The 68,739-nt window shown below is 30.5% G+C and overlaps 3 protein-coding genes, 1 long non-coding RNA gene and 1 pseudogene across 5 annotated transcripts; 2 read left to right on the top strand and 3 right to left on the bottom strand.

Moving 5' to 3' along the window:
* Window positions 1-9,021: 9,021 nt before the first annotated feature.
* Window positions 9,022-10,256, bottom strand: LOC135149676 (divinyl chlorophyllide a 8-vinyl-reductase, chloroplastic-like; annotated as a pseudogene).
* A 50-nt stretch (window positions 10,257-10,306) lies between these two features.
* On the top strand, window positions 10,307-10,961 carry LOC135149677 (CASP-like protein 1D1). The gene is made up of 3 exons (XM_064085463.1): window positions 10,307-10,557; window positions 10,647-10,659; window positions 10,746-10,961. The coding sequence occupies exons 1-3, from the start codon at window positions 10,325-10,327 to the stop codon at window positions 10,959-10,961; spliced, it is 462 nt and encodes a 153-aa protein (XP_063941533.1). The 5' UTR covers window positions 10,307-10,324.
* Window positions 10,962-25,707: 14,746 nt separating this feature from the next.
* LOC108217033 (uncharacterized) lies at window positions 25,708-29,949 on the top strand. 2 transcript variants are annotated; one of them, XM_064084892.1, is made up of 6 exons: window positions 25,708-25,781; window positions 28,417-28,705; window positions 28,819-28,902; window positions 29,115-29,456; window positions 29,562-29,630; window positions 29,753-29,949. In XM_064084892.1, the coding sequence occupies exons 2-5, from the start codon at window positions 28,436-28,438 to the stop codon at window positions 29,622-29,624; spliced, it is 759 nt and encodes a 252-aa protein (XP_063940962.1). In that variant the 5' UTR covers window positions 25,708-25,781; window positions 28,417-28,435; the 3' UTR covers window positions 29,625-29,630; window positions 29,753-29,949. The 2 variants fall into 2 exon arrangements, with proteins under 2 accessions (XP_063940962.1, XP_063940961.1); XM_064084891.1 differs by having other exon boundaries at window positions 25,714-25,825.
* A 578-nt stretch (window positions 29,950-30,527) lies between these two features.
* Window positions 30,528-31,983, bottom strand: LOC135149107 (uncharacterized). The gene is made up of 4 exons (XR_010287209.1): window positions 31,896-31,983; window positions 31,320-31,435; window positions 31,116-31,196; window positions 30,528-31,014 (listed from the first exon to the last, which is right to left on the bottom strand). It is a non-coding gene; the product is annotated as an uncharacterized LOC135149107 (long non-coding RNA).
* A 12,435-nt stretch (window positions 31,984-44,418) lies between these two features.
* Window positions 44,419-45,287, bottom strand: LOC108201618 (CASP-like protein 1). The gene is made up of 3 exons (XM_017369906.2): window positions 45,046-45,287; window positions 44,832-44,961; window positions 44,419-44,746 (listed from the first exon to the last, which is right to left on the bottom strand). Exons 1-3 carry the CDS (start codon window positions 45,285-45,287, stop codon window positions 44,531-44,533), a joined length of 588 nt encoding a protein of 195 aa, XP_017225395.2. The 3' UTR covers window positions 44,419-44,530.
* Window positions 45,288-68,739: the final 23,452 nt, after the last annotated feature.

Genomic DNA, 68,739 nt, shown 5'->3' on the forward strand with positions numbered 1-68,739 from the left:
AGTATAATCATGTATATATACATAAACTCGTAATAAATTTGTATATGTGCATTATCTAAATATTAATCATCTAAGTTCTTATTTTTTCATGTTTGTTAAAGCGCTCTTGGTTATTCTACATGTGGGAGAAGACAAGAAAGGGCTACTGGTATAACAAATCTAATTAGTATATACTAATTTTAATATCAATTTATTAATATTTTAGTATTAATGAGTTGAATTTTAATTAAATTATATTAACCAACTAATTATACATTCTCACAAAAATTTAACTTTTACAATTTATTATCTATTTATAAATATTTTTTCAGTTATTAATATGTAATAATTTATTATTCAATTAATTTTAAATCAGACTTTTCATATTTCGTATATCTTTATATGTATGAAAAAGATATTTATCGTGTAAGAGATCCGAGTTAGAAAGGGTTACGGTAACGTAATGGTTAGTGTTTATATTGAAATAAAATACGTTAAAGTTGAAAAAAGTTATGTGAAGGTTTTGTTAAAAAAAGGTATTCAAAATTGGATATTTATAATTTTAATTTTAACATCATTATAATTTTTTTATAAAATATTATATGATAATGTATCGTCGTGTTTTTAGTATTAAAACTTTGTAGACTTGTAATTTTATAAGGAGACTACCAAATCAAAAAAATATAACTAAAAATGTGGACTACACATTATACCCATACCCATGTTGGTTTATCATTATAAATTCTTAACTCAACTATGCACAACTATATATTAATTATCATTGTATTATGTATTTATATTTCAGATGGCCTACATGTGTTACTCTGACTCACCAACTCCGTCGCCTGACTCACCAGCTCCGTCGTCGGAAAATTGAAGGTCGTCGAAATGTAAATCAAAACTCGCTAGAGATAAGAATCTAAAATAGAATTTATTTTTGTTACATACTTTGTATAAAAAAAACTTTACCCATCTATAAAATCTATAAAATAGATGGGGTATTTCTCTAAAGACCGAGGTGGATAAACGTATGTAAGACGAGATGACATTAAAGATCAAAAAGAAAAGAAGAAGAAGAATGAAAGATGAAAAGAAAAAATAAATAGAGAAGAAAATGTATATGTATATGCGTGTATATACTAGAGACAAGCTGCATAATGTATCTGGACTTGATTTTGTCCATGTTCATTTGAATATAATAAGCCAAGCAATTGGCATCCACTCACACTTATCTTTTAAATTCCTGTATAATTAAAATATGTCTTTTGTCACCTTACATTCACTTTCCAACATTACAATTACTTTCCAAATAAGCCATTTGTTTTAGTTATTTTAGAAAATTATATTAATAGTATTTTATCAAAATAACATCAAATATAATAACATTAAATAAAAAATATTATTTATTTATTATGAAGGAAGAAAAACATTTTTATTTATTCTTAACATATAAAATATATATTATTTTTTCAAAATTTGCCAAGTCCCCATACCCGTGTCTAAAATTTGGATGGTGTCCCCGTGTCTTAAATTTTCGAGATTAACGAATCCGACACTAAGATATGTGTTTTGTCGGACACTCCGAACCCGAGTCTCACTAACTTAGATTCCTACCACACTCGTTCCCAAAAACGAGTGCTATTTTTCAAGATATTGCACGTAGGTTCTCACAATAGCTAAGTAGTTGTAGACCAATTTAGCATTTTCAGTAGTTGTCTTGTATATTTGTTCCTTACGTTTGTTTACTTTGTACATGCTCATATTATTTTATTTCATTTTACCCCAATTGTTAGTGGAGTTTTTGTTGACCACATAAGGGTCTTATCAGCTAAGAATTTTTTTTACTTATATAAGCAAATATATTTATGTTAAATTAAAGACAACAATTTAAATATTGTAATTTAAGACATAAAAGAGGTAATAAATTATTTTTAAAAATACATTTAAATCTCCATCATCTTTGGAGATATATTTGTAAAATTTGTTTCATGTTAGATAACACTCATCTCTTTTGTTAAACATAATTTTTTCTTACAATTTAGAAGTGAGGTAGAGATGTGACTTATTAGAATATAATTTTCTTGAAATTTAAGAAAAGACATATATTGACATACCCAGCATCACTACAATAATGATAGATATAAATCTTTTGGAAGAGCACAAAATTTATAATTATTCACATAATTGGACTGGGGCAAAAGTAATATAATAATAAGTTGTTGGTGAGTCTACCTACAACAATTCAAAAATAGCATTTTTATGAGTTATGGGTACTCCTTACCTGGATTATAGGAATTCAAAGATAGCTCTTTTTCACAATCATTAGCCATAATTTATACAATGTAATACTTTCACTTTTCTCGAAAATATACTCATGCAAAAAATGAACTAAATTGATATTAGTGGAAACGGCTCTTATTTCACTCAAATAGATAATGATACTGATGTCATGATGAATAATGTCTAGTATAAAAGTTATATAGGTTATAGTCTTTACAAGTTGGAAGAAATCAACCTCTATAGGCGAAAAGTTTCGTACTTAGCTGAATTCAATAAGTAAGCTGATGAGAGTCTACTAGAAGGAATTATCGGAGTCTACTCCAATGAATTTCCAGAGTCTATTACATAGAGACAGCAAGGCTACCAGATTCATTCCGGAAGAGTCTATAAAGCCAAAGAATTGGAATTGCCGGGAGAGTCTATAAAGCTAGCCAATTGGAAAGCTATATCTATAATGGAAAGTTTTGGAGATAAGCTAAAAGATAGAAAGATTAGGACAGACTAGTACTAAGGGAAACTAATAGCTAACAGAAAAGGAAGTAGCCAATAACTTCAAGGAAACATCAACATTGTTGTTTTAGATGATAGGTAGCTTATATATAACTCTTTAATGTCACTGCAAGATGTGTGGTTCTTGAGTCATACTTGAAGTTTTGTATTAAATAGGAGCTAGGGTTTATACAGAGCAGCTACTAAGGTTTGTGTAAACCTTGATGGAGAAAGTTTGTACATGTTCATATATAATACAAATAGTTTGTTTTTTACTTGTGGTATTCCATTTACTGTTGCTTCAATATTCGTTAACTAAATTGAAAAATTGATCACTTTTATTCAACCCCTTCCACAAGTGCTTCGTGTTTAACATAGTATTAAAAGGAGGCTACATTAAATATAATAAACAAGATCAGACGATTTTGAAAGATTATTGATAACATTGAAAGAGAGGGATGATAATCTATAATATTTGTTCAAAGGAGACATTTAAAATGTGATACAAGGAGTATTATATAAAATTAAATAAGTATAATTTATATTGTGTACTAAATACATGGCTGAAGAAATAATATTAGCTAAATTAAGGTATTTCTCAAACATCGTGAGGTTTTTGAAGAACTGATAACATAACATCCACCCGCTGGTACTTGAAAATTTGACAAGACCCACAAACCATATATAGCTTCTGCATGTTGGGAATGTGAAGAAATAATATAATCAAAATTTATACTAATTCGGTAACACCTTGAGATTTTGTAATAACATGTCTTATACAAGAAGCATGTGTATCAACCTTCTAATGAGAATCAAGCCAAGACATAGTTATGAGTTGAGGATCGGAGTAACAATGTATTTATAGGGCTATGAAGTATCAATTTTTGAGAAGCTTTAGGTTTTCTTAGGGGTCAACTCTTTTATCTCCATGTAGGAATCCCGATCAGGAAGGGTTTGTTTCTTGTTCTTTTTTGCTTGCTTGGTCGATTTTGAGAATGAGTGTCACCCTCTTTTTTCATAAAAAATAAACAAAGAATCATCTTCTCGACAAATTTCATTAGTCCATTTTTACGTTCTGTTTGGTATAAAAAAGAACAGAGTGAACATTTGCTGAGAGAGAGAGGAATTTGAACGGGTTATTCTAGATCCTTCTTCCAAGCTTTCATACTCCCTTGTTGGGCTTAATCGGGCTTTCAAATTTTCTAGGCCCATCCATTCACACCCCTTTTGTCTATATAAGTAGAGTCCACAATTAATCTGATTGATACAAGTGAAATATAAGCTAAAAAGAGAATACAAGAATATCCTCATGACTAAGATTTACCCAGCTTCAAAAACTTATGCATAGAGTTCATAATTCTATTACAACAATCAAAATCTACGTACTCAATTTATTTTATATAGTTTGATAAAAACTAAATTTTTATTTTTTTATTTTATGTAGAAGGATTATTTGTTGAATTATCACATGCACCTGCTAACATCATACGTACACACACATATATATATATATATAAACATTCATTGTACACCATGCAAAGATTTGAAGGTTTTAAACTGTAATCATATTTAATATTAAATTTCGAACAGCGCCATATTAATCAATTTAGATTTTAAATAATAATTCAAAACAAAATTTTGTCTCAAAATATTTGTATGCAAAATTAAGATTTTACTCTTTTTATTGAAGTATTAAATAAGTGTTTGAAATATACACATATATATATTGCAGAAATATTATCTATTAATGAATTTTATAAATTACGTGTAAATCTACAAACTCCTCCATGTATATGCCACAAGTATACTAATATTATAAATGTGAATAAATTTGAACAAATTAATAATTTAAAAAATAAATACTACCAATTCTTTTATTTTCCAAGAAGTATAATATAATAATTTGTCTATAGTAATATTATTTTTCATACACTAACTAAACTAAAATAAAGTATATAATGGGACTAAATCCTATGGGATATGTAATGGACCTAAATATTTTGCGCCTAGTTTGACTTGTGCATTATGTAGTTGGGTTGCTTGGCTTTCCATCCACCTCCTAGCACCTTCTGTATGTTGGAGAAATTTCTTGTGTATCTATATAAACACTCCATTTTATAGGTGATGAATATAATATCGTAAACACTAAAATAAGTTATATAAACTTTTCTCTCATTGTTATTGTCGTTTTACACCACTACCAAAAATATTCAAATGTGTGGATTATTTGTTATTCTTTCTCCATCTATTGATCCTTATTGGCATGATTGTATTATCCATGTGATAGATGGGTGTGTATTTTTTGTTATTCTTTCTCCATCCATTTGCTCTTTATGGTATGTATTTATATATGATTCTTGTATATGTATATGTATCTGTATGATTGTGTGATCCATTTGATAGATGTGTGTGTGTGTATGGACATTCATATTAATACATAAATAGTGCTTATTCTAATAACAACACTTCTTAAAGCCCCTTTTTAAAATATTTTTTTGTCATTTTCTTGAGAAAAATATAATTTTAATTCATGAAAAATAAAACAGTCAATTTTGCCTCTTAGCTTAAACAAGATTTGAAAATATAAATATATTGCTGCAATTATTTTGACATGATGTGAAGATATCATTTTGATATTATCAATGAGCCTATAATTATAAATCTAAAATTATATAATTATTACTCTTCCTATGTAATTAAACTCAAATTTTTGATATTTAAAAATTTTTTAATGTCGTTCCAGTTACTTATCAAATATGTTAAACAAAATTATAAAATGATATTTTGTCAGGTAACTATAACATTCCATTACAATCTTTTTAAACAATGAAGAAATTGCTATGGATACTAATTTTATGACATGCTTATTAATACATAAACTTTAATAAATTAAATAAAATTAGTTTTGAATGTTGTATATAGTACAATCACACACACATATTAATCTACCGCTAGGCTAGGGTGGGCTAAAGCCCAGGTAAGATTATTGAAACATTTTTTTTAACCATTAATAGTTGTGAGGAGGTAAAGCTCAGCCCTGTCCATTAGGGCTGAGCAAAAAAACGAAAAAAATCGAAACCGAACCGAAACCGGTAAAAACCGACAAAAACCGAGCCGAAATCGAAACCGAAAAATTAAAAACCGAACCGATGTTATGGGTTCGGTTCCGGTTATTGGTTAAAACCGAACCGAACCGACTATTTAAATAATTATATATATATATATAATTTATATGAATTTAAAAAATGATTACAAATATATAAATGTATCATATATAATTAGTTGGTCCAATGTTAATTCATTTAAGCTTGTATAATACACCGTGCAAGTCCAATAGTTTAACATTCATTTGGTCTAGACTTATAATACAATTTCAAATTCCAACAGAATAGTCTGTTGTGCTACTCCATTGCACACACAATGTGGTATTGTATATAGATAGTTGTATTATACTATGCTTCCTTGTAAAACTTGACAGTCATAGTTAAGTTTTACATTAATAATAATAAGATTAAAGAGTTTTTATATAAAAAAAGTTTGCCGAAATAATAACTGAAACCGAACCGATTATAACCGAACCGGGGTATTTTAAACCGAAACCGGAACCGAATCCGAACCGGCGGTTGCGGTTTTCGATTTTAAAAACCGAGGATATATGATTCGGGTTCCGGTTTTATCCCGAAACCGAGCCGAACCGGCCCATGCTTTCCCCTACTGTCTATTACACTACTGGGATGGTCCAAAAAGCAGGCGTGTGAGCACATTTTGATGTTTTGTTTGTTAAAATTAATAACTTTTTTTGTTAGATGAAAACTGGCATATGTATTGTTGAATAGAATCACAGTTAGCTCCTCAACATTTTTTTTGAAACAACTCCTCAACATCTTTTGATTTAATGTATCCTGGTATATTTTTATAAAAACTTTATTTAATAATTGCTTAGTGTATGTATTAATAATAATATATATATATATTGTTAAATCTAATATATATATATATATAATACTCCCTCCGTTTCATTTTACTTTACTCGTTTGAAATGTCGGGACAATTTATAACATGAGACAAATGATTTGTATTTATAAATACTTTAATACGGTGAAATTTTTATGTTTAATACTAATATGAAACTAAAAATATTAATGATAGGAAGTGTGTGTTGGCAAACTGTTCATGGCAAACAGGAAAAGTAATAAGAGCGGAGGGAGTATATATATTTTGTTAAATCTAATAAGTTTTATATATTTTTATTAATAATATATATTTTGTTAAATCTAATATATATATGATATATATATATATATATATATATATATATATATATATATATATTGTTAAATTTAATAAGCTGTAATAAGCTGTACTTCCTGAACAAAAGTTTTTTATGTTTATTAGTTATTTCTCAGTATAATTTAAATGAGCATAATTTTCAAGTAGAGTTTTAATTATTTTAATAAATTATTTTATGTTGGCACCTATATTTTTTCAAAAAAAGTGTAAATATATGGCAATTTTAAAGAATAAGAGCTAAAATACTTTAACACAGGGATTTTTTCTAACCCAGGTAGAGCTGAAATCCTGGATCCCCCCTGCACATATATATACTCTTAATAAAATTGTATATATGCATTATCTAAATAATAATCATCTAAGTTCTTTCTTTTTCATGGTACTGAATGAACAGTTATTCATAGTTGTTAGAGCTCTTGCACCGGATATTCTAAGTGTGCGAAATTAGTATATATTCTTAACTCAGCTATGCACAACTATATTTTAATTACAATGTATTATGTATTTTTATTTGAGATTGCTGCGGAATATTTTTATTCCCACACCATTGGTTCTCAGAATGGTTTTTTTTTTTTTTTTTTTTTGCCTGAAAGGGTTCTCGGAATAGTTAAGTAGTTGTAAACCAATTTAGCATTTTCAGTCCGTGTCTTGTATATGTATTCCTTAAGTTTGTTTACTTTGTACAAGCTCATGCTATTTTATTAGTATGTGTTAAGTTTTAATTGAGATAAAGCTCTTATATGTATTAATAGTACCAATTAAAACAATCCAGCTCAATTGTCATATGATTTTGTACTAAATTTTATAGCCAATTTTGTGAATTTAACCTTGTTTAAAAAACTATAGTCATGTGATAAGATGAGAGTTTATTACTTTATCAAGATTATAAAACACATCTACTATGTTGGGGACGAGGAAAAGAATAACTTAATCCAGGTTATTACATCTGGTATTATTTTATCCATGTCTTACTGTATATAAGCACGCACGCCACACTACTTCTTAACCAGTGGTTCCAATTTTCTGGCTTTGGTTCTGGCTCATGTAAAAAACGACAAGAATGCCCATAGATTTTCTCTAATGCTATTAGTTTTACTCGAGAATCCCATCATCCTTCTTCATAAATGAACAGAGTAACACCGACTTCAAGTAAAGCAATTGCTGCATCAAGAATAAACTTTATTATTCTGCCTAATACAAGGTACTAGCATTATACACTAGAGGGAATGAATTTATTAGTAAACTCTACCAAGAAACAATCATATGGCGTGCAAATTTTGCTTAAGTTTAAGTTGCTCGAGGTTTCAACTTTGTGAGACAATATAAATCTAATAGTGAAACTTTAATCCAACAAAGTGAACAAAGTCTGCAATTCAGAAGAGAAGTTACATTCAGAAAGCAGAATCATAATTCACTTTAGAGCATTAACGGAGAACCGGAAACTAACTACGAGTTACATATAATTGAAGTATTTCAGCTGCCACTAAAAACTAGCTAACCTATATCAAGCAGCCTGAGAATCGGTTAGTAAACTATATCAGGTAACAATTACATGGCGTGCAAATTCAGCCAACCCAGCAAGTAAACCTGGGAAATCAGCAAACATAGGCTTCAATGCTTTTTTTTTTTTTGTGTGTGAAGGTTGTGACATGTAGCAAGCTAAACATATGTTTCTATTTAGTTCAAGTAGCTCAAGGCTTCAATTTGATGGAACACAACATAAATCTAACAAATAAAATTCAAACCAACAAAGTCCCCAATCAGATATAGAAGTTTCATTTGGAAGCATGATCATAATTCACTTTAGAGTTTAGGGCATCAACAAAGAACCAAAAACTACTACGAGAGTACGAGTTGCATATATAAATGAAAAAAATATTTGAATGCAACTAAAACTCTCAGCTATAATTTGATAGTGATCTAAACCAAGTAAAACTTTTCTGAAATATTTGCAGCAACTATGGAAGCAAGGCAAGCGCATAATTATTTTCCGGGTACAGGATATACATTCAAATATGCTCACTTTTTACATTACCAGTATCAAATTAGAAAGCCGCATACCTTGGAAGACACTGACTTGCAACTTACATAACTAGACAAGTATTTAATCTTCAAAAACATATGGCATTCAGAATATCGTTTGCTCCCCCAATTCCTGACCAGCCATCCCTTCTCTAAGTACTCTTTTACAGAACTCTTCCAGTGTGTCCTTTCCATAACTTGGGGTTTTGTCAGCATTGTACTCTCCCGTCTCGGGATCCAAAATTAACATACTCTCAGCAGCATAATACCTTCCGATCTTCCCAAACTCAGCTGCATCTTCCATTCCAGGAAATATCTTGACAAGGAAATCAAGAACCCCGATCGATAGCAAAATCCATCACCTCAATCGGCACTTTGATAAAATTAGGTTTTTTTCCAACAAGCCTAGATAACATCTCTCCTTGCTCTAATGGTGTCAAAGCCTTCCCAGGTCCACCAATCGGCAAAACCTGGTTTATCTTATCTTCACTCAACACACAATCCGAAATAAACGAAGCCAAATCCGCCTCACTCATGGGCTTACAAGCACACAATTTCCTGTCCCCAAACATCACATAAGGCTTCCCATCCTTCACCAATTGAACCTGTCCTCCTAAACTCTTAAAAAACGCTGTTGGCCTAACAATACTATACGTAAACCCATTATCCTCCTCCGCTTCTTTCATCAACTCAGCCTCAAACTTCAGCTTAGCACGCTGAAACTCAAGAAGCGGTTTCTGCACACAAATTGATGACAACAAAACAAAATGTGAAGCCCCATACTTCTTCCCAGCAACTAAACTATTCTTCATGGCCTCGTAATCAATTCTCGAAGAATCTTTAACCCGTATACTTAGAGTTTATTTTTGTTGTTTAAACATTCGAACTTTGAAAACCCTATTCAAAATTGATGTGTTACGTGGGTTTCTTTCTCTTAAGATGATACCATTTTATTATACGGAAATTTTGACTGCAATTTGAATATGTTTCTCTTAATTTTACAATTATTTAAACAGAACTGCAGCTGCCAGAAGCGAATTACTTTACTCCTAGTGCGATTTAACCTTGAAATTATTATAGTCATACAATTGACTCATGTGTGTTCTTGTTCTAATATTTTAATTAAGCTAAGTTGATAACATGAGAACATTCACTGTCTAGCCATTCAGAGAACACTCCTATAAATACTGATCCATAGCTCCAAGTTATTCACAAATCTTCTCAACCTCATTCGCATCCATTCTTGTTTTACAGTAAAATATCCATGGCCTCAATCAGCCCAGCAGTGGTACTAGAGCTTGAGAAGAATAGTCAGGCCAGTACTACAACTAGCAAGTTTGTGTTGCATGATGTGATATTGAGGGTCTTCTTGTTTGCAACATCCCTAACATCACTTGTAGCTCTAGTGACCAGTAAGCAAACCGAAACGATTCCGGTGCCTTTCCCACCTTACGGAGCATCTGTTGCAGCTGAATTCACTGATATACCAGCCTTCATGTAAGTGCAATCTTTGTTTTGAACAGCAAAGTTAATGCAAAGATATGTTTCTTGCTTATGACCCTCAACCAACACGGATTTATTTTCAGATATTCGTCAGCTGTTCTCTAAGTGACTTGCTTCTACACAGTTATAAGACATCATGTATAATAATATCTATTAACCATATATTGCATTGTTTTGCTCAGCTACTCTTAGGTATTTTAGCTTCAGCAACTGGAGCAGCAGGTGAAGTAGCCTACTTAGGACTCAAAGGAAACTCAAATGTAGGATTGCACAAGATCTGCAATGTCTATGATTCCTACTGTCGACACATTGGATCATCCTCTACATCATTACTGTCTCACGAAGATAAACAAATCACTACGCCATTGATTCATCAAAATATTAAGATTGGTTTTTAGCTAGGGCAGGCTCCCTTTATGTTTTATGCATTGTATTGCCTTTTAGCTTCTCGTGCAGTGTGTGACTCATCTATGTAAAGTGTGTGACTCATCTATGTAAGGACCTCAGTTTGCATTAATGTTTATTTAATTAAGCTGTCCATGAGTTATACATGGAATGAGTTATATTATCTCCACGTCAACTATAAAATGGATAGGGAATTTTGGTTTAAAGATGTTTGCAAAATATTATGATTTTGATATCTATCAAGTTTCACTCTATAAATGTTGAATGTTGACTAGACATACAATATTATCTTATAGCTTAATACAACATATTCACTTTAAACTTATCGATATCTGCAAAATATTGTCCCTTTTGATATACACTAAATATCTTTAAATTGCAAATTCCTAGACTGATTATATGTGATACAGTCCATTTTTCCTATTTCTAGTAATTCCACCGCTAATGTTGAAGATTGATTAATTATACCACCATATTTTGTTATAGTATTTATATCTACCGTTCATACAAAATCGGGATTAATTAAATTATAGCATAACCAAAGTTTAGTAAAAACAAGTATTAATCATGTAAAGAAAAATCCTAAAATATCTTGACTCCATAAAGTATTGATTTTAAAAGAAAATAAGAGGATAAGATCAACTATTTTAATTCAATAAGAAATATTTTACTCTTGCATCATCATGTTGTTTATTTAGGTACATAAAATTCTACAATAAATGAAAAGTAAATATACCATAAAAGCTGGTGTGATCATACAAATTCAAGCATGATTACATACAAAATTTGGACTTCAATCTTTCGCTACTTGAGGTTTTCCTAGTTTGATATGGATCATATATGGTTCTCATCTGGATCATCATGTGTGTTATAGTCACTATGTCCTATTTTAGCTTGATTCTCATGAACCACCGAGTCTCGTCTCCAATGGCGCGAAGAACTTTTTTTTAGTCCACTCCACTTATAAGTAATTAACTCGACCAGGAGTTCTCATATATATAAATCACGCTTATCTCTTCATGATGATATTTTAATACACGAACCCCTTATTGTAATCTTGTAAATGAACGTTTTTGGCAAAATGAGTATATATTGATAACTATCCTTGTATCAATCAATCACAAGACTAACCATTTTCAACAAAAAAATTGAACAATCTTTGACAATTTCAAGTTTATTTCAGGTACCAATTGAAATTTCAAATATATTTGTTGAAGTCAAGACACCATGTTACTCCAATATATAGACAATATATGTTATTAAAATATTCATGAAGCCAATTATCTCAACCCAATTCTTGTGAAATAAAAATGATCCATCAAATGCAAACTAACCTGCATCCCGGCCACATAAAAAATATGATAAATGATAATCTTTTTGCAATTCAAACTAGCAAGGTCAATCACATAATTTTCATATATGCTAGTATCGAACAATTAATTAGTCTAAATAATATTATGTGGTGCTATTAGAAATAAATGATTTTTATTAACCATCTCAGGAAAAATAAAATTCACCATATGTCCAAGTATGTAGTATAAATGGAACATGAAAAATATTTTAATTAATAGCTAAAACTAGATTAACATTTTTCAGATAAAAATTATACATATGATAAATAATTGTTGTAATTAGAAAATGGGAGGTTACATAGTAACCCGCTCATTAATCTAGCATCCATGTTAGATTCCCCATATTTTAGCAAAGTAAGTGCTGGACATTTTTAAAAAAATTAAAAAACTTTTTAATGATATCATTGTGGATGAAAATATTTGTTCTCGAAATTGATAATATTTTTATATGGAAACTAAAATATGGGATTGTAAAAATTAGACTTCTTCAAGAATCAATAATATTGTTACAAACTAAAACATATAATTGCATAATAATAAATATTTAAATTGGTGTCTTCAATTTAACATAACTATATTTTATAATATAAGTAAGAATATTTATGCACAAGAAGTCATAAAAAGGCGCTTATGTTGTCAACAAATAACTCCACAAACAATTGGGCTAAACTGAAATAAAACACTATGAGCTTGTACAAAATAAACAAATTTAGAGAACAAATATACAAGACAACTACTAAAAATGCTAAGTTGGTTTACAAGTTATTCTCGTAACCCTCGGTGCAATATCTTGAAAAATAGTACTCTGCATTTGGAAACCACTGGTAGGGGAATATGATATTACGTAGCAATCTGAAATATAAATACATAATAAAATGATAATTAATATATAATTTTACATAGCTAAGTTAAGAATATATACTAATTAGATATGTTATACCAGTAGCTCCAATTTTCTTCTCTCACACTGAGAATATCGAGTGCAAGAGCTCTGTACCATGAAACATGAAAAAGAAAGAACTTAGATGCATGATTATTATTTAGATAATGCATAGATGCAATTTTATTATGATTTTATATATATGTGTGTGTGTGATTCTACTATATACAAGCAATTCAAAACTAATTTTAATTTATTATTAAAATTTATATATTAATAAGCATGTCATTAAAATTGGAATTCATACCTGATATTTGATTGGAACATATTCTTCATTGTCTATAAAGATGGTAATGGAAGGTTATAGTTACCTGAGAAAAAATCAGTTTATAATTTTGTTTAGAGTGATTGACACTTTGCACCCCTTATGTTTAGGCGCTTTTTCGATTTGGTCTCAAACAATTTTTTTTGGCAGTATGCACCCTAAAGTTTAAAAAGCGCTTCGCTTTGCTCCCCTTTGACCACTCTCCGTTTAATTGACCGTTAAAGTTAACAGATTTGGGGTTTTCACTTTGCACCCCACAGTTTTAAATTTTTTTCATGAGTATTTTGAAATATTTTTTTTCATAACTATTTTTGAAGCTCAAGCTAGCCCAGGCCTTGATATCAAATTAACCGAGATGGCTCAACTTCTCTAACACCTATTCACTCAGACATGCTTCATGAGGTGAGCGTATCAGATCATTTAAAAGGACAATAATATAATTGCGTGATTAATCATGTCATTGCAAGGTACTTGATTTTTCATCGACTCGTTACTTTGCCAGGATGCAGTGGAGTTCTGGTTCCAATTTCGGTTGGACTGATTGAGCTCTTTGTAGACAAACAAGTAACTCGATTTCCTTCCTCCATAATTGTATCTTTATATGTTTAAAAAATTGTATCAGACACAAAAATGGGTAAAAAAAACCTCAAAAGGAGCTTTTCCATCCCCCAGTCTCTCCAGCAACAATGATCCAGACTCTAAATTCTCAAGATGAAATAAGCCCGGATCACATTCACTTAAACAACTCTTCACTTAACTTATTCCAACAATTTGATGATCACAATATGGAAAATGAAAACAAGAGCTTACTCGGGAGTCCTGATGAACAGTTGAATGCGGATCATAGGCCCTTGAACACTTATGGTCAGGAAGATCTTGACACTTTCCAAAAGTCCTTGATTAATAATGCCAGTGCAAGTGTTAATGCACAAATGATCAATAACATTATGGAGCCTATGAAAACCAGGAAAAGGCGAAGTGATGATAGAGATTCCATGAACAGATCAGATTCGCTCTCTGATGATGAAGATAATAATAATGATGAAAATGATAGCGATGGCAAGTACAGAAGAAGAAATGGAAAAGGCGGAGCTCAATGTAAGAACCTCGAAGCTGAAAGGAGGAGAAGGGCCAAGCTTAATGAAAGGCTTTATCATCTTCTGGTTCCTAAAATTACCAAGGTACTATATATAAGCTGAATGTTCACTCGAATGAAACTCATGGATTGCACAATACGACTAAATATAAGTATAATGTACTTTGTCATCTTTTCATTTATTTCAGTTGGGTAGAGCTTCAATTCTTAGAGATGCTATTGAATATGTAATGGAGCTAAAACAACAAGTCGAAGATCTTCAGAGTGAGCTAGAGAGTAACATAGAAAACGATCCAGACGACAATGATCAAAGCACTCTTCAGTATATCAGAGGTTGTACATGGAAGTGAAGGCAAAAAAATATTTCAAAATACTAATGAAAAAAAATTAAAACTGTGGGGTGCAAAGTGAAAACCCCAAATCTGTTAACTTTAACGGTCAATTAAACGGAGAGTAGTCAAAGGGGTGCAAAGCGAAGCGCTTTTCAAACTTTAGGGTGCATACTGCCAAAAAAAATTGTTTAAGACCAAATCGAAAAAGCTCCTAAATATAAGGGGTGTAAAGTGTCAATCACTCTTTTGTTTAACATATTTGATAAGTAACTGTAATGACGATAGAAAAATTTTAGATATCAAAAATTTGAGCGGAGTGGAGTTACATAGGAAGAGTAATAACTACATAATTTTAGATTCATAATTATAGGCTCATCGATAATATCAATATGATATCTTCACACCATGTCAAATAATTGCAACTATATATTTATATTTTCATCAATATCCTATTTAAGCTAAGAGGCATAATTGACTATTGTTTTCATTTATCAAGAATTAAAATTATATTCTTCCCAAGAAAATGAAAAAACATTTTATAAGGGGTTTTTTATGAGTTGTTATTAATATAGATAAGCATTATTTCTTTATTAATATGAATGTCCATATACATATACATACACACACAAATCTATCAAATGGATAATATAATCATACATATACATATACATAAACACATAACATAAAATTTTGAAGAGCAAATGGATGGAGAAAGAATAACAAATAATACACACTTTGAATGTTTTTGATGTTTTTGACGGTGGTGTTAAAACGGAAAACAATAATGAGAGAAAGGTTTATATAACTTAATCACCAATACAATGGAGTGTTTATATAGATACATAGGAAATTTCTAGATACATAGGAAATTTCTGGAACACACCTGAAGGTGCTAGGAGGTGGATAAATGACACAGCCCACCAAGCCCAACTACATAATGCACAAGTCAAACTAGGTGCAAAATTGTTAGGTCCATTACATATCCCAATTGATTTAGGCCCATTATATGCTTTTTTTAGGTTAGTTAGTGTGGGAAAATTAATATTATTAAAAACCAATTATTATATTATACTTGTGTTAGAAAATAAGTGAATCATAAGTAGTTAATTTTATAGTATTAATTTGTTCAAATGTATTCGCATTTATAGTATACTTGTGGCATATACATGGATGAGTTTATAAATTCGCAAATAATTTATAATATTCATTACTAAATAATATTTTTACAATATATATGTGTGTACACTTTAAATATTTATTTTATAATTCATTGAAAAAGAAGAAATCTTAATTTTGCATACAAATATTTTTAGACAAATTTTTGTTATTAAATATTAAATTTCTACGAATAACCGACTATATAAAATTCGTAGAATAACCGAGTTTGATAAATACATATATATTCACATCATCAACTTAGTATTTCCAATAATCTCTCTTTGTTTAAGATTTGATAACGTAATCATAAAGAGTTGATGATGTCCAAACTCATAATATACAAACATTATTGCAATTTGTACATATGTAGTCGGTTAAAAAAAATAGATATCAAAAAAATTTGTGCGCTAGGTATTCTTGAGAACTCACCCATCGAAGTCAGAAAACATATCAATATAGCATGCAAGTCAGCTATCTCTGTACAAGGAGCAGATACTGATAACACACAAGCCACTTTCGCTTTTTCCGCAAGCAGCTAGCTCACAGAATGGGAATTTACAAACCCCTTAGCAATCATGTAACAATACATCATATTTTCCATAGCACGGAAATAATTATATTTTGTTGGGATGGAACTTATCAGGCCTAATGTCAAAGAAAAATTGAAGCCCCTCAGCAACATCATGAATAAAAATTATTGTTTTTTAGTAAAAATTAAATATTACTATGTTAGATCTATATTCCTATTTGTTTACACAAAATTTAGAATTATAACATTAAATTTAAATACCTCGACTTTTTTAGAATATATATAGATCCGAGTTAAGTAGCAGTGATTCGAAGCACTTCTTTTTACTCTATTTTGGAAACCCAAAGACTAAAAATACAGCATTTCCAATCCTAGCAGGAAAGGAGGGAAATGGATACTCAATTTAAAGTGAGTAAACAGAGTTCCATACTCGATTTCATAGATACATATAGAATTCTGTGCAAAGCCGTATCCGATGAAAGTCATATGTACGGTTTGGAGGGAGATCTTTCATATCTTTCGAGATCCACCCTACAATATGGAGTAAAAAAGCCAGAATAAGTGATTTTAAAAGCCAAAATAAGTGATTTTAGCCCTTATAAAAAAATAAAACGGAATCTTGAACCCCCTTCACGCTCATGTCACGTCGAGGTACTGCACAAGAAAAAACAGCAAAATCCGATCCAATTTATCGTAATCGATTAGTTAACATGTTGGTTAACCGTATTCTGAAACACGGAAAAAAAATCATTGGCTTATAAAATTATCTATCGAGCCGTGAAAAAGATTCAACAAAAGACAGAAACAAATCCACAATCTGTTTTATGTAAGCAATATACATATTTATTTTTAAATAATAATAATATATATCCATATAAATCTTTTTCATGTGGTATAACTAATCTGAAATAATATATGAAATTTGACATGAAAAAGTAGTTACAAATTTTATAGAAGTACTCATATTCAAAATAAATATGACTTTCAAATTTCTGATGTAATAGAAGTTGAGTAAAACTAAATCGGTAGTCCAAATCTATATTATTCAAGTTATTTTTGGAATAAAATGAGTTGTACAAGAACTTTCACACAACCACCTCAAATCAAAATATCATTAGAACATAACTGAAGGCTAAAATCTTAAAAAATAAAGGAAAAGCAACATGATGTAAAGATCACTACTAGAAAAGCGGGCATTTCCGACCAAAATTTCCGACCGACCAAAGTGGTCGGAAAAAAAGCGGGCATTTCCGATCGACTTACCGACCAAACACGATCGGTCGTAAAAAATGGCGTCATTTACGAGCGCTATTACCGACCGCACCAAATCGGTCGGTTATAATGGGCGTGGGTCCCGCTCACCAACGTTCTTCAGCTGACATGGACGCCACGCCAATAAAACCGACCGACACATTTCCGACCGCCTATGGTCATTTCCGACCACCTTTACTGGTTTAAAATAATTGGTCAGCTTTTAACTTGTTGTAGACTTGTGATTGGCTGAGTGGGGACGAGGTGGAGCCCAGATTATTTCCGACCAATTTTGGCGGTCGGAAATGGCCTGCTTCGTTTCTGACCGAATTAAAACTCGGGCGGTCGGTTTTGACTTCTTAGAAAAATAATAAATTCTATTCGACTAAGTAAAATATTTAAAAAAACTAAAAACATTGTACATCCAGAAAACCGACCACATTCAATATATTTCCGACCAAATTTAACACAGAAAACCGACCACGTGCAACACATTTCCGACCAAACTCATAATTTTAATACAGAAAACCGACCAAATTTAACTCATTTCCGACCACAAACTCAAGTGCAGAAAACCGACCATTTTGTTCTGTCATTTCCGACCGATTTACGACTCTGGCGGTCGGTTATGACTTTCGAGAAAAACAAAAAAAAAATATTCGGCTAAGTAAACTTTAAAAAAAATTAGAAAAATTGAAACTAGCTTTTAGCCAGTTAATAAATTAATAAAAAATTATTCATCACTTAATATTTGATTTTTAAAATTTTTTTATTTCCATAACAAAATATAAATACTGACTAACGAATTTCAAATTAATTTTTCAAACAGCAGAAAAATGTAGAATCTTTGTGATATAGTCTAACACGCCTTTCTCTCCTCTTTTATGCTGTTAGCTACACTTTGTAACAACCTCTAACACGCCTTTCTGTATATATTAGTACAATTGACTATATAGTTAAAAGATGATCTGCTGGATTATAGCTATTTGCATAGATATCATGATCTTCAGGACTAATGTTGAAACTTGAAACTGAAACCACTCTGGACTTGCAAGGAATTAAGGATCATGCAGTGTTCTGCGAATTTGTTGGACAGCTGAAATATTTGTTAATAATTCTTACTAAACTATTTCACAAATTCTGAGCCTATCGATAACATCTGAGTAATTAACAAATTTAACCTATAAGATCGATGAGGAACGAAGCACCAATTAGTTCCCATCTCCATTTTTCACCCTCATTGACAATTTGCTAGCAAACTTGCTTAAATGTTCTTTGTCCCTAGACAGAGGTAAAACAAGCCTCTGTCAAGCTCCTATCTTTAACCCGGAACTGAAACTCACTAGGTTTCCTGTTTTATTATTCCAGATAAAGAATCCAATGAAGTTATCGATCCTAAAGGCCCAAAGTAGTAGAATTCATTTCAATTTATAACTATAATGGCCGAACATATAAAATTGTTATCTCGGCATCAGCCTAGTGAATATCTCTTTGTGGAGGGTTGAATCTCCACAGAGGCAAGGTTTGTTATATATATAGAATGTAATAGACTATGCAATCAAATAATATTTAAATCTTATGAGAGAGCAGAATACAAACCACATATCAAAGCATGACAATATAAATGACAATTTTCATTGATAACTATATTATCTCTTACTAAAGCAGTGTGCATGACATGTATTCATGCTCTTCTAATAGATGTTGCTTCTAACAGAACAGGGCCTGATTTTTGAATAGTTCATCAGTTTTCCCTTGTATCTGCTTCATTTCACTTTTTGTTTAATTTTCTAATGCATTTATAATTTAATATATACATGTGGCCTGGTAGCAATAAGCTGTTATGAATCTGCTGTGGTTGTTTGATTGACTAACATAAGTTGACTAACTATATATATCATTTAGTGTGCATATAGATCGACATATATGGTGATGACATATAAATTTTCTAATTATTGTAGGCAATTGCGGAGGCAACTAAGGATGTCACCGATGGTGAGAGTTCGAAGAATGACATTGATGGGGATGCTGATGGTGATGGAGATGAGGAAGATTGAAATGAAGCTACCTAGCTAGATGCATTATTGGTAGGGATGCTGATTTTGTTAAAACATCGCTTTTGGCTTTTGATTTTTCAGATGTAACGTATATGATTGTTGACTTTTGTTGGCTTTTGGCTGATTGTTCAGCTGTAACATTTATGTGGTACAGAATTTATAATTGTTCTTTTTTAGATATATGAATGTTTGTTGGCTTTTAAATTATGTCGTACTGAATTTGGATGGATATGATTCTTGATTTTGGTTTTGAAATTGGATATTGTATGTGCATTGTTGGTTTGGTAGAATAACAGGAATATGGTATAGTTTACAATGTAAATACTGCATTTTTTTGAAATTTTCTCCCCAGAAAACCGACCAAATTTGCTCATTTCCGACCAAGAATGGTAAAAAAGAACCCGAAAAACCGACCAGATGTATACATTTCCGACCAAATTCATATCCTAAAACTCAGAAAACCGACCAGTTGTGGTAATGACCATGTGGTCGTAAATGACTTTGGGTGGTCGGTTTTAGCCCAGAAGCTCCCCCAATGGACCTTGAAAAGGCGTTTCCAACCGAATCATTTCCGACCACTGTGTGGTCGGTTTTAGCCCAGAAGCTCATCGAATGGACCCTGAAAAGGCATTTCCGACCGACTCATTTCCAACCACTATGTGGTCGTTTTTACAACTGGGCCCCACAGCTGACCCCTGAATTTCTTTACCGAGCAACACATTTCCGACCGTCATTGGTCGGTTTTGAGTTAATCCACGTGTATGACACGTCAATGGTGGGCCAGATTTATCTGATACAATCCACGTGTATATGGACATGGCAACACATTTCCGACCGACAGAATTGGTCGGTTATATACCTCATTTCGGACCGATACGTCATTCCCGACTCGGTTCAAAGGGACCGACGTGGTCGGTCGGTCGGTGGTCGGAAATGACATCAAAACCGACCGATTTTGCTTATTTCCGACCAATTTTGGCGGTCGGAAATGCCCGCTTTTCTTGTAGTGTTGTTTTGATTGGCTTACACCCTTTTAATAAAGATGGCCCCCTGCATTCACACCAACTATATCAATCAAAACACATCAAGTGAATGAGTTTCCGTGCTTGGCATGAGCCCACGGGCACACACTAAACAAGCCCTTAAACAATTTCTAACCATTAAAAAATTGATAGTTCCCGAAAATGTATTTACAACTAACTGAAAAATTCTACATCTGGCAGCTTTGACTGATCCATGCATGTTTTTCTTACGTCTCCTCAATAATGGTCAAGTCTTGAAAGTCAATTTTTGCTAACTAAATAATTCATTTTATGTCAAAATGGTTGGCTCTTATATGTTGATAACTTATTTGAGATCTCATCATTTGGCACACGTGAAAGGCATACCTTTCGAGTATTCATTTTTAATACGTTATTCAACTGATATATATCATATATAAAAGTCAACTAATTAGTTTTACTTAAGTTTTTTTTTGAACTATTTTTACTTAAGTTAATAAAGTATTTTAATACTATTGTTTTAACCTAGTTGTAAAATGCGTCAAGGTAGGAAATGAGGAACGAAATTAAAATGTCTGGAGTCCATAAACAAATCATAAAAAAATTATAAAATATTTGTCATGAGTCATAAAAAAAATTAGATGTATTTCAAGGTAGTTTACGGCACCCTATTCACTGAGTTGTTTCACTTATTATATTTAAAAAAATTCTTTTATAAATAATTTTTCTTCATATTTATTTATTTTAAAAATTAATCTGAAAATGACTTTCAAACTAGGAATTAAACTAGATAGAGTACAAAATTACTCAACAACAACACTTGCATGTGAATCGATCAAAAAAAAAACAATTTGCATGTGAATATTAATAATTAGTGTAATACATTAATCGTACTTATAAATGAAGTAATATCATTATTCTCCCAAGTAAAAGTTCCTTTTTAATAAACTCATTCATGTATATGTCACATGTATATTAAGATTATAAATATAAATAAATTCGAACAAATTAATAATAAAAAGTAACTACTTTTAATTCACTGATTTTTCAAAATAAGTTTAATATAATAATTTGTTTATAATAAGATTATTTCTCACACACTTACACTAAACTAAAAAAGATACTAAATCCGGCAAAAAAAAAATACTAAAAAGAGTATATAAAGGGCCTAAACTCTATGGGATATGTAACGGACCTAAACTCTATCGGGTATGTAATGGACCTAAAATTTTTGGGCCTAATTTGACTTGTGCATTATCTAGTTGGGTTGTCTGGGCAGTCCATCATATATCCACCTCCTAGCACCTTCGGGCGTGTTCGAGAAACTTCTTATGTATCTATATAAACACTTCATTTTATTGGTGATAGATATAATATTGTAAACACTAAATTTTGTTATAGAACTTTTCTATCATTATTGTGTTCATTGCAACACCACTATCAAAAAACATTCTAATTAGTAGTTATTTCTCCACCCATGGATCCTAATTGGAATGTATCAATCTGATTGATTGATGCGCGTGTATTATTATGTTATTCTTTCTCCAATCCGTCTACTCTTCAATTATGATCTGATATTTTTCCATGTAACTATAATGTTTCATTACAATCTTCCTAAACAATGAAGAATCTGCTTCAATTACAACAAGAAGCTACAGTCCTATACCTTTTCCGAACTGAAGTTGAATTATCAAGATCATTTCGCTTTTGCTTTTGGATCAGGGGAATATTCACTGGCTTCGTTGCCTGCTGGTCATCATACAAAGTTTTCAGATTCTTGACCTTTTTGAATGGTTTTACGGAATCTCCTCAATCCACCCATCCTCCTCAATCCATCCATCCTCCTCTTCCTTCTCTCCATCATTTTCAGTGTGAAGCTCGAGAAGCTCTGGCTCAGAACCAACTTTGTCCAAGATATCCATAACAGAGACAAAATAATGTTTTCTTTCACTAATCCTCTTGAAAACTTGTCAACACCAGGAGTAAGAAAGACCAGGGTATCCTTTGCACCTGGAACACAAGCTTGTTTCTTTGGCTGTTCTGACTGCCATCCGCTTAATTGCCAAACAAACGTGGCCAGACTGCTTTCCAGAATAAATCACTGGATTAAGTTTTGCTTAACCGATAGATTCTAATGTTAATAACCTGCGTATTTAAATATCAAATTCAATAAAAATTATTTTTCAATTGGTTGTATATATATATTGGAATCATATGTGTGTGTGTCTGTTTATATAAAAACTCATAATAAAATTGTATATATGCATTATCTAAATTTATTTTTTTTCTTATTATCTTGTAAATTCAATGGATTCAAGTATAGTTGTATGAAATCAAGGTATTTAAGGATTTTCTTTTACATGATTGATAATTGTTTTTCCTAAATTTTTTTTCTGCTCTAATTTTATTAATTCCGATTTTGTATGAACAGGTAATATAAATGCTATAACAAAATATCGTATAATTAATTGATCTTCAACGTTCACGGTGGAACTTTATTAGAAATATAGTAAAAACCGACTATATATAGTCGGTTATTGCAACTCTAAAAACTCATTGCTATATGGCACAAATCCATTGCAATAAGTTATATGGCAACGAATATGCAAAAATTAGGCGTTATGTTTGGTCTGGTTGCCATAGGGCCTTATGGCAACTAATTTGGGGTCATATTGCAACACAGTTTTGTAGTTGCAAAATCAGCTTATGGCAACAGATTTAATAATACAACAACGCATATAATAGCATTGCAATACCTAGGATTGCAACAACTTTTATTAACCAATTTGAATAATATAGCAACCATTTATCTTTTACTGTAACGCTAATTTGAAAAAAAATTGGCATGACCTTCACATTTCATTAAAAACCACCAAATTTAATTGGTATATCAAAATACAATCCAACATTCACCAATCCAAAAAGTCAACAAGCAGTACTATAGTCCTATTACTATTGTTCAAACATGAGCAAATAACCAAGTCTAAAAGTTCAAGCAAAATAAGGCTAAAGTTTGCACATGAGCACTTCTACAGATTTTGTCTTCTCCAAAAGATATTAATCTAGAGTAATGTATTTGTGCAATTGATGTAATGGCATCTCCCTTGGAGGCTCGAACCATTCTGGGCTTGCGACCAAGAAATTGCATCTCCTTAGAAGGCTCCTGAAGTCCTGATTAATCTTTCTTTTTCGCAAAGCAGAAATTGAAGCTGGAGTATCTTTAGGAGTTGCACATACTGCAATTTTAATAGCACTAGGATCAGTCTAATTGCAAGCTATAGGTAAAAAAATTTGATGAGAGAAAATATAAAATATATGTATTAGTGAGAACCTGCAAGAGACGGTTTAATATAACAGGTCCTGCAAACTGTGAGAGATCATTTCCAATCTACAAGTTGAACACAAAAGGCACTACAAGAAAAACAGTTATCAGCGACCAAAGGTATCAGCGACCGCAATTCAGTCGCTATTGTTTCAAATCGGCGACGGACTATAGCGACAGAAATGGCACTTGGTCGCTAAAAAGTATTAGCGACCGAATGTGGTAGCTAATCAGTAGCTAAAACATTTTCCCCCCCAAAAAATGAGCGCTAAAAATTGCCGCCACACGTTTTTGCGACTGGATTTTATCAGCGACCGCCGTCAGTAGCTAAAAGTGCCATGTCAGCTAATCTTCAGCGACCACAGTTGGTAGCTAGTTACTCCCTCTTAAAATTTTGAAAAAAACGGCGGGGTTATTAGCGACTATGTTTTTAGCGACCGCAATTGGTAGCCAATAGTGCCACGTCAAACAGATAGCTACTGAAGTCGGTAGCTGCAGTCGGTCGCTGTTGTTATTTATTTTTCTTTTTAATTTTGTTTTCTTAATTATTTTATTTTTATATTTATAATTATTTTATTGAATAACTAAAACTATGTTTCATTTATTTCTTTTATTGAATAATTATTTTATTCAATTAAATAATTATTTTTTCATTTATTTTGCATTAACTTTTATATTTTATATTTATATCCCTTTTAATTTATCAAATATAAAATTAAATAAAAAATTGTTTCATGATAATTGCAACTTGAGTATTGTTTATTCATTTTAACAATTTTGTGTATTTAATTATGTAGAAAGTTTAATTAATTTTTATTGAATTTATTAACACGTGTACTTCACATATGTGTGTATTGATATGATGTGTCAATTAGTTATATTAAGGATGTATTTTATAAAGTCAAAAAAAGTTAATATTTATTTTGTTTTGTTTTGTTTTTTAGTGTATTTTACTTTCGTTTTTATATTTTACATTTATATTCCTTTATCGAATAATTAAAAATATGTTTGATAGTTAATTGGAGCGCGTTTAGGTACGTATTTTGGACTGTTTTCTCAAAATTTTGAGTATTTTTCGACGTATTTCTATATATTTGTTTGAAGTTCCTTCAGTTATAATGTATTTTTAAAGCGTTGAGAATGTATTTTTTCGTTTATTTTACTTTGTTTTTTATTTATATATTTATATATATCCTTTAATTGAATAATCAGAAAAACGTTTCATAATTTCATGAGTATATGTTTCAAAATAAAATAAAATATTTTTAATTAAATAATATATATTAATTTTATGAGTACCTACAGCGAATAAAAAATTTATTCATAATTAATATTTTATTTGGAAAATTCTATTAATGTAATTAAATTCTATATAAAATGTATTAAATTAATCATAATATATTTTAAGTAAACTAATATAAAATAAAGTGTAAAAGCTGGGAAAAGAATTTTGCAAACCGCAAGAACCCTCGTTCCTTCGTCAGTGAATTCGCTACTCGCACAGATCAAGGTCAGTGGTTTCTCCTCCCACGTCCCATCTCCTCCTACATTCTGGTAACAATCCCTTGTATTACCTATATAGTGATTGTGTGATTTCCGCAATTTAGATATTTACTGTGTTCTGTTTCATGTATGTGTATGTATATGAATTTTCGATTTTATTGTTTTTGATGAACTTGATCAATTTGGTGTGTGCTCTAATTAATATTCAATGGGCTTGTGAAATTATTGCTGTTTATGTATGTGATTTATTGATTCATCTTCATGTACATTAATTTTGGAAAATTTTGGGTGAAACTTTGATTGTTCTAAGCTTCTTTGGGTAGATTGGGTGAGTTGTGACTTAGATTGGGTGAGTTCTGATGAAAAAAAGTGGTAAATTTAAGTAGCGTGCAAAGCCATGTCATTCCCCAACTTCTTCCTTGGCCACATTACACTAAAAACCAACTGAGTTATAGCAGTTTGTCAAGTGCGAAACCTTCAGAGGTGTTCTGGACTTCTATGAAGCAATATGATCAACAGCTCTAGTGATAGTAGACTAACATTATTTTATTTATAAATTAATAAATACCAAGTAGTAGTGTATATGTTTAAATGTTCACAAGAATCGTTTAAATGTTGTCATACTCTCCAGAATTTCAGAAGTGTTAAAAGGACAGATTCTATATTTCTGGGCCTATGATTGGCATCAGAGGTGGCGAGTCTAGAGTTATCATCTATCGACAGTGACTACCCAGTGGGCTGCCAGGGCTCCGCTGGCTATTGCTTAACTTTATGTACGAATGTAGTAAAGTGTAAAGTCTGTAAAGTGTGTATTGTCTAATAGTTTCCTAGCTTTAGACACGCATGAGAGATCAATTTGCTGTACGAGAAGGATGGTCTCTCGTTCAATTTGTGGCTCCTCCAGGGTGAACTCATGAGTCATTAGCAAAAATACAAGGGTGATAAGATATTTGCAGTTTGCTTGTCCCTGAAGCCGCCATTGCTCCTGATCTACCTGCAGCAGTGTTTCAGACTCGGAAAGCCTTCCAGAATCAGAAATCAATTCTGGTTCTTGTACAATTATACAATTCTGCTTCGACTGGAGAATTATATAGTCAAAACCAGGAGGCCTGTCAGGACTTGAATGTTCTGGTTGTAATGAGTCAACAACAGGTGCACATATTTCATGTGATAGCTGCTGGTGTAGCTGACTTTGCTCATCGAGCATTCTATTTTCCAGCTCAGTTGGTTTAACTACCTGATCAAGTTCTCCAACCCCGTTGACTTTGTAATCTACTTTGATCTCATTGTTGTCTAGAATTATCTCATCATTCCCTTTATAAAACCTAGCAGTTTCTCCATGTTCCTCACCATGCGCTTCCCCATGCTTATCAGTCTCTGTTCGACATTTTTTACCGACCCTGCCGCGGCCCTTTCTTGCCTTTCTCTTTCTTGTCACCCTATCTTTCTCAGTTCTAACACGAGACTCTAGTGTAGGGTTGCTTCCAGGAAGTAAGTATAGATGTTTACCGGTCACCACAATCTCACCAGATTCACACAACTTACCCAAGTGATGTTTCAGTAATGAATTGTGAGCCAAAGGTAAGTTAGTATGCTGATTTTTAATATACTCAGATATCGACTCTTCACTGGAACCTCTCTTGTCATTCAACTCGATAATTGCATTGTGTATCATCTACATTATTAAGCAGAAGCCTTAAAATTACAATCATGAGAAAAAAAGATGAAAACAGACAATACATACAAAATATACTAATACCAGAAAAAGAAAATAAAACAAAATATATAATCGGTGACCATCACCCTTATATAACATTATAATTTATAATGTTATAAGCTGCTTTATGAACTTGTTCAAGTTCCTGTTTAGTGCTCAAAGCCTCAAATCATCTAGGCTATTGGATTTTGTTGTATAGTATTTGCTTTACAGGAACTATATATTGACAAATCCGGATTAATTTGTCGTTGATCATATCCTAATGAACTTAGTGTTTACTAAGGTATTGTCAATAACCGTTGGTTGAATATTCATAATAACTACCATAGATGAGATTAAGAATTTATCACTATGTTTAAGAGGAAAAAGTCAGAATCCTTAATTAAATGTGGATTAGCAAAAGGGTGGAGAGAAGATGAATTGTTTTTGTCCATAAAATAAATTATCATAGATTATATATTAAATACATATTAAGTCTAAAAAATTTGGAATAGTTTTTTAATTTAGTTAAAGTAACTCACATATCTCTGCGAGTAGGCATATAGGATACTGAAGAATATATGAGATGCTATTCTGTTCCTCAATTTATTAATGATCATGTCATGTCATTCTAGCCTGCTAATGACTAATTTATTTGTTTGGAAATAGAAAAGTCCTTTAACATTAGCTTGGAAAAATAATATACTTTATTGTTATATTGTCGTGCTTTTGAACACTAAACTATATCGGGTACTATATTTTTAGCTTATAATAATTTATAATTCGACCAAAAAAGTGAACATACATAGACAAAAAAGATTTTTGTGTACACCATTATTTTATTTAGCTTGTTTCATTAACAAAAAAATTAATGTATATTTTTAATTGTGTACTATTAACAAATTGCCACACTAATGTATTTTTTCCTATTGAACTTTTTATGCAGAAACGATACAGGTGGGCGGATGAAGACGGTGCTGCTATTTCTGATCTGTTTTGGAGAAAATGTGCAGATCGAACCAAAGACAATCTGTCAAAAGAGCGAGCAAAAGCCCTGCAGAATGCTAGCAATGAATTTCCAGGTCAAGGGGATTTGCACATGCATAAGTATAACCCATGGTGGTGTAGCGCTGATATTTGGGCTCAGATGTGTGCTCAGTGGACAGAGCCTGAGTTTGTGCACAAAAGTAGTACTGCCTCAGGAAATAGATGTGGAGGTGCTGAGAAGGCCAAAGGTACATACAAGGGAGGTAGTATATCCCAGGGGCAGCATATGGCTAACAAGGTATGTATGCATAGCTTCGATGTGTGTAACCATCATCACATGTTTACTTCTCAATTTGTACAGGAGTCTCAATCTCAGGGTACTATCAACTGGTTGGATGTGTACGTGGCTACTCGTGAAGGCATACCAGCTGCTCAGGAAGTAGCGGTAATAAAACTGAACTTTTATACACTTATTATGTCCAAGTTACTTGTAGTTCTGCTAAAGAATAGAATATAAAGAAAAATAATTTATGGTGATATCAATATGGTTGTTATTAGTATAAAGGTATAATATATAATTACGCATATAATATTGGCATAAATCTCAAGAGTTTACAAAATTGAGTTTTAACTAACTAATCATAAATATGATGACAGAAAAATTATCGCACTTTAGTTGCTGAGCGCTATCCTGAGGGCACTCAGCCCCCGCATATTGATCAGGAGCTTTGGGAGAGGGCCTCTATTGTGAAGAAGAACTATGTCAAGGGTCAGGGACAACGAAGACGCCCATCTATCTTTGGCTCAACCTGTAGCACACAGTCTTCACAGTCACAGAGTCATCCACTTGTTCATACTCCTGCTGACTGTGTTCGAGCTATATGTCAGGATCGAGCGCTTCTTCGTGTATTAGGAGGACATCTTGGGCTTATGGATCCTGATGAGTTAGCTCGTGCTGTGGCTGAGGCTGCAGCATCGCAGCAAAGTGATGGTCAACAGGTATATAATTTATTTAGTAGTTAACTGCAATTTTGTTATTAATTTTTGAAGTTTGTTTTTTCATGTTCTGAGATTTCACTTCTTTAATTGATTTGATAATGACAGGGTGATCATGATGATCAGGATGCTGATGATTATGATGAGGATGCTGATATTGGAGGATCTTAGTGTCAGGTATATTATCTATTTATTAGTTAACTTTAATTTCGTTATTAACTGCTGAAATCTGTTTTTCATATTATGTTGTTTTTATGCCATCTCACATCTCACTTCTTTAATTGATTTAATATTGACAGGGTGATCATGAAGATACGGATGTTGATATTGGAGGATCTTTGAGTATTCTGGTCTTAGTATTGTATAATTGGAACATATGGTTTTGTTGCTGAATTTTTAGGGATGATGTAAACTTTGATAAATTTTTAAGGATGATGTAAACTTTGATGTTGGGATTTTTGTTATGGTTGTGTTCAATGCGATCATTTTAAATATAGATCATCGTGAAGTTGTTGGGACAAAGTTGTTTATTGTTTGTTGAAAAGCAGGTACAAACTGAAAATATATGGTAAATCTGGAAAAACAAAAAAAAATTGAAAAAAAAAAAATTAATATTAGCGACCGCCAGCCGTAGCCAATACTGGTAGCAAAAAGTCTCAAACTTAGCGACAGAAGTGCGTCGCAAATACTTGTAGCTGTATCAGCTACGGAAATCAGTAGCCACTCGGTCGCTACAGTTTGTGACCACAGGCAGTAGCTAATATCCGTCGCTAACTATAGCGACCATCGGTCGCCAATGTGGTCGCTGCCACGTGTAAATCGACCGTCTTCTGCTGACTCAGACTAGCGACAACGGCGGTCGCTAAAAGCCGTCGCTAGATACTCGGTCGCGAAAGGCTGTCGCTGGAGGGCATCTCAGCGACCAGATTATATGCGACAATTATCAGCTACCGGCATCCGTCGCTAAAGCCCATCAGCGACCAAAGGCGGTCGCTGATAGTCGGTCGCTGATAACTGTTTTTCTTGTAGTGAGGGTTAAAAACCTAAAACCATATATTTATCATTCTTAGTTTGATATAAATATCAAAAGCCACATTTTCTGGTGTGATCATTCACGACTTTATCTTGTTTACCAAACATTAGCTTCATCTGGATCATCCAAGTTTAGTATACTATCAAAAATCACTTGAAAGTTCAGTTTTTAGGAATCTCTTCCCAATATATGTGCCTTAAAGTTAACTCAAAGGAGTCGTCAATCAGCCAAGTAATCAAATTCAATAATCCTGGAGCCTACATTATACCAAGGAAACCCGTTTTTGACAAAAGATATGACATAATTTAATCTATGGCACTTGAATTATCTTGAGTACTAAGTTGTCGTAAAGGGATATAGGAGACTTTATGATGCAAGTAAATGAAAGTACCTGGTAATGTGTGGTATGCTTTTAGAAGTTTAGGTCGGAGATAGTGAGAGCAGATGAATTTCGATTAAATGGATTTGAAGTTCTAAATTGACACTAAACAACTTAGCCTTACTTTGAAAAATCCACCCAACCAAAACCTGCAGAGAACAATTAAATATAATTCAGTACAAAATAGAAATCTATATGTCAGAACAGAGGTACATGTCACAAACCACAAGTGGTATTATTCAGTTTATACCTTCTTCCAAGACTACTATTTAAAGCACATAATAGCCATGGTTTCTCCTTTTGAGATTCTTCCATCCAGCATTGCAAAAACCTAAAACAATTTGAGAGTTAAAACTTGTACATTTCAACTAGTTCTTATTTATTACTAATTTACTTATCAGTATGGGACCCAAAAGAAAGGAAAGTAGTATTAGAAGGCCAAGATCATATGTACTTTGTCCTTAATGTTTCAGTCTGATCCCATGTATCTAACTTCCAAACATCCTTTTCAGTAATAGGTCTTTTGTATCCTTGCTGCATAAGAGGAGTAATCCACCCAAAAAAATATCCCTACCACAAGGATTAAGCACCATACTGTTAGTTTCAATGCAACGAATTTGTCATTAGATATATTACTAATAGGCTCAAACATATTAACAGGGAATGCACAGACATGTAAAAACAGGGCATTTAAATAGTTAAATTAATAAATCTCTACCCTCATTCTTTTCCAGGATTAATTACAAACACAAAAGAAAGGAGATACACATAAACACAAATTAACATAAAAAATAAGAAATTAGTACAAATATATAAACCCTAATTAACGCATATATGTAAAAACGAAAACCCAAATAAACCCTAACCAAAAAAAAGTCCATAAAACTCAGTTGAGTGAAAACATATACATAAAAGCAAGAAAGAAGACAAATTAAGCAAGATTGAAAGAAAAACAAGCAAGAATCGAACACATTTCAGCAAGCAAGAATCGAACAGATCGGGAAAACAGGATTTGGGGGAAAACACATACCCGTTCGCACAGCTTGTTAACAATCTCCACACAGCTTCAATCTTCTCTCCACAAAGCTAATCTCCTCTCCACACAACTAATCTCCTAACACAACTTTAGTTTCTCAGCTGTGCGTGTTCTTTTAGTTTGTCTAAAGCCGAATTTGAGTGTTTAAGTTCTATTTTGTTTGTTATTTTATTATTTTGTTTGTGTTTTTTTTAATTTGATAGCGGGGAAAGGAATTGTAAAAAAGCCCGCTTCTTTTTTCTTTCTTTTATCAGCAAGCCCGCTTAATTTTGGGCCCAAAATCGGTAATCTATTGCAATGTTTATATACAGCATTGCAATAGAATGCACTTTAAACTCTCACCAATTTTTTTCACTTCTGTTGCAATGTTTTTAAACTCTACTGCAATGTCATTAAAAACCCTTGCAATTTAGACGAACTTATTCCTCAATTGCAATGTTTTTCGATAAAATTTGAAAAATCTGGTTGCAATAGCCAATCTATGGTGTAGTGATATCATATGCGTATAGTTGGTGTAGGTTTAAAATGAATATGTTGTACATCCTGTTTTTAAGCTATAAGATAATATTGTATGTCTAGTCAACATTCAACATTCATGGTGCTACTTGATAGATATCAAAACAATAATATTTTGCAAACATCTTTAAACCAAAATTCCCTATCCATTTTTAGAGTTGGCATGGATTGCACCCGCCTCTCTCTTAGCTTGAAGAATAACTATGGGCATCCTAGTTATGATAAACATTAATGCAAACTGGTGTCCTGACATAGATGAGTCACATAGTACTGCATAAGAAGGTGGAAAGTAATAGAATGCATAAAAGATAAAGGGAGCCTGCCCTAACACCAATCTCTCCTAGACTTTTGACACGTGCATAATGCATTTGGGTTGTTTGGACTCTTCATCATTTACCCACCTCCTAGCATCTTGGGGTGTGTTCGAGAAATTTCTTATATAATTTTTCATGCACTAATAAACTAAAAAAAAAAGTTTAAAATGGGCCTGAATTAATGTTATGGGATATCTAATGGACCTATAAATTTTGGGGTCTAGTTTCACATGTGCATTATGTAATTGGGTTGTGTGGGATCTCCATCATTTAGCCACCTCCTAGCACCTTTGGGTGTGTTCGAGAAACTTCTTATATATCTATCTATGTACTTAATTTATTTTATATAGTTTGATAAAAACTCAACTTTTATTTTTTTTATTAAATATTAATTCCAAATATATGTAGAAGGATTATTTTTTGAATTATCACATGCACATGCTAACATCATACACACAAATAACATTAAATTTTGAACAATGCCATATTAATTAGTTTAAAATTTAATTAATATTTATAAACAAAAATTTGTTTAAAAATATTTGTACAAATTTTTGTATGCGAAATTAAGATTTCTACTTTTTTATTGAATTATCAAATAAGTGTTTGAAGTGTACACACATATATATAATGTAGAAAAACTATTTAGTATGGAATTTTGTAAATGCCACAAGTATACTAAGATTACAGATGTGAATAAATTTCAACAAATTAATATAATTTAAAATTAATTCTTATGATTCACTAATTTCCCAAGACAAATAATATATAATAATTTATTTATAATAATATAATTTTTCACACACTAATTAAACTAAAAAAAGTATATGATGGGCCTAAATCCTATGGGATATGTAAAGGACCTAAAAATATTGGGCCTAGTTTGACATGTGCATTATGTAGTTAGGTTGGTGGGCTCTCCATCATTTATCCACCTCCTAGCACCTTCAGGTGTGTTCGAGAAACTTCTTATGTATCTATATAAACACTCCATTTTATAGCTAGGTGATGGATATAATATTGTAAAAAGTAAATTAAGTTTTATAAACTTTTCTCTCATAATTGTTTTGGGTTTTAACACCACTATCAAAAACATTCAAATGTTTGGATTATCTGTTATTCTTTCTCCATCTATTGATCCTAATTGGAATGATTGTGTTATCCATTTGATAGATGCGTGTGTATTATTTTCTATTCTTTCTCCATCCATTTGCTCTTCAATAGTTTCTGGTATGTGTTTATATATGATTCTTATATATGTATATGTATATGTATGATTCAATGATTGTATAATTCATTTGATAGATGCTTATTCTAATAACAAACGTTCTTAAATAAACCCTTTTAAAATGTTTTTTATCATTTTTTTAAAAAATATAAAATTTTAATTCTTGATAAATAAAAACAGTCAATTGTTCCTCTTGGCTTAAATAAGATATTAGTGAAAATATTAATATATTGTTGCAATTACTTTTGACATGATGTGTGAAACTCATATTTTCTCAGGTAACTATAACCTTCCATTACAATCTCTCTAAACAATGAAGAAATTGCTCCTATCAAATATCAAGTATGGATACTAATTCTTATTAATATATAAATATTAATAAAAAAATTATATTGGTAATAAAATTGTATATATGCATTATCTAAATAATAATCATCTACGTTCTTTCTTTTTCATGGTACTAGAATGAACAGTCATTCAAGGTTGCCAAAGCTCTTGCACTGGATACTCTAAGTGTGGGAGAAGAGAATAAGGAGCGTATAACAAATATAATTAGTATATACTCTTAACTCAGCTATGTACAAGTTTTATTATGTGTGTATATTTGACATTGTTACCAATATCATATTCTCACACAACCGGTTCTTGAACGCGAGTGCTATATAATTAGTATATATTCTTAACTCAGCTATGTACAAGTTTTATTATGTGTGTATATTTGACATTGTTACCAATATCATATTCTCACACAACCGGTTCTTGAACGCGAGTGCTATTTTTCCAGATATTGCACAGAGCGTTTAGGGAATGACTAAGTAGTTTTAAACAAATATACCAACTTATGGTATATTTAATTATAATTTAGATTTAATTTTAATTTATTGTAGAATTTTAGGTGCCTATATAAATAACATGATGATGCAAGAGTCAATTTAGGAATTCGCACTTTAAAGATATTCATAGCATATCAAAAGAAAATATTTTACACATATCGATAAGTTTAAGATGAATATGTTATATTGTCATGTTTTAAGCTACGAGATAATTTATATTGTATGTGTAATCAACCTTCAACATTAATTCATAGTGAAACTTGATTGAAATATTACTAGCTAGATATCAAAATCATAATATTTTGGCAAACATCTTTAAACCAAAACTCGCCATCCCCACTAGCTGTGCATGCGTGTCTCACTTAGCTTGAAGAATAACTATGGGCACCCTAATTATAGAAAATATTAATGCAAACTAGAGTCCTTACATACTGCATAAGAACGTGAAAACTAGAGTCAATTGTATGACTATAATAATATCATGGTTAAATCGCACTAGCTGGGAGTAAACTAATTCGCTTCTGGCAGCTGAATTAGTTCTGTTTAAACCATATTTAAATTTCAGTCAAAAATCCATAAAATATACCCGTACTAGAAATATTTTCTTAACAAAAAGAAACCCACGTAGCATATCAGTTTTGAACATTGTTCTAAAAGTTGAAATGTTTAAACAATAGAAATAAACTCTCCAAGTACTTACATTAGGGAACTCATTTACGTATGTGAAGAAAAATGGAGGGGCTGCACATGTTTAATTACCATCTGAAACATTCTATTAGCACCATTCACGTACACTAGCATCAATTATAGAAAAGTCTGCTTGTATTAAACAAAATTACTTTTTCTTCTGGGGACTTGGGAGCTATGCATTTTGTCATCGGACAAAAAAGTATGCATGACTTCTAATTTTAAATTTTGAAATCTTGAAAGTTAATATATTAACAAGTATGCAGCAGGTAAAATATTTTGAGGTTGAAAATTGATGTGGGAGATGTACAAATAATGTATATATTGGTACTTTGTGATAAAATTGCTTAGAGGTGAGGGATCGAGATATCAACGCAAACAAACGCAAACAAACTCGTATGATTTTTGCAGTGGATGTATATTTAGTTGTATATAAGTGTTTACAAGTCACTAACGATGGTGTTTTTTTTAATGTGGGTACAAAAATTTATTAAACAAAAATTTGTTTAGAAATGCATGTATATATCCAAAATTAAGATTTCTACTTTTTGATTAAATTATTAAATAAGTGTTTGAATTATACATACACACATATATATATATATAGTGTAAAAATATTGTCTAGTAATGAATTTTATAAATTATGTGTAAATTTGCAAACTCATCCATGTATATGCCACCGGTATACTAACATTATGAATGTGAATAAATTTGAACAAATTAATAATTTCAAACATAACTACTTATAATTCATTTATTTTACAAGACAAGTATAATATAATATTTATTTATAATAATATTATTTTTCACACACTAACTAAACTATAGAAAAATATATAATGGGCCTAACTATTACGGGATATGTAATTATTAATGGACCTAAAAATTTTGGGCCTAGCTAATTTGAATTGTACATTATGTAGTTGGGTTGTTTGGGCTCTCCATCATTTATCCACCTCCTAGTACCTTCAGGTACCTCCTAGCACCTTCAGGTGTGTTCGAGAAACTTCTTATGTATCTATATAAACACTTCATTTCATAGGTGATTGATATAATATTAAACACTAAATTAAGTTATATAAACTTTTCTCTCATTATCGTTTTCAGTTTTAACACCACTATCAGAAACATTCAAATGTGGGTGGATTATTTGTTGTTTTTCTTCATCCATTGATCCCTATTGGAATGATTGTATTATTCATGATGGTGTGTATTATTTGTTATTATTTCTCCATCCATTTGCTCTTCAAAAGTCTATGTTATGTGTTTATATATGATTATGATTGTATTATCCAATGATAGAAGCCTGTATATGGACATTCATATTAAGAAAGAAATAGTGCTTATTCTAACAAAAGTTCTTAAAAACCCTTTTTTAAATGTTTTTTTTGTCATTTTCTTGAGGAAATATAATATTAATTCTTGATAAATAAAAAGGGTCAATTTTGCTTCTTAGCTTAGGTAAGATATTAGTGAAAATATAAATATATTGTCGCAATTTTGTTACATTATGTGAAAATATCATACTAATATTATCAATGAGCCTATAATTATGAATCTAAAATTTTTATAATTATTACTATTCAGTTCAAATTTTTTATATTTAAAACTTTTTTATTGTCATTACATTACTTACCGAATACGTTAAACAAAATTATAACTGATATTTTTTTGAGGTATATAACTATAACCTTCCATTACAATCTTTCTAAACAATCAATAATATGCTCCCATCAATATCAGGTATGGATACTAATCTTAATGATATTAATATATATATATATTTCAATAAAAAATTAAAATTATTTTTGACTTTGTATATAGTAGAATCACTCATATATATATATAAACACACATATATATAAACTCGTAATAAAATTTTATATATGCATTATCTAAATAATAATCATCTAAGTTCTTTCTTTTTCATGATACTAGATGAATCCTCAGTGATGTTGCCAGAGCTCTTGCACTGGATATTTTAAGTGTGGGAGAACACACGGCGGGGCTACCGGTATAACAGATCTGATTAGTTTATATTCTTAACTCAGCTATGTACAACTATATATTTATTAATTACCAATGTATTATGTATTTATATTTCAGATTGCTGCAGAATATCATATTCCCACACAACTGGTTACCAAAGGGAGTGCTATTTTTCAAGATATTACACATAGAATTCTGGGAATGGCTAAATAGTTGTAAACCAATTGAGCATTTTCAGTAGCTGTTTGTTGTCGAGTATTTTGAAGAGTATCGTTCGCAGGGAAGGACTAATATCAATACCAATTTCGAGTCTTTTATCTTTTGTAATTCAGAAGTGTGGAGAAGAATTTGGTGGGTTTTTCTATCAACTAATTAATATAATAAATAAATAAATATAATAAATATGAGAGAAAACAACCCAAGAATTAGAGTTCTTCAATGGCTATCATGAATGTCTAATTTATGTCTCTTGATTGCTAAAAACAATCCTTCTAATATTTATAAACTCCTCTCCCAAGGTAGATTATAATGCCTACAATTATCCATTAAAAGCCACTCCCATGGTCAATCAAAGAACACTTGTAAACTATTAAGAACCAAGGATTTTATGTCTCACAATTCTCATATCAATCTTCCGATCTAATACTCAAATTGTGTTCATCATATCATGTACTAGAATTATAACTCCTCTCCCGATTCGTTATAACTCCTAGAGATTCAATTAAAAGTTAGCTACTCTTTTAATTGTATAAAGCGCTCAATGACAGATTAACAAATCAAGAGAAAACACAATCCAACTAAACAAACATAATAAGCCAAAGAATACTACCTAACTCTTGGATTAAGGAATTAGCTACTCATGATAAGATGAAACAAATATGTATTTATACCACAGACCATGAGAGTAAGAATATAAGTACGAAGAATACAACTTGACGAAAGGGCTTGAAGTCCGGATGAATCCCTTCACTCCTTCTTTCAATCTCTCTCACAAGTGTTTCTCTCCCTTTTCTCTCTAAAAAGGCTATCTCTATGTTATTCTATATGATACAAGTTAGTTGTCTCTAATATCTATCAAACCCTAATATATATATGAGTTTTCTTAATTTACAAGAAAATAAAATAATATCCTAAAACTAGTTGGATTCTGATGCTGAAATTCGTAGGCTTCTGTTCAGGCCTGATTCTGGGTTGATCCAGTTGGATTTTGACATCTGGACCACCTTAAACTTGTAGATAATTTCAATATCTTCGCGTGGGCTGTTGAATCGCCCAATTCTGACGTCCAGAACTCAAGTTACGGCCCAAACAAGATTTGATTCGCTGGCTATCCATAAAGTCCGAATTTCCATCTGATTAAGCCCAAATAAGCTTGATTTAATCCAACTTTAGGAATATTTATTTTCCTGCCAATAAACACTTAAAATCAATTAGTAATAACCCGATTATTTACAAAATACTAAAATTATGGGAATAAAATCATATAAAAACATATATAAATATATGCTCTATCAAATATCCCCACACTTAGTGTTTTGCACGTCCTCGGGCAAATAAAATAAATAAAACTAACACATAATAGATATACCACTTCCGTAGGTGATCACGGTTGCATTTGGCATATGCAACAAGCCCTTTAAACCCCTAGGCAGCCCTAGTGGACGAGTAAGGTCTCGTGAGGGTCTATAGTGAATGTACCCACAAAATCCATCTAGCTCATGTAATAATAATATAGATGACCACAAGAACACAAGCATGGAGTGCAACTACATGAATGCAACTAATAAATGAATATGTATGGATCCCAATAATAATAGTATATTCCAAGTCAGTGATAACCATCAGATTATGCAACAAGTTTAGACACATCAAGCTCACACCGCAATAAAACCACTTAGTGAACACAAGTACAGAGTGTGCGTGTGTGCTTAGCTTAACAACATGCTCTTTTTTGAATCACGAACAGAGAAACACTAGTTTCAACATGACAAGTCATGCGAGTTAATAGCTCCCAAGTTGAGTACCAGAATAGATCTTAAACACTTCGTTACTTAGAACCAGCTATCATTCAAGTTTACAAGGGATTTCTATGTCTTCTTTTTATTTCTATAATACTACTATATATAATTTTTTATTCTTCTTTTTTTTTCACATGCTTGGTCTAAGGTCGGGACGCTCCTCAGGGTAAGTGAGTTACGACCACCAAAAGACTTCACAAGCTCAATTTTTTTCTTTTTTTTAAAGTCAAGTAATTCTCCAGTAATCAAGGATAATGAAAAGTCACCAAGAAAAATATATTTCTAGTACAATTGCACTTAATACCAGCACAAGTACATGGATCGTCCCTTTCATATTCGCCACCCATTGATCTCAAAGGAGTACTTGATACTTTATTGATTTTTTCTTTTTTTTTTTCTCTTTTTTTTTTTTGAAGAAAACATTTACACCCCACAATCACCTCAAACTCAAGCATTTACGTACTAAGCTCAAAAGAGAATAGTCAAAATTCTAATCATCAACAAGAGGCTACCCCTCAAGAAGCAAGTATATCTAAGTCTCAATTCAATATTTAAGAGCATAATAAGCTTGTGTCAATAAATAAACTCTGCACTAGTGACACTGCACATGTAACATCACTAATATGTGATCATAGGCATAGCAACAATTAATCAAAAACAAGCTACACATAGTATCATCATAGGTTACTAACTTGGACTATTACATGGGATCATGATATGCTATGATATGCAATGAAACATACATGTTATGCAACTGTATGAACTAATGTATGCAATGTATGAGTGTTTATCCTAGCATGGTATGATCATCTAACTATTTTACAAGGCTATAATTATTTTTGATTTTTAAATTTTATAATTTTTTTGTCTTTTTTTTTTAAAATATTATAACATACTATTGAGAACACATCCCCACACTTAAATGAGTCAATGTCCTCAATGACACACTAATACTCCTCCTATAAATAATAAAAAAGTAAGAATACTCCCCTATGCATACGCATGAAGTGCCGTTTGAAAAATAAGCGAAGTGTGTTGCTTCTAAGTCGATGCACCGCGGGCACCTTAACCATGCCCATGGTGCAAATCATTCTGCCCGGACTTCATAAACTGACCTTCTGGACCTTAAAATCCGATCTCCACCGTTCAGAATTTAGATATTAGTGTAAGGAAGATGCTGTCCAAAATTCAGGACGATCCGACCGTTGAAACTCCGGGAAACGCAAAAACAATGCAGCTGATGCAACCAGAAAAATTGCTGCGAATTTTTTTATTTTTGCACCTGTAACAACCACTTCAAACAAACACATCAAGGTAACTTGTGGGAGTAAAAACAAATCAAAATCTACTTAATATTATAATCATGGGTTGCCTCCCAAGAAGCGCTTGTTTATTGTCATTAGCTCGACTTATTCACATACAAGTAACAAAACTAATGAGGTGAAAAAGCAAATAAGTGCACATATCTACGAATCAATAATATAATTATGATGTGCAAATATATCTTTGGTCCACAAACATATAAGTCAATTTGTATGGACCACACTGGCTGAAGAGACCTCGAAAAATCAAAGTAGCTAGAAAAGTCGTCAGAATAATCATCATAAGTACTACTCATAAACTCCACCCAAATTGGATCCTTATATTCTAAAGCAAAATCATCAATTAACACATCGTTCTCAATTAGAATTGGATACTCATCAATTTTTATCTCGTCTACCAATTCATTAAGCACAACATTATCTACTAAATCTGGCAGAATTTCAGTTGTATCCAATTTTTCATTATCAAGCACGGGACAATTATAATCTAAGCAAGTCGATTCATTAGACACAATATTTTCATGAATTGCTAAATAAGTATCATGACAAAGTGGAAAATCGACACAAGGAGGAATCCTAAAACAACCATTATGCATCACAAGTTGAACTTCCATAATAAAAGTATTTCTTTTAGCATTCTCCTCGTACCAACTTATCGAATCTTGACATATTATATCAGTCTTATTAGCAACTTCAAATTTTGGTTCATCAATATGGTCAAAAAGTCCCATAGACATTAAAGAAGAATTGTACTGAACTAAGTTTTTATCAACATCATAACATGGGTAAGGATCATAACATTGATTTTCAGATGCATAAAAACAATCAATGTTAGGTGGGTATGGAGGGTAATATGAGTTGCAACAATCAAACGAGTTCACCTGATACGCATTAAAATCCTGAAAAGAATTATAATCTAGATATCGTTCTTGATCATTGTAGAAATTCTGAGCATTATTCCAACCAAAATTGTAATCCATGTCGTCTCTTTAGCTCACAGCTTTTTTGGTGTCACCCTCAAAGAACCTGTAGACACACCAAAAACAACGAAAGAAGGAAAAAATAATATACAACAATAAAATCTAAACCACAAGAAACAATTAACCCAAAAATCAGTATTGCTGCCTTCCCCGGCAGCGGCGCCAATTTGTTGTCGAGTATTTTGAAGAGTATCGTTCGCAGGGAAGGACTAATATCAATACCAATTTCGAGTCTTTTATCTTTTGTAATTCAGAAGTGTGGAGAAGAATTTGGTGGGTTTTTCTATCAACTAATTAATATAATAAATAAATAAATATAATAAATATGAGAGAAAACAACCCAAGAATTAGAGTTCTTCAATGGCTATCATGAATGTCTAATTTATGTCTCTTGATTGCTAAAAACAATCCTTCTAATATTTATAAACTCCTCTCCCAAGGTAGATTATAATGCCTACAATTATCCATTAAAAGCCACTCCCATGGTCAATCAAAGAACACTTGTAAACTATTAAGAACCAAGGATTTTATGTCTCACAATTCTCATATCAATCTTCCGATCTAATACTCAAATTGTGTTCATCATATCATGTACTAGAATTATAACTCCTCTCCCGATTCGTTATAACTCCTAGAGATTCAATTAAAAGTTAGCTACTCTTTTAATTGTATAAAGCGCTCAATGACAGATTAACAAATCAAGAGAAAACACAATCCAACTAAACAAACATAATAAGTCAAAGAATACTACCTAACTCTTGGATTAAGGAATTAGCTACTCATGATAAGATGAAACAAATATGTATTTATACCACAGACCATGAGAGTAAGAATATAAGTACGAAGAATACAACTTGACGAAAGGGCTTGAAGTCCGGATGAATCCCTTCACTCCTTCTTTCAATCTCTCTCACAAGTGTTTCTCTCCCTTTTCTCTCTAAAAAGGCTATCTCTATGTTATTCTATATGATACAAGTTAGTTGTCTCTAATATCTATCAAACCCTAATATATATATGAGTTTTCTTAATTTACAAGAAAATAAAATAATATCCTAAAACTAGTTGGATTCTGATGCTGAAATTCGTAGGCTTCTGTTCAGGCCTGATTCTGGGTTGATCCAGTTGGATTTTGACATCTGGACCACCTTAAACTTGTAGATAATTTCAATATCTTCGCGTGGGCTGTTGAATCGCCCAATTCTGACGTCCAGAACTCAAGTTACGGCCCAAACAAGATTTGATTCGCTGGCTATCCATAAAGTCCGAATTTCCATCTGATTAAGCCCAAATAAGCTTGATTTAATCCAACTTTAGGAATATTTATTTTCCTGGCAATAAACACTTAAAATCAATTAGTAATAACCCGATTATTTACAAAATACTAAAATTATGGGAATAAAATCATATAAAAACATATATAAATATATGCTCTATCACTATTTTGTATATCTCTTTCTTAAGTTTGTTTACTTTGTAGGTGCTCATACTATTTTATTTCAGCTGAGAAAAATTCTCACTTATATAAGCAAATATAGTTATGGTAAATGGAAGACACCAATTTACATATTTATTATTGTACAATTTTATGTTTTGTATATAACAATGTTACCAAATTCTTGAAGAAGTATAATCTTCACAATCCCATATTTTAATTTTCATATAAACTTTGTTATCAATTTTGAGAGGAAATCTAACAAAGGCTCGAGTATTTTCATCGGTGATGATATCATCATGGGAAAATTATATGACTAGAGATTCAAATAAACTTGATCATACGACTCAATAAGAAGACAAGGATGAGAATTTATAAAGGTACAAACAAGAAGGTTTTAGAATTATCTACGAAGATGGGAAGAATGGCGACCATAAACATTATATTAAAAGTGCATGAATATTATATGTTACACTTGTAAACATGTTCATGATTGCATACTGGTCATAGCTTCATTTTATCATGAAGCATGGGTAATTCCCTAAAATTTTGAAGTGGATGAGTTTTTAAAGTGGCAGATTGATGTTGAAAAATTCTTTGATGATCGAAATGGGTGTGCTGGCCTAAATAATTCCAATTGGTAGAGCTAAAATTAATGAATGTTGCTTCCATATGGTCGGATGCTAGCATATATGAAATTATATGATTGACATTGCTAGTTTGAATTGCAAGCTAGAATAGTACAATTTAAGTTAAGTAATTTATAATAATGATCTTCTTAATCTGAGGGGCTTCCTCATGCCCATCAATCTCACAATATAAATTAACTTTACATCGCTTGCCAGACAGAAATGAAGAGATGCCAGGGAGGAATGGTGAAGACAGTACATGGGGACAATTGTGCGAGCTCAAACCTTTCGTTGAGGGTTTGTGATTTTAGTTCATTTTGGTAGTGCTGAACAAGACCGTTTATGTTTTTCAAACTATTAATTAGTTTGGTTATCAAAAATGATCAGATTCATTACCCATGGTTAGCCTGCACCTTATATTATTTGGTTGGTGTTAAACAATAATATGGATGTACTAACTCTTTTAATAAAATATATTGTGGCATATCATATCCCCACTACCTGTGCACGTACGTCTCACTTAGCTTGAAGAATAACTTATTATGGAAAACATTGATGCAAACCAATGTCCTTTACATACTGTATAAGAACGTGAAAAGTAATACAATGCATAAAAGATACAGGGAGCCTGCCAAGAAACCAATCTCAATATTTTGATGAGTCGGTGGCATGGTCATTTGTTTATCTTCGTGATACAGTAATGACGTAGAGGATGATTAGGAATGATAGCACCATGGAGGAAAAGATTGAGGTTAAAATGGAGAATCCAATGTGTCGACAGTAGGAATCATAGACATTGCAGATCTTGTGCCATCCTACATTTGAGTTTCCTTTGAGTCCTAAGTAGGCTACTTCACCTGAGGCTCCAGTTGCGGAAGCTAAAATACCCAAGAGTAGCTGAGCACAAAAATGCAATTGTTAATAAATATTATACATGATGTCTTATAACGGTGTAGGGACATGGAGATTTTCCATCACTTACCACATCTACCGAGAAAACACATGACATCAACTTTAATGATGTTGTAGAACGTTTCACCAGTGCTGAGAAAGATAAGATGGTGGTAATTATGCTGTAGAAGCAAGTCACTGAGAGAACAGCTGACGAATATCTGAAAATATTTCCATGTTAGGGTCTTAGGCAAGAAACATTTGCATTAACTTAATTTGCTGTGCAAAACAAAATCTGCACTTACATGAAGGCTGGTAAATCAGTGAATTCAGCTGCAACAGATGCTCGGTAAGGTTGGAAAGGCACGGGAATCGTTTCGGTTTGCTTACTGGTCACTAGAGCTACAAGTGATGTTAGGGATGTTGCAAACAAGAAGACCCTCAATATCACATCATGCAACAAAAATTTGCTAGTTGTAGTACTGGCCTGACTATTCTTCTCAAGCTCTAGTACCACTGGAGGAGATCTGGGACTGATTGAGGCCATGGATATTTTACTTTGTATTTTACTGTAAAACACCCAAGGATGCAGATGAGGTTGAGAAGATTTGTGAATAACTCGGAGCTATGGATCACTATTTATAGGAGGGTTCTCATGCTTCAATCGCACTTGCAGTAAAATATAGGTATTCTCTTCTGGGCAGCTGATGTTCTGTTTCAATAATTGTTTTTTCGGGTAATCTATTATCTTTTTCCACCTCATAATCAAACTAGACAATCTTACTAAAATTTTGTATACTTTTCTAGAAATATTAATAAATTTAACATGTAATTTACAGGGAACCTCTTTCAAACAAAAATTATAAATAAATGTACGTGAACCGAAAAAACGTAGAAAACAAGAATAATTAATTTTTTACCATAAAACGACTCTACTCTTTCTATGCCAATAAAATCAAAGTATCAAAAAATATAATCAAAGTATGATTTTATTTGTCATAATCGAGCATGGTGCACCAAACACCATCTATTACCAGTACTCCAAGAAGACTTGTTTAACCAAGAAAGAAGGTACTTAATACTCTTATCGAGTATGACAGCCATTTTGAAATATGATACGATTTACTAATATTTAAATAATATAAAAATATTACATAGAAACTTACACATATAATTTATAAATAGTAAACTTTTGAATAATAATTTTAATTAAAGTTACAAATATTATAAATAGTGTAAACTAAGAGAAAAGATATATAATTTTTATCAGAAATCCATATAATATAATGGTTTCAAAAACAATTATGCTTAGGAATAATAAATTAATGTAACACATCAATTTTGAATAGATACAGGAGAGTTGAAATAAATTGTCCCATTACATACATCAGGGAACTCAACAACGCAAATGAAGAAAATTATAGGGGCTGCATATTTTTATTTAGTTTAATGTCCATCAGCATGTGAAACACTCCGTAAGCAACATTCACGAATGTAATAGTTATATACTGTGAAGGATTAGAAGTGCAGATAAAAATTAAAGAAGAAAAGTAATGGTAGAGAAAAAATTTAAAATGTAGAGAAGAAACTTGTTCTCTAAAAGTTGATATATATTCCTCCAAAGTACTTTATATTTACAAGATTACAAGACTTTCAATTGATACTCATTTATGACTATGGGATACCAAAGGTCAAGAGCCTGTGGAATTTAATTCTTTTACTGAAAAATGAAAAAGTCGGGAACATTCTAATTACTTATAATTCTAATAGCCCCTTTAATTCAAGTTAACTGAAAATTAAAGTTGGCAAGTATTTCAGATTTGTAAAAACTTTTATTTTATTATTATATAATAGACAAAAATTGTAAAGGCTTATTTGTAAATTTGAATTTTATATCAAATTCTGTATTTGATCAAATAAAATGTTTAGATTAAGAAGAAGTTTAATTTGTATTTCATTTGAAATTCAGCACATTCAAATACAATTGTAAAGTTAGAGACTTTGAACTCAAACCTTAAATCATGTCATTTTAAATCTAAAATTTGAAATGATATAAATGTTTCTAAACGCAAATCGAGTCATCCATATGTAAAAGCAGTCCTAGAACGGTGAAGGTACATTCGAGCGATATATTTATTGACGAATTATGGATTAATCGGAATGATAAATTGGAGTATTAATCGGTCATATTTAAACATTATATATATATATATATATATATGAGTAAAGTTCTATGGAGACCACTTTTATTGGAGACCGTAGAGACCACTTATGTTCTGTAATCAAAATACTATAAAATACATTATTTTATGTTCAACAAATATCATGTATTCATTAAAATTGTTGAAGATCATCTATGTTTCATAAGTATATAATGTATGTTCTGGAAGTTGAACAATGTCCTGCAAACTAAATATATTTCGTCAAATATAACATTTTGTAACGTTCTACATGGGAAACTTATATTATATTCAAGATTTTAAAGTGAAATAATGATTTTGTACAACATGATGTGCAAAACTATACGTTTTGCAATGTTTTTATGCAATATTTCACTTGCAGAACATAAGTGGTCTCCACGGTCTCCATAGAACTTTACTCTATATATATATATATATATATATATATATATATATATAATAAAACATAGTATTTGACAAGTCTTTTTTCATCATTGAGGCACCGATGATAAGAAAATTAAAAAAAAATTAAAATTAACATGAGATAGAGATAATTCAAAGTTAAATATAATATTTTGAAATAAACAATATTTTTTGTGAGTACTAATGTTTAGATTACACCTCGTTAGTGTTCATATTTCATTGTTATATGTATATGGAACTAGTTTAGACTACTCTCTCAATAGTCTTTTCATTTCAGAGATATATATGTTTTGAACTCAAAATCTTTTCTTCTAACATTCTGTATCCTTTATTCTTCTAAAAAATCTAGTTATACAAATGTAAAAAATTACTGGTATAAATTGCATGCAAAGTGGCCGGACCCAATAATACAGCTTAACAAAATAACAACACACAAGATGCTAAAACTTAAAAATGAAGGCTGGGGATCTGGGACTGATTGAATACAGCTTTACTGTAAAACACGAAAGGATGCAGACGAGGTTTAGATAATTTGTAAATAACTTGGATCTATGGATCACTATTTATAGGAGTGTTCACTGAATGCTTTAATGTTCTCATGTTATCAACTTAGCTTTATTAAATTATTAGAACAAGAAAACACATGAGTCAATTTTGAATAAGGTTCTTAAAGTTGAAAGGTTTAAACAACAAAAATAAACTCTCCAAGTACTTGCACTATGGGAACTCATTTACGTATATGAAGAAAAATGGAGGGGCTGCACATGTATAATATTCTTCACCCCATGTGAAACACTCTATTAGCACCATTCTTGTACACTAGCATGCATCAATTATCTGTGTACCCATATAGAAAGTCTGGTTATATTAAACAAAAAGTTACTTTTAATTTGTTCTGGGAACTTGGGAGCTATATATGCATGCATATGGTCATCGGACAAAAAAGTATGCATGAGCATAACTTCTAATTCTGAATTTTGAAATCTTGCAAGTTGATATATAAACATTGACGGTTAATTACGACAGCCCATTTTTGACGGAATTTAATCTTGACAATATAGAGTAGAAAATATTTAGATAAGCGAGAAAGTTTAAATTAATTTGGACATCCATTTAAAAATTATGTCCAAATTTTGGATATTTAAGAGAAAATTTATCAAAATTTAGTTTCTATGGTATTCTGTCAAAATTAAAAGTCAAACATAGTTATTTTTGACAGATTGACTAATATTGATGTCCTTAATTTCGATATCCTCTATTGTGTCAAAAATATATATATATTTGACAGAAATATATTGAAATTAGCTATTTTGAAAAAAAAAAATCCGTCAAAATTATGAGAGTCTTCGTAATGTACGGCATTACCAATATATAAAGTTACACAATGCATGCACACAACTTTCATACATATTAAAAAAACTTTTACCTATTCATAAAAAAATCTTATATAGACAGATTTATTATATTAAACAATTTTATACCATATCTATACTATAGGTTATAATTTGTAGTCCAAGTATTAGTTATATTTTTTGGTTTAGTACTCTCATTTTGGTACTACAAGTCTACAAATGTGGAGTCTATTAGTATTATATTGTTAAACAGTTTCAAGTACTAAAAACACTCATAATAATCCATTATCATATAATATTTCATTAAAAAAATTACATAACCCTTTCTAACTCTAATCTAAAAAGTTATTGTTGTCAAAAAAACCAAGATTACAAAATTAGATTACTGAATCTTTCAAAGGTATTACACGATCGGCTATATTTATATTTATTCGGGTTTGTCATTTTCAAGTAATCGGGAGAAAATATAGTCAGTTGAATAATATAATTTAATTTATAAAATTCAATCCGTTAATACTAAAATACTAATAAAATGATGTTAAAATTTAAATTATAAATAATAAATTACGAACTATATACCCGCCCGTGCTTGGCACGGGTAGGGCTGGAAATTTAAATGATAAATAATAAGTAATATATTTATTAATTATTAATAAATATATTTTTTTAATAATAAAAAAATATTATTTTTAATTCAAATAAATTAATTTATATTAAATTAAATAATTTTTATTAAATTTAAGTAATAAATATTACAAAAATAACATAAAATATATGTATTTTATATAAATATATATAATATTTATATTATATATTAATTTTCGGATAATTTCGGATCAATTTCGGGTAACCCGAATTTAACCCGAAAATGACCCTTTTTTTTCGGGTTGATTTTGGGTCAACCCGAATTCGACCCGAACCCGAAAAACTCCAACCTGAATTCGTATTTTACGGGTCGAATTGGTGTCCGATTGTTGGGTCGGGTCCAATATTGCCACCCCTAAGGCACGGTTTTGTTTATAAGTTGGTCATGTTAACCATCAAAGTAATCATGACCATAATATCTTAAAATAAATGATTAAGATCCTTAGATGTAATGAAAGGGAGGTTCTCAAAGTTATATGGTCAGAGCATTTATTTCCCGTAACAAATAGGCTAGCTCTATTGGTCCCTCAGCATTTAGTTGTCTTACATGAGACTAGGGCTATTTAGTTGTCTCCAACCGGGGGATATATTTTTCTTCTTTTGTAGGAAGTTCAAAATGCAAGTTCAGTTTTACCTTAGAACTAGGGCTGGTCACGCATACACATCCCTTTCTCTAAACATTCTTCCACAACTTTAATGGGCGATTCTCCGTTTTTTATTAAAGTCGGAAATTACCCAGAATCATTGCATTCATTAGAGAAAGTTGAGCTCTTCACAATGCTTAGTTTATGATTCAATTAACAGTCCTGAACTCAATTACCAATGGTTCAGTGTCGTTTACCTTAGACTAGCTACTAGTGTGAAGTCCACTCTTATATCTTCCATAGAGCTTTCTCACACTTCATCAACATATCTTTCCAGAGATATGGTTGGGTCAGAATTCCTAGTAATACATCTTCGGGAAGAGCTACTTATTCGAGCATCATCGCTCGTCTGCTTGCTTGATCGTCGAAATGTTGGTGGCGATGCATTACATCTCATAGTCGCTCCTTCCATATATAGATTCATTTCAACACTCAACAAACCGATGATATTTGAAATAATCCCAAATTCATACTACTCTAAGTTTAGAAAACTTTTGATTAAAACAACTGATGATAAAATTTACAACAAAGATCAATTTAAGGAATCTTTATGAATGATATAATAAAAATATAAACCATAAGGTGTATTCTTTTGGGTACACCACCTCTTTCTTACTGGTAATCTATAATATCTTGTCATCTTCCTTATATTTTGAAAAGGAAATTTTGGTTTCTTGACCCTTTCCACCTCGTAATAATAACATATCTTGTCTAACTAATATATGCGCTCACCATCAATGTTTTTTGGTACATAAGCTCCGACAAATTATTCTTGACAGAGCATGATTCAAATTCATGGTTATGCAGGAATAAATATATAAACCTAAAGTCTTCTACCTTCATCCGGCTTTCGGGTCTATTAATCACGGTTAACCGAAAACCGAATGGTTAACGGAATTTCTATATAACTTATAAGAAATTTAGTGTTTTAAGTGATTTTATAAATATTATATAGCTATAAGAGATTAGGAAATTCGGTTTATATATAATATGTGTGTGTGTTTAGTGTTTTACACAAACTGATTAAATAATAATTATCTTTATGTATGAAGTAATAAACAAAATTGAATCAATTGACCTCATCTGCTATATACAAATTGATAAAATTGGCAAAGCTGTGATGCTAAAGACAGTATAGGCTGGTCTGCTATATACAAATTAATAAAATTGCTATATACAAATTAATAAAATTGGAAAAGCTTTGATGCTAAAGGCAGTATGCTGCTCTTAAAAACAGTCTATAGCTATATACAAATTAATAAAATTGGCAAAGCTTTGATGCTAAAGGCAGTATGCTGCTCTTAAAAACAGCCTTTAAGTATGCATGCCTTGGTATAAAATTAATAAATAGCTTTGTTGTTACTTGCTCCACTTCAATCTCTAATAATGTGAAAGTGTGGATTTCATATTTGTGAAGGAGATTTTCACATTTTCAAATACTTTATAAAAAATTGGTTTATAAATTAGGTTTTCGGTAATAACCAAAATTTAAATTTCGGTTCGGTTATAAAATCGAAATAAATTCGGTTTAGTATTCAGTAGAAAATTTTGATAAAATTAAGTTTCGATTAACCAAAAGAAAAATTAGATTTCGATTTCATTGACCAATGCACAGTACCCCTAACCACTTCTAATGAAAGGGTGTGCAACCCTAGACGCAGATCCCTTTGTATTTGCTAGGAGACTATTTAAGGGGGCTTCAGATTCCTATTGGTAACGGTGGTTTAAGTAAGACATGTACAACATCGGTCTAACACCATTGCTATTGCTAGTGCACAAGAACAGTTGACCTGAATTTTATAACCCACACAACTTCCACAATATCATAGTCTAATTGATACAAGCCAAATGTAAGATAAAAAGATAATACAACTACAAGACTATCCTCACTAAGACTTGCCCATCTTCAAAAACACAACAATAAAATTCTATGTACTTAATTTAGTTTATATAGTTAGAATCAAGCTAAACTTTTATTTATTTATTTGTAAATGAGAAATATTTATTCCTAATACTATGCACAAGGATTATTTGTTGAATTATCACATGCACTTGCTAACATCACACACACACATATACATATCTATAAAATTTTGGAGGTTAACCGGGAGCGTCGCTGAAATACAGCTAAAATTGAAAATTGGAAACAGTCAAGCACATGCTCGAATTTTGTCTCGTGGAAATTGTTTTTACTTAGCAAACTAACAGGCTGTACTTTTTAGTTTTGATCAGGGGCACATAGCTTGTTTTGTGTTTCCTGAATTCCTACTTTGCTTTGTTTATTAATATGGCCGGGCTCAACAATTTGGGTTGTACTAGATTGTGGTGGGCTGGACTTAAAGAATAACGGGGTTTAATTTTTATTTTTAAAAGGGCTGAATTTATAAGTGGGCTATAAAAGTTTTCCCCATGATACGCCCCTGAATACAAGACTATCCTGACTAAGACTTGCCCATCTTCGAAAACACAACAATAAAATTCTATGTACTTAATTAATTTAGTTTATATAGTTAGAATCAAGCTAAACTTTTATTTATTTATTTGTAAATGAAAAATATTTATTCCTAATACTATGCACAATGATTATTTGTTGAATTATCACATGCACTTGCTAACATCACACACACACATATATACATATCTATATATATACATTCATTGTACACCATGTAAAATTTTGGAGGTTTGAAACTAAAATTATATTCAATATTAAATTATGAACATGCCATATTAATCAATTTAAATTTTTGTTAATATTTATAAACAAAAATTTATCTAAAATATTTGTATGCAAAAGTAAGAGTTCTACTTTTTTATTGAATTACTAAATAAATGTTTGAAGTACATACACACACACACATACATATTGTAAAAAAATTATTTAGTAACAAACTATATAAATTACTTGTGAATTTATAAACTTATCCATGTATATACCACATATATACTAAGATTATAAGTGTTAATAAATGTGAACACATTAATAATTTAAAAAATAACTACTTGTAATTCATTTGTTTTCCAAAACAAGTGTAACCAAATAATTTGTTTATAATAATATTATTTTTAACACACGAACTAAACTAATGTGTGTGTGTATGTAATGAGTTAAGTTCTGTGAAGACCACTTTTTTTGAGACCGTTTATGTGTAAAATATGCATACAAACATTGCAAAACTCATAAATTTGCAAATAATGTTGTACAAAGATCATTATATCATTTAAAATATTGATTATCATGTATGTTTTTTGCATGTAGAATATTATAAAATATTTTATCTTGGGCAATATGTTTAGTTTGCAGAACATTTGTTAAATTTGCAGAACACATTCTACTTATTAAACATAGATGGTAAAAAATCTCAATATCATATTCGTCTAGAAGAAAAACAAAAGTTGCGTTTTCATTATGGCCGGTAAAGCCAAGGGGTCAACAGGTCAGGTTTTACTCCAATTACTTGAAACGCGCTTGGATAACATCCTTTTTCGATTGGGTATGGCTACGACTATTCCTGGAGCCCGTCAATTAGTTAACCATAGACATATTTTAGTCAATGGTCGTATAGTAGATATGTTCTTCAATAATTTTGATGAATTCGTGATATTTGTAGTACATACTTCACAAAATAATGTGTTTTGATTTGCAAAATTATGAGTTTTGCAATGTTTTTATGCAATATTCTACTTTAAAATTTCTCGGTTATTTACCCACCTCTAGCACCTTCGGGTGTGTTCAAGAAATTTCTTATGTATATATGTACTTTATATATGTTATATAGTTAGATAAAAGCTAAAATTTATTTATTTATTGGTAAGTCACGAATATTTATTCCTAATATATGTAGAAGGATTATTTGTTGAATTATCACATGCACGTGCTAACGTCATACACACACACACACATATTAATCAATTTTAAATAATATTTATAATCAAAATTTTGTAAAAAAATATTTGTTTGCAAAATTAAGATTTCTAATTTTTTATTGAATTATAAGTAAGTGTTTGAAGTGTACACACATATATATATTGTTGAAATATTATTTAGTAATAAATTTTTATAAATTACTTGTGAATTTATAAACACATCCATGTATATGCCACAAGTATACTAAGATTATAAATGTGAACAAATTATTAATTTAAAAATTAACTACTTATGATTCACTTATATTTAAGACAAGTATAGTATAATAATTTGTTTATAATAATATTAATTTTCACACACTACTAAACTAAAAAAAAAAGTACAAAATGCACCTAAATCATGTGGAATATGTAATGGGCCTCAAACTTTTGGGTCTAGTTTGACTTGTGCATTATGTAGTTGGGTTGGGTGGGCTCTCAGTCACTTATCCACCTCCTAGCACCTTCAGGTTTGTTCCAGAAATTTCTTATGTGTCTATATAAACACTCTATTTTATAGGTGATGGATATAATATTGTAAACACTAAATTAAGTTATATAAACTTTTCTCTTCTTATTTTTTTTTAGTTTTAACACCACTATCAAAAACATTCAAATGTGTGGGTTATTTGTTATTCTTCCTTTATCAATTGATGGGAATGATTGTATTATCCATTTGATAGATGCGTGTGTATTACTGGTTATTCTTTCTCCATCCATTTGCTCTTCCAAAGTTTATGGTATGTGTTTATATATGTATATGTATGATTGTATTATCTTCAAAGATGCGTACATGAACATTTATATTAATACAAAATAGTGCTTATTCTTATTATAACTAAAGTTCTTAAAAACCCTTTTTAAAAATGGTTTTTGTCATTTCCTTGAGAAAAAAATACAATTTTAATTCCTGATAATAAAAACAGTCAATTGTGCCTCTTAGCTTAACTAAGATATTAGTGAAAATATAAATATATTGTTGCAATTATTTTGACATGATATGAAGATATCATATTGATTTTATCAATGAGCCTATAGTAATAAATCTAAACTTTTTTTTTTTTGAAATAAATAATGAATCTAAACTTATATAATTGTTATATTTTCTCAGGTAACTATAACCGTCCATTACAACCTTCCATTACATTCTTCCTAAACAATGAAGAAATTGCTCCTATCAAATATCAGGTATGGATACTAATTTTAATGACCTTCTTATTAATATATAAATTCAAATAAAAAATTAAAATTAATTTGGAATTGGTTGTATAAAGTATAATCATGTATATATACATAAATTCATAATAAATTTGTATATATTCATTATCTATGTAATAATCATCTAATTTATTGTTTATTCATGTTTGCCAAAGCTCTTGCACTAGTTTTACTCTGACTCACCTCCTCCGTCGCTCCATCGCCAGAAAATTGAAGGTCGTCGGAGCAAATGTAAATCAAAACTCGCCGGAGATAAGTCGTTTTGAAGAGAGACGAGATGACACTAAAGATCAAAAAGAAAAGAAGAAGAAGAAGAGGAATGGATGAAAAGAAAAAATAAATAGAGAAGAAGATGTATATGTATATTTGTTTCAAAAAAAGATGTATATGTATATGCGTGTATATACTAGAGACAAGCTGCATAATGAATCTACTCTTGATTTAGTCCATGTTCATTTTGAATATAATAAGCAGAAGCAATTGGCATCCGCTCACACTTATCTATATAATACAATATAATTCACCATTAAACATAATGAGAGGATTAATTATTAGAAATTTATAAATAAATTAGGAAAAACAAATCAATATTAAGTCTAAGAACATATATAAAATATTATAATTATATACCCGTCTACAGAGCACACATTTAAAAAATTTAAATAGCTTAAAAAAATTAAAAACATATATAATTTTGTATTACACAAGTCCAACCAATAACAGTATAAAAGAGTTATATATTTTGAGTGTTTAATTCTTTGTCCAACAAGACAGAGGAGTGTTTTTTTTTAATTTTGTGTATAATTGTGTTTAAGTAACTGAGACAATTTATGAATTAGGCTAATCAGGTTCTTATTTTTTTCACCAGGCTGAACTTTTACAAATATATAAATATTAATGGCCTGTCAAAATTCCAGCTGGGGCCAACCCCAGCCCCTCTTATGGTCCCCCGTATCAGTTTTTGAGAAGGTTTCTTAGGGGTCAACTCTTTTTTCTCCATGTAGAAATCCCGATCAAGAAGAGTTTATTTCTTGTTCTTTTTGCTTGCGTTGTCAATTTTGAGAATGATCATTTCTACTTTCTTTTTTGTATAAAAAAGAACAGTGAACTTTTGCTCGCATATATGTATAGGAATTTGAAGGGGTTATTCTAGATCCTATTTTCAAACTTTCATACTCCTTTTTTGGGATTAATCGGGCTTTCAAATTTTCTAGGCCCATCCATTCACACCCTGCTAGTAGAGGAGAGTGTTAGTACTGGTGGTTTAAGCAAAACATTACATGACATCACTGCACTGCTAGTGCACAAGAACAGTTGACCTGAATAAGGAAAATATTTAAGTACATCAAAATTGAGTACAAAATCATTCACAAAATCAGTATGTTTAAGTTTAAATTGGGATATGGCTCTTATATGTATTAATATGTATTAATAGTACGAATTAAAACATCCCACCTCAATTGTCATATAAATTTGTACTAAATTTTATACTGAATTTTATGAATGCAGCATTGTTTAAAAAACAATAATCATGTGATGAGATGAGAGTATTTTATTACTTTATCAAAATTATAAATCTCATCTATTATGTTGGGGACGAAGAAAAGAATAACTTTATCCATGTCTTACTGGATATAAGCACGCCACACTACTTCTTAACCAGTGGTTCCAATTTTCTGGCTCATGTAAAAAACAACAAGAATCCCCATAGATTTTCTCTAATGCCATTAGTTTTACTCAAGAATCCCATCATCCTTCTTCATAAATGAACAGAGTAACACCGACTTCAAGTAAAGCAATTGCTGCATCAAGAATAAACTTTTTTATTTTATTTCTGCCTAATACAAGCTACTAGCATTATACACTAGAGGGAATGAATTTATTAGTAAACTATACCAAGAAACAATCATATGGCGTGCAAATTTTGCTTAAGTTTAAGTTGCTCGAGGTTTCAACTTTGTTAGACAATATAAATCTAATAGTGAAACTTTAATCCAACAAAGTCTGCAATTCAGAAGAGAAGTTACATTCAGAAAGCAGAATCATAATTCACTTTAGAGAATTAACGTAGAACCGGAAACTAACTACGAGTTACATATAATTGAAGAAGTATTTCAGTTGCCACTAAAACTAGCTAACCTATATCAAGCAGCCTGAGAATCGTTTAGTAAACTATATCAGGTAACAATTACATGGCGTGCAAATTCAGCCAACCCAGCAAGTAAACTTGGGAAATCAGCAAACATAGGCTTCAATGCTTTTTTTTTGTGTGTGAAGGTTGTGACATGTAGCAAGCTAAACATATGTTACTATTTAGTTCAAGTTGCTCAAGGCTTCAACTTGATGGAACACAACATAAATCTAACAAATAAAATTCAAACCAACAAAGTCCCCAATCAAATATAGAAAGTCCACAATCTTTTCCTACTGTCGACACATTGGATTCTCCGTTTTAACTTCAATCTTTTCCCCCATGGTGCTATCATTTCTGATCATCCTCTACATCATTACTGTCTCACGAAGATAAACAAATCACCACGCCATTGATTCATCAAAATATTAAGATTGGTTTTTAGCTAGGGCAGGCTCCCTTTATGTTTTATGCATTGTATTGCTTTTTAGGTTCTTGTGCAGTGTGTGACTCGTCTATGTAAGGACCTCAGTTTGCATTAATGTTTATTTAATTAAGCTGTCCATGAGTTATACATGGAATGAGTTATATTATCTCCATGTCAACTCTAAAATGGATATGGAGTTTTGGTTTAAAGATGTTAGCAAAATATTATGGTTTTGATATTTATCAAGTTTCGCTCTATAAATGTTGAAAGTTGACTAGACATACAATATTATCTTATAGCTTAATACAACATATTCCCTTTAAACTTATGGATATCTGCAAAATATTGTCCCTTTTGATATACACTAAATATCTTTAAATTGCAAATTTCTAGACTGATTATATGTGATACAGTCCATTTTTCCTATTTCTAGTATACCACCCCTAATGTTGAAGATTGATTAATTATACCACCATATTTTGTTATAGCATTTATATTTACGGTTCATACAAAATCGGGATTAATTAAATAGTAGCATAACCAAAGTTTAGTAAAAACAAGTATTAATCATGTAAAGAAAAATCCTTAAATACTTTGACTTCATAAAGCATTAATTTTAAAAGAAAATAAGAGAATACTCTCAACTATTTTAGTTCAATAAGAAATACTCTTGCATCATCATCATGTTGTTTATTTAGGTACATAAAATTCTACAATAAATTAAAAGTAAATATACCATAAAAGCTAGTGTGATCATACAAATTCAAGCATGATTACATACAAAATTTGGACTTCAATCTTTCGCTACTTGAGGTTTTCCTAGTTTGATATGGATCATATGGTTCTCATCTGGATCATCACGTGTGTTATAGTCACTATGTCCTATTTTAGCTTGATTCTCATGAACCACCGAGTCTCGTCTCCATTGGCGCGAAGAACTTTTCCTTAGTCCACTCCACTTATAAGTAATTAACTCTACCAGGAGTTCTCATTTATATAAATCACGCTTATCTCTTCATGATGATATTTTAATACACAAAGCCTTATTGTAATATTGTAAATGAACTTTTTGGCAAATTGAGTATATATTGATAACTATCCTTGTATCAATCAATTACAAGACTAACCATTGTCAACAAAAAAAATGGAACAATCTTTGACAATTCAAGTTTATTTCATATACTAATTGAAATTTCAAATATATTTGTTGAAGTCAAGACACCCTGTGTTACTCCAATATATACCAACATATGTTATTAAAATATTCACGAAGTCAATTGTCTCAACCCAATTTTATGAAATAAAAATGGTCTATTAAATGCTAACTAACCTGCATCCCGGCCACATAAAAAATATGGTAAATTATAATCTTTTTGCAATTCAAACTAGCAAGGTCAATCACATAATTTTCATATATGTTACTGTCGAACAATTAATTAGTCTAAATAATATTATATGGAAGATGAAAAATATTTTAATTAATAGCTAAAACTAGATTAACATTTTTCAGATAAAAATAATAAATATGATAAATAATTGTTGTAATTAGAAAATGGGAGGTTACATATATAGTAACCGGCTAATTAATCTAGCATCCATGTTAGATTCCCCATATTTTAGCAAAGTAAGTGTCGGACATTTTTAAAAAAATAAATAAACTTTTTAATGATATCATTGTGGATGAAAATATTTGTTCTCGAAATTGATAACATTTTTATATGGAAACTAAAATATGGGATTGTGAAAATTAGACTTCTTCTAGAATCGATAACATTGTTACAAACTAAAACATATAATTACATAATAATAAATATTTAAATTCAATTTAACATAATTATATTTTATATTATAAGTAAAAATATTTATACACAAGAGGTCATGAAAATGCCCTTATGTGGTCAACAAATAATTCTACTAATAATTGGGCTAAACTGAAATAAAACACTATGGGCCTGTACAAAATAAACAAATTTAGAGAACAAATATACAAGACTACTTAAAATGCTAAATTGATTTACAAGTTATTCTCATAACCCTCTGTGCAATATCTTGAAAAATAGTACTCTACATTTGGAAACCACCGGTAAGGGAATATGATATTCGGTAGCAATCTGAAATATAAATACATAATAAAATGATAATTAGTATAAAATTTTACATAGCTAAGTTAAGAATATATACTATTTAGATATGTTATACCACTAGCTCCAATTGTCTTCTGCCACACCGAGAATATCTGAGTGTAAGAGCTCTGTACCATGAAACATGAAAAAAAAAAAACTTAGATGATTATTATTTAGATAATGCATAGATACAATTTTATTATGATTATATGTGTGTGTATGATTCTACTATATACAAGCAATTCAAAACTAATTTTAATTTATTATTAAAATTTATATATTAATAAGCATGTCATTAAAATTGGAATCCATACCTGATATTTGATTGGAGCATATTCTTCATTGTTTATAAAGATGGTAATGAAAGTTTATAGTTACCAGAGAAAAAAAAATCAGTTTATAATTTTGTTTAACATATTTGATAAGTAACTGTAATGACGATAAAAAAGTTTTAAATATCAAAAATTTGAGCAGAGTTACATAGGAAGAGTAACAACTACATAATTTTAGATTCATAATTATAGGCTCATCGATAATATCAATATGATATCATCACATCATGTCAAAATAATTGCAACTATATATTTATATTTTCACTAATATCGGATTTAAGCTAAGAGGACTACTGTTTTTATTTATCAAGAAGAAAATGAAAAAACATTTTATAAGGGGTTTTTTATGAGTTGTTATAAAAATAGATAAGCATTATTTCTTTACTAATATGAATGTCCATATACATATACATACACACACAAATCTATCAAATGGATAATACAATCATACATATACATATATGTAAACACATACCATAAACTTTTGAAGAGCAAATGGATGGAGAAAGAATAACTAATAATACACACGTATATATCAAATGGATAATACACTCATTCCAATAAGGATTAATGGATGGAGAAAGAATAACAAATAATCCACACATTTGAATGTTTTTGATGTTTTTGATGGTGGTGTTAAAACGGAAAACAATAATGAGAGAAAAGTTTATATAACTTAATTTAGAGTTATAATATTATATCCAATCACCTATAAAATGGAGTGTTTATATAGATACATAGGAAATTTCTGGAACACACCTGAAGGTGCTAGGAGGTGGATAAATGACAAAGAGCCCACCAAGCCCAACTACATAATGCACAAGTCAAACTAGGTGCAAATTTTTTAGGTCCATTACATATCCCATATGATTTAGGCCCATTATATGCTTTTTTAGGTTAGTTAGTGTGGGAAAATTAATATTATTAAAAACTAATTATTATATTATACTTGTGTTAGAAAATAAGTGAATCATAAGTAGTTAATTTTATAGTATTAATTTGTTCAAATGTATTCATATTTATAGTATACTTAGTGTCATATATATGGATGAGTTTATAAATTCACAAGTAAAATTGAGTTTATGGACAAAATTGAGAATAAAATTTTCACAAAATAACACATGTTAAATTTTAATTGAAATGAAATTAATCACATAAATAGCACTAATGAAAACATCTCACCTTAATTATTATGTCATTTTACGCAAAATTTAGTATACTATTTTATGCATGTATAGGATTCAAAGATAAATGTCAAAAGTATGATATAGCAGGTACCAATTTGGGAAGTGTCATTATTGGAAAAACTATTAGTTACGAAAGCCCATTTTCGACGGAATTTAATCTTGACAATATAGAATAGAAAATATTTAGATAAGCGAGAAAGTTTAAATTTTGGCAAATTTGGACATCCATTTAAAATTATGTTCAAATTTCAAATATTTAAGAGAAGATTTATCGAAATTTAGTTTCGATGGTATTCTGTCAAAATTAAAAGTCAAAAATAGTTATTTTTGACTGATTGACTAATATTGATGTCCTTAATTTCGATGTCCTCGATTCTGTCGAGAATATATATATATATATATATATATATATATATATATATATATATATATATATATATATATTTGACAAAAATATATTGAAATTAGCTTATTTTGAAGAGAGAAAAATCCGTCAAAATTATGGGAGTCTTTGTAATGTACGACATTACAAATATATAAAGTTACATAATGCATGTACACAACTTTCGTACATATTAAAAACTTTTACCTATTCGTAAAAAATTCTTATCTAGCCAGATTTATTATATTAAATAATTTTATACGATATTATTATAAATGGTTGAAGGACATATTTGTTTAGTTGGTCATGTTAAGCATCAAAGTAATCATGACCATAATATCTTAAAATAAATGATTAAGATCCTTAGATGTAATGAAAGGGAGGTTCCCAGAGTTATATGGTCGGGATCATTTATTCCCCATAACAAATAGCCTAGCTCTATTTCTCGACTATCTATCCTCTGAGTACTCGATAAGGTATCTCAGTTTCTAGGTAACACCTAGAGGCGCATTTAGTTGTCTTACATGAGACTAGGGCTATTTAGTTGTCTCCAACCCGGGGATATATTTTTCTTCTTTCTTAGGTGTTCAAAATGCAAGTTCAGATTTACCTCAGAACTAGGGCTGGTCACGCATACACATTCCTTTCTCTGAACATTCTTCCACAACTTTAATGGGCGATTCTCCATTTTTCATTAAAGTCAGAAATTACCCAGAATCATTGCATTCATTATAAAAAGTTGAGCTCTTCACAATGCTTAGTTTATGATTCAATTAACCGTCCTGAACTCAATTACCAATGGTTCGATGTCGTTTACCTTAGACTAGCTACTAGAGTCTGAAGTCCACTTTTATATCTTCCGTAGAGCTTTCTCACACTTCAGCAACATATCTTTCCAGAGACATGGTTCGATCAGAATTCTTGGTAATACATCTTCGGGAAGAGCTACTTATTCGAGCATCATCGCTCGTATGCTTGCTTGATGGTTGAAATGTTGGTGGCGATGCATTACATTTCATAGTCGAGGACACAGGCTGCTTCCATATATGGTAGCAGGTGATTGACTTGATTGGTATTTTAAATTAAATAGATTCATTTCAACACTCAACAAACAAATGATATTTGAAATAATACCAACTTCATACTACTCTAAGTACCAAAGAACAGTTAAGAAAACTTTTGATTAAAACAACTGATGAAAAATTACAACAAAAATCAATTTAAAGAATCTCTATGAATAATATAATAAAAATATAAACCATAAGGTGTACTCTTTTGGGTACACCACCTCTTTCTTAGTGGTCATCTCTGATATCTTGTCATCTTCCTTATATTTTGAAAAGGAAATTTTGGTTTTCTTGACCCTTTCCACCTTGTAATAATAACATAGGACTTATTAGGCTATTCTTAACAAAGTCTAACTAATATATGCGTTCACCATCACATAAGCTCCGACAAATTATTCTTGACAGAGCATGATTCAAATTCATGGTTATGCAGGAAAAACTGATTAAATAAATATACAAACCTAAACTCTTCTACCTTCATCATGTTTTCAGGTTTATTAACCACGGTTAGCCGAAAACCGAATGGTTAACGGAATTTCTATATAATTTATAAGAAATTTAGTGTTTTAAGTGATAATATAAATATTATATAATTATAAGAGATTAGAAAATTCAGTTTATATAATATATATATATATATATATATATGTGTGTGTGTGTGTGTGTGTGTGTGTGTATCTGTGTGTAGTGTTTTCCACGAACCGATTAAATAATAATTACCTTTGTGTGTGGAGTAATAAACAAAATTGAATCAACTGACCTCATCTGCTATATACAAATTGATAAAATTAGCAAACCTATGATGCTAAAGACAGTATAGCTAAAGACAGTACAGCTAAAGACAGTATAGGCTCGTCTGCTATATACAAATAGATAAAATTGGTAAAGCTTTGATGCTAAAGGCAGGGTAGGCTGCTCTGGTAAAAAAAAGTCTTTAAGTATGCATGCCTTGATATAAAATTAATAAATAGCTTTGTTGTTACTTGCTCTACTTCAATGTCTAATAATGTAAAATTGTGGATTTTATACTTGTGAAGGAGATTTTCACATTTTCAAATACTTTAAGAAAAAATTGTTTATAAATTCCTTTTTCGGTAATAACAAAAATTTAAATTTTGATTCGGTTATAAAATCAAAATAAATTCGGTTCAGTGTCCGTAGAAAATTTTGATAAAAATTCAGTTTCGATTAACCAAAAAAAATTAGATTTCAATTTAAATGCACACCCCTAACCACTTCTAATGAAAGGGTGTGCAACCCTAGACGCAGATCCCTTTGTATTTGCTAGGAGACTATTTAAGGGGCTTCAGATTCCTATTGGTAACGGTGGTTTAAGTAAGACATGTATGTACAACATCGGCCTAACACCATTGCTAGTGCACAAGAACATTTGACCTGAACTTTATAACCCACGGAACTTCCACAATCAGAATCTACTTGATACAAATCAAATGTAAGATAAAAAGATATTACAAGACTATCATCACTAAGAGTTGCCCAGTTGCCCATCTTCAAAAACACAACAATCAAAATCTATGTACTTAATTTAGTTTATATAGTAAGATAGAAGCTAAACTTTTATTTATTTATTTGTAAATAAGAAACATTTATTCCTAATACTAGGCACAAGGATTATTTTTGTTGAATTATCACATGCACTTGCTAACATCATACACACACACACACACACATATATATAAACATTCATTGTACACCATGTAAAAATTTGGAGGTTTGAAACTGAAATTAGATTCAATATTAAATTATGAACAATGCCAAATTAATCAATTTAAATTTTTGTTAATATTTATAAACAAAAATTTATCTAAAAATATTTGTATGGAAAAGTAAGAGTTCTACTTTTTTATTGAATTATTAAATAAGTGTTTGAAGTACACACACACACATTGTAAAAAAATTATTTAGTAATAAACTATATAAATTACTTGTGAATTTATAAACTCGTCCATGTATATACCACATATATACTAAGATTATAAATTTTAATAAATTTGAACACATTCTTAAAAATATTTAAATATAACGGGCCAGAATGGTATGGGATATGTAATTGCCCTAAAAATTTTGGGGCCTAGTTTTAGATGTGCATCATGTATAGTTGGGTTGTATGGGCTCTCCGGTCATTTACCCACCTCCTAGCACTTTCGAGTGTGTTCAAGAAACTTCTTATGTATTTGTGTATTTAATATATTTTATATAGTTAGATAAAAGCTAAAATTTTATTTATTTATTGGTAAATCACAAATATTTATTCCTAGTATATGTAGAAGGATTATTTGTTGAATTATCACATGCACGTGCTAACGTCTCACACACACATATTAATCAGTTTATATATTAATATTTATAAACAAAAATTTGTATAAAAATATTTGTATGCAAAATTAAGATTTCTACTTTTTTATTGAATTATTAAATAAGTGTTTGAAGTGTACACACATATATATAGTGTAGAAATATTATTTAGTAATAAATTTTATAAATTACTTGTAAATTTATAAATTCATCCATGTATATGCCACAAGTATACGAAGATTATAAATGTGAAGAAATTATTAATTTTAAATTCACTACTTATGGTCCACCTATTTTTAAGACAAGTATAGTATAATAATATGTTTATAATAATATTAATTTTCACACACAAACTAAACTAAAAAAAAAGTATAAAATGGGCCTAAATCCTGTGGGATCTGTAATGGACCTCAAAATTTTGGGCCTAGTTTGACTTGTGCAATATGTAGTTGGGTTGGTTGGGCTCTCAGTCATTTATCCACCTCCTAGCACTTTCATCCACCTCCTAGCACCTTCAGGTTTGTTCCAGAGATTTCTTATGTATCTATATAAACACTCCATTTTATAGGTGATGAATATAAATTGTAAACACTAAATTAAGATATACAAACTTTTCTCTTATTATTGTTTTAGTTTTAACACCACTATCAAAAACATTCAAATGTGTGGATAATTTGTTATTCTTCCTCCATCAATTGATCCTTATTGGAATGATTGTATTATCAATTTGATAGATGCGTGTGTATTATTTGTTATTCTTTCTCCATCCATTTGCCCTTCAAAAGTTTATGGTATGTGTTTATATGTGTGTGTGTGTGTATATATATATATATATATTGTATGTATGTATATGTATGATTTTATTATCTTGAAAGATGCCTACATGGACATTCATATTAATAAAGAAATAGTGTTTATTCTTATAATAACTACAGTTCGTAAAAATCCCTTTTTGAAATGTTTTTTGTCATTTCCTTGAGAAAAAATACAATTTTAATTCTTGATAAATAAAAATAGTTAATTGTGCCTCTTAGCTTAAATAAGATATTTGTGAAAATATAAATATATTGTTGCAATTATTTTGACATGATATGAAGATATCATATTGATTTTATCGATGAGCTAATAATAATGATTTAACCTTATATAATTATTATATTTTCTCTGGTAACGATAACCTTCCATTACAATCTTCTTAAACAATGAAGAAATTGCTCCAATCAAATATCAGGTATGGATACTAATTTTAATGACCTGCTTATTAATATATAAATTTAAATAAAAAAATTAAAATTAATTTGGAATTGGTTGTATATATAGTACAATCATGTATATATACATAAACTCGTAATAAATTTGTATATGTGCATTATCTAAATATTAATCATCTAAGTTCTTGTTTTTTCATGTTTGTTAAAGCTCTTGGTTATTCTACATGTGGGAGAAGACAAGAAAGGGCTACTGGTATAACAAATCTAATTAGTATATACTAATTTTAATATTAATTTATTAATATTTTAGTATTAATGAGTTGAATTTTAATTAAATTATATTAACCAACTAATTATACATTCTCACGAAAATTTAACTTTTACAATTCATTATCTATTTATAAATATTTTTTCAGTTATTAATATGTGATAATTTATTATTCAATTAATTTTAAATCAGACTTTTCATATTTCGTATATCTTTATATGTATGAAAAAGATATTTATCGTGTAAGAGATCCGAGTTAGAAAGGGTTACGGTAACGTAATGGTTAGTGTTTATATTGAAATAAAATACGTTAAAGTTGAAAAAAGTTATGTGAAGGTTTTGTTAAAAAAAGATATTCAAAATTGGATATTTATAATTTTAATTGTAACATCATTATAATTTTTTTTATAAAATATTATATGATAATGTATCGTCGTGTTTTTAGTATTAAAACTTTGTAGACTTGTAATTTTAGAGGAGACTACCAAACCAAAAAAATATAACTAAAAATGTGGACTACACATTGTACCCATACCAATGTTGGTTTATCATTATAAATTCTTAACTCAACTATGCACAACTATATATTAATTATCATTGTATTATGTATTTATATTTCAGATGGCCTACATGTGTTACTCTGACTCACCAACTCCGTCGCCTGACTCACCAGCTCCGTCGTCGGAAAATTGAAGGTCGTCGAAAAGTAAATTAAAACTCGCTAGAGATAAGAATCTAAAATAGAATTTATTTTTGTTACATACTTTGTATAAAAAAAAACTTTACCCATCTATAAAATCTATAAAATAGATGGGGTATTTCTCTAAAGACTGAGGCGGGTAAACGGATGTAAGACGAGATGACATTAAAGATCAAAAAGAAAAGAAGAAGAAGAATGAAAGATGAAAAGAAAAAATAAATAGAGAAGAAAATGTATATGTATATGCGTGTATATACTAGAGACAAGATGCATAATGTATCTCGACTTGATTTAGTCCATGTTCATTTGAATATAATAAGCCAAGCAATTGGCATCCACTCACACTTATCTTTTAAATTCCTGTTTAATTAAAATATGTCTTTTGTCACCTTACATTCACTTTCCAACATTACAATTACTTTCCAAATAAGCCATTTGTTTTAGTTATTTTAGAAAATTATATTAATAGTATTTTATCAAAATAACATCAAATATAATAACATTAAATAAAAAATATTATTTATTTATTTTGAAGGAAGAAAAACATTTTTATTTATTCTTAACATATAAAATATATATTATTTTTTCAAAATTTGCCAAGTCCCCATACCCTTGTCTGAAATTTGGATGGTGTCCCCGTGGCTTAAATTTTCGAGATTAACGAATCCGACACTAAGATATGTGTTTTGTCGGACACTCCGAACCCGAGTCTCACTAACTTAGATTCCTACCACACTCGTTCCCAAAAACGAGTGCTATTTTTCAAGATATTGCACGTAGGTTCTCACAATAGCTAAGTAGTTGTAGACCAATTTAGCATTTTCAGTAGTTGTCTTGTATATTTGTTCCTTAAGTTTGTTTACTTTGTACATGCTCATATTATTTTATTTCATTTTACCCCAATTGTTAGTGGAGTTTTTGTTGACCACATAAGGGTCTTATCAGCTAAGAAATTTTTTTACTTATATAAGCAAATATATTTATGTTAAATTAAAGACAACAATTTAAATATTGTAATTTAAGACATAAAAGAGGTAATAAATTATTTTTAAAAATACATTTAAATCTCCATCATCTTTGGAGATATATTTGTAAAATTTGTTTCATGTTAGATAACACTCATCTCTTTTGTTAAACATAATTTTTTCTTACAATTTAGAAGTGAGGTAGAGATGTGACTTATTAGAATATAATTTTCTTGAAATTTTAGAAAAGACATATATTGACATACCCAGCATCACTACAATAATGATAGATAAATCTTTTGGAAGAGCACAAAATTTATACTTATTCACATAATTGGACTGGGGCAAAAGTAATATAATAATAAGTTGTTGGTGAGTCTACCTACAACAATTCAAAAATAGCGTTTTTATGAGTTATGGGTACTCCTTACCTGGATTATAGGAATTCAAAGATAGCTCTTTTTCACAATCATTAGCCATAATTTATACAATGTAATACTTTCACTTTTCTCGAAAATATAC

This window comes from Daucus carota, chromosome 9 (assembly GCF_001625215.2).
Source record: "Daucus carota subsp. sativus chromosome 9, DH1 v3.0, whole genome shotgun sequence".
In the NCBI taxonomy this organism is placed as follows: domain Eukaryota; kingdom Viridiplantae; phylum Streptophyta; class Magnoliopsida; order Apiales; family Apiaceae; genus Daucus; species Daucus carota.

Coding starts and splice junctions, on each gene's coding strand:
- LOC135149677 (XM_064085463.1), top strand. CDS start 10,325: ATGGCCTCAATCAGCCCAGCAGTGGTACTAGAGCTTGAGAAGAATAGT.
- LOC108217033 (XM_064084892.1), top strand. CDS start 28,436: ATGAAGACGGTGCTGCTATTTCTGATCTGTTTTGGAGAAAATGTGCAG. Junction 28,903..29,114: donor CAGCTGCTCAGGAAGTAGCG/GTAATAAAACTG, acceptor ATATGATGACAG/AAAAATTATCGCACTTTAGT. Junction 29,457..29,561: donor AGCAAAGTGATGGTCAACAG/GTATATAATTTA, acceptor TGATAATGACAG/GGTGATCATGATGATCAGGA.
- LOC108201618 (XM_017369906.2), bottom strand. CDS start 45,287: ATGGCCTCAATCAGTCCCAGATCTCCTCCAGTGGTACTAGAGCTTGAG. Junction 44,962..45,045: donor ACTGATTTACCAGCCTTCAT/GTAAGTGCAGAT, acceptor AAATATTTTCAG/ATATTCGTCAGCTGTTCTCT. Junction 44,747..44,831: donor GTGTTTTCTCGGTAGATGTG/GTAAGTGATGGA, acceptor TTTTGTGCTCAG/CTACTCTTGGGTATTTTAGC.